Source organism: Sinocyclocheilus grahami, unplaced genomic scaffold, assembly GCF_001515645.1.
Source record: "Sinocyclocheilus grahami isolate Dianchi unplaced genomic scaffold, SAMN03320097.WGS_v1.1 scaffold475.1, whole genome shotgun sequence".
NCBI classification, from domain to species: Eukaryota; Metazoa; Chordata; class Actinopteri; order Cypriniformes; family Cyprinidae; genus Sinocyclocheilus; species Sinocyclocheilus grahami.
In genome coordinates, this window is record NW_015505654.1 from 685,086 (window position 1) to 757,174 (window position 72,089).

Consider the following 72,089-nt stretch of genomic DNA (forward strand, 5'->3'; position numbering starts at 1 on the left):
TTCTTTAAAATATGTTATCTGGCCTTGCTCATCCACACAGACAACGCACCTCCTGTGAGCAATTTACATATAATATCCAACTAAATATCCAAAAAAAATCCTACTTGGGCCTAAATTGTTGTGATGTACATTAATGGAAAACGTAATTAACAAGCACAAGCATAGCACATGTGGGAGTTCAGACTGTGACAACTAAAGCATGAGATCTTCATCTTCTGGTGTAATGAGCACAGCACTAAATAATGGCTATGTAAACAGACTGGAACCCAGTGGAGGATGTTTCCTGAAGTCTCCTCACAAGAATGTGATAATATTGGAAAACGTAGCAAGCATTTTTTGACCTTTTCATGTCATTGTGTCATGAGAAAGCAAACACATAATGCTTACAGCACTGAAATCCAAACCCTTGAAGTAAACATGTTTTCCTCCCCCAATTACAAATCTTTGCCTACATATTACTCAATGCTTATTGAGCTAAAGAAAGTCATAACTATGCTTATTGAGCTAAAGAAAGTCATAACTTAAACTGTGACAAAATTTTAGAAATTGGTATAAAAAGAGTATAGGGTTGAAATGACGCACAGGAAATTTTTGGGAAACCTGACAATGTACAGCTCCATATGATATGGCAAATATGCAGCCTTCAACATGTAGGCATTCCAAAAGGTAATGAATTCCCAGGAAGTCAGTGCTGATAATGCTAGCATTTACTTAAGATAATGCATTCAGAGATGAAAACACAGTATCAAAAGTCCAGGGAAGGTTGATGAAATGCTGGATGCTTGAAAGGAATGGAGAGAAGCAAGGCTAACAGAAAACATATGATGAGAAAGAGTAATGACTATGTGAGGGCAGAGGTCAAGCTATACGCCTGGACTGAAGGCATATATCTTTGGTGTGTTGAACTTTGACATCTCTTTTAGGTCTAAACACGTTGAAGCATGACTGCGTGTCTGTATTGCATGTGTTCAAGATGTAAAGGCAGACAAATATGACAATGCTGTAACAGACAGGAATGGTCTTGAATGTTATTTTTGCCTGTGATGCATTTCACTTTTAATGAAACTATGAGGCGTTATAATATAGTAGTGTAGAGCAAGGTTTTCAAACTTTTAGACTTTAGACAGTCTTTAGAAAGTAGAATGAAACGGTTATATTATCAGATTATATAAATGTGTGAAAATGCATTAAACATTTAATTAATACATTGAAGTAAACATGGAAACTTTGACATTCCTAGAGAAGCAATTTGTAAAAAAAAAAATGTTTTACTAGGGGCTAGGGCTGGTCCGAATATCATTTTTTGAGCTTCGAAGCTTCGGTAGTAATCAACACCGAATATTCAAAGCTTCGGAGGGAGGGGGCTGAACATATTCTTCTCTCTAATAAAGGCAGGAATATCTGTGTGTCTGTCTGTCTGCATTTTTATTATGTCGAGAACCGTTCATCCAATCAACTTCAATCGTGACGGGTGTGTTGCTGCGGACCCAAGGGAGCGCCGTGTCGCTTTTTGGTGCAATATGGACACGTGACACCTTCAGAATTAATAAACTTTTGAAGGGGTCATATGATCCTGCTAAAAAGAACATTATTTTGTGTATTTGGTGTAATGAAATGTGTTTATGCTATTTCAGGTTAAAAAAAAATTCCACATACTGTACATTATTGTTTCTCCTCTATGCCCTGCCTTTCTGAAACGCGTAGATTTTTACAAAGCTCATCGTTCTGAAAAGCGAAGTGTGCTCTGACTGGCCAGCTATCCAGTGCGTTGTGATTGGCCGAATACCTCAAGCGTGTGACGGAAATGTTATGCCCCTTAACATACTGTGATGCCGTCTCCCGGCACGACCAGACAAAACCAATAAAACCCATTACAAATGAGGCACTTGTTGCATCCAGTGGACATAATTATGGATTATAATGACTTATACTGTCTTTTTACGCGCTGCTTTGCATCGTGCCGCGTAAACATAAAACCATGTCTGCATTTGTGATCGGAGAAATGACAAACAACAAGTGCTACTGTACACTGCTCAAAACTCACGTTTGAATCATTCAGTGGCAAATCCTTTAAATGAAAACGTACTTACAAACTGTGAGTCAGAACAGCCGGCTTAATCTTATTTATCTTAATATTTGGGTTGAACTGTTCTGGAACAGTGTTGTAAATACAACTTAACCACTGATTTCTAGTCGTGTCCTTCCAAAAGAGCCGGCGGCTTGAGTGAGCGGAGGTTTGCGGCAACCACATGTGACGACCTCGGGCTGGACTCTGCTTCGTCCACGGTGAAAGCCGATCCGGCGATCCACAGCGCGAAGATGATGTATTTCCTCAGCGACCAGCACGGATCAGCTCTTGGCATGATGAAGCGGATATCGTCCTCTTTTGGAAGACCAAACAAAGTAGTTTCACTTTCACAATGAAACACATGGTGACAACAATACTACAGCGAGAATCAAAGTTATGCCTTCTATCTTTGCATGAACATTTGGGCGGTGTTATGCAAATTTTCCCACATAGTGAGGTAGATATGTGGGGGCGTGTTAGAACTAGCCGTTTTAGGTAGGTGTGGTTGACTCTTAACTTTTATAAAGAATATCTCTTTGGATTTGAGACTTTAGTCTTTGCAACTTTATAGATCTTCTTTATGCACCAAGGGCTTGTAACACTTCAAAGAGAAAGGAAAAATTCATCATATGACCTCTTTAATAAACTACAGAACAGCGCGAGCCGGAAGCGGCTGAGCATGGACACTGCACTAGTGATACAAAACACACAGGTCTGTTAAGAGCAATACTTTTAATAAGGTAGCCTAACATTTTTCTAACAAACAAATCACTCACAAATCAGAAAATAGCAGCACAGTAATTACTCAGACGTCAGACCGCAAAGACGTCAGACCGAACTGTAATAAATAAAGTACACGGTAGCATACTTTCAATAACAGCATCACACATTTTAATTAACGAACAGTTTAAATAAAATTAAATGAAATCCCTTATATAGAATAAAACAAACTGTAATAGGCCAAACCCGTGTAACCCTTTGCAGTTCTTTGTTCAATTCGCACCATCAAAATGAACCAAATGAAAAGTTGGCTTCAAATTTTCATTTTCAATTTCTTTGGAGCAATTTACAAACGGATAATTGTCTCTCATTTTAATTTTCAATTTGATGAGTTTGGGTTGTTGCGCCCGAATCAGATTTTTGAATAACATAAAAAATTACAAATTATTCTGATTTTCCACTTCTCTGTTTTGCACTCCCGGTTGGACCGTACCAGTGGGGGGAGCGGGGGTGGGGATGTGGATGTATTTACCCAGAGCGCTGTCTGGCTGTATCAGGCAGAGAGTGGACCAACTCTGGGGTAAGGCTAAAAGCAGCCAAATGTATTAAACATAATAAACCCATCAACAAGACATGGGTGTCATGTAGGCTAAAAAAATGTTTAAAGGGGTCATATGATGCGATTTCAAGTTTTCCTTTCTCTTTGGAGTGTTACAAGCTGATTGTGCATAGATAAGATCCCTGAAGTTGCAAAGACTAAAGTCTCAAAACCACAGAGATATTCTTTATCAAAATTAAGACTCTGCCACATCCCCCTAAAACGGCTCGTTCTAACACACCCCCACATATCTAGGTCACTATGTGGGAATATTTGCATAATGCGCCCAAATGTGCACACAAAGAAAGAAGGCGTGGTTTCAGTAACCGCAGTTAGTGTTGAAGCAGCCATGTCAGGGAGACGCTGTGTGTTTCTAGGCGAAAGCATGGACTGAATTTGTATTTAACGTGATTGCAATTTAATAAAAATGTTAGAAATTGATAAGTAGCCTATATAATGTTTCCTTTCCACGGTTCTTCAAACAGCGAATAAATTATATATAGAAAGTGACATTTTCACTAACATTGATCTATCGCGAGTTTAAGCACTCTCAAAAAAACTATTGTTATAATCACTGAAGCTGTATAGCCTACAATGTGCACTGTCACCGGCAGCAAGTTTAGTTTGACTTTTATTTTTATTTTCATTTTGAAAAACGTATCTTTGCTGTTTACCTCACGTTATGCTATGGAGCCTTTTTATTATTATTTTTTTTTTATTATTATTTTTTATTTGATTCCTCAGTGTTTGCTAAATGTTCTGTAATTTATTGGTCATTATGTAATACAGCATGTGGTGTATGCCATGCCTCATCTTATTCGTTTTTGTTAAAGGGGTCATATCATGCGATTTCAAGTTTTCCTTTCTCTTTGGAGTGTTACAAGCTGATTGTGCATAGAAAAGATCCCTGAAATTGCAAAGACTAAAGTCTCAAAACCAAAGAGATATTCTTTATCAAAGTTAAGACTCTGCCACACCCCCCTAAAACGGCTCGTTCTAACACGCCCCCACATATCTACCTCACTATGTGGAAATATTAGCATAATGCCGCCCAAATGTGCACGCAAAGAAAGAAGGCGTGGTTTCAGTAACCGCAGTTAGTGTTGAAGCAGCCATGTCAGGGAGACGCTGTGTGTTTCTAGGCGAAAGCAAAAGCATTTTATTTGGCCTTCCAGAAGTAGATGCATTTAGGAATCTTTAAGATTACTTACAACAGAACAGCAATGCATTTTATGGACGACCATTTCATGAACCTATGTCAACATATTCTGTTACACAAAATACACCAAATAATGATCTTTAAAAAAAGCATCATATACCCCTTTAATTAACCTTTTGTAAGCTTGTTTGTCATTGTATCTTACTGTTTTATTGTTGTTGTGCTTTTTAATTCAAAATAACAATAAATCCATCTTTTGTTTTAATCTTAAAAAGTGAAAGGTGTATGTATGCAAAACAGACAATTATCTTTTATTGTAAAACGTGACAAGATCGCAAAATCGAAAGTGAAAGCATCAGTAAACCCTGGTAGGACAATCTGACAGGTAGGATAAAATGTCAGGACACCTGTTTATAACATAGCAAAAGAGGAAAAAGAACGGTCAATGTTCTAGCACCCCCTCAGCACCTGCGTTCAAAATTCTCAGGCGCCGCCCCTGCCCAACCTGTATCCCGAAGCTCTCAACATCCCAGTCATCATCTTTCTACCATACACAGGGGCGAAAAAAGTAACTGCTGATCGAACGACTGCATCCACACCAACTCTCCCTAGCCAAGCGTAATCAAAACAATGAATGTTCCTCGATGCGCAGAATTTAGAAATGGAGGAAATACTGGAGCCTCTCCCGAGTTCATATTGCTGCTGTAGGACCTCTTGAACTTGTTTGCATGTGTATCCCAGCTCCTCTACTAACCTGCGGATTACACTTTCGTAACCATCAAGCACAATCCACTCACACATCTTCCAGAAAATCTGTGGTTGTTAACGTGCAGTCACACAGTTAATGGAGGCCTGATGATAAATTATTGCATGGTCAGACGTGCCAATGCATAGGCATAGGGCCTATACATACAGCTCTCTGGGTAAATACATCCACATCCCCACCGGTACGGTCCAACCTGGAGCACAAAACAGAGAAGTGGAAAATCTGAATAATGAGTAATTTTTTATGTTATTCAAAAATCAGATTCGGGCGCAACAACCCAAACTCGTAAAATTGAAATTAAAATGAGAGACAATTATCCGTTTGTAAATTACTCCAAAGAAATTGAAAATGAAAGTTTGAAGCCAACTTTTCATTTGGTTCATTTTGATGGTGCGAATTGAACAAAGAACTGCAAAGGGTTACACGGACCCTAAATAGAACAAGGTAACTGGGGATGTACCTATAGACAAATTATTGTTAGGCTGGGCTACTGTACGTTTTTTTATGTATTCTCCAGTATTTTCAGTATTAAGTATTTTCCAAGCAAATTAAGTGCACGTTTTTATGTGTAAAATGATAACGAGAAATGAAAAAATGGAAAGCTGGTATTTTTACACCAACAATATAGGTTACTATAGGCGTACTAACAGAACTTTCTTTTTCAAACTTGATGTGCTGTTGTGGTAGGCCAGTTTCAAATCGCATATTTGGCACAATGCCTTTGTCTCGTCCTCACTCTATTTAAAGTGCTCCCACACAGCTGAGGTCTTCTGCATTTTTGTCTTCTCTTCCAGATGAACTGAATCATGACTTTCATGACGTTCACTCATGGGCGATTCATATTCAAGCGCGAATGAGAACCGTTTCGCGGGGGATGCCAGGTGTTCCAGAGAGAGAGAGAAAAAAAGAATATTCGAATCTCAAAATTGAAAATCGAATGCAAACCTACCGAATAATCGAATATTCTGGTCCAGCCCTACTAGGGGCCCCTGGACCTCAGTTTGAAAAATCCTAGAAAGGCCAAGGTATAGAAAACAAATTTTTTTTTACTTGTTTATGACAATGGGCTTTATCAGGCTCAGTCAGAACATCATTAATCTATGTGAGGGCTTCGTCCTCCATTTTGTGTTTACTCTGTTTTAAATAATATTATTTCAGTGCTAAATGTATTCCTCTCAAATAAACAGCACTTTATCATTATCTTAACAGCACAGTATCTTAAACAATCTCTCATGTCACTCAATGGAAATACCAGACGTGGTGTCATGTCAAACACAACAGCATAACGTTCAAAACTGTCAACGGGGAAGGCAACATGAGGGAGGAAGCTGCTGAGATCATGAAGGAATTTGGACATTTTGGCACCCGTTTCTTTCAGACAATGTGCCATAAATCCTCACACATGCCTCCAAAGAGGATTTTTTAGGGGGCTCCAGCAGTTTAAGTTGGGATCTGTTCTGTAGTGCACATCTACCCTTAAACACAGAGTTTTAGACAGGCAGTGATGGCCCTATGCTAGCAGAACTCTACAACATGAACTAATTAAACCATAAAGATAGATGATGTAATGTTTAAAGAGCCAGACAGAGGAAGATGTAGGTTCAGTTTGCATTCATGACTCTGTGTGTGTGTGGGTGTGTGCAATAGAATAAGTGGATAATTCCTAACTCCTGATGATGAACTGATGTCTGTGAAGTATGAAGACTAAACTTCTCTTCTCATATGGGTCAATGGGGCATTTTTTATCATTTTGTTTAATCCTACACACAACATGATTCTCATGAATGTATTTAGCAAGAACAAGAAACAATAACAAATAACATTAGACGAAAGCAGCACTAGATCAGACAACACGAAAATCATAAAACATCCTAAGAAGTAAGAGATCAAAAAATGCAAAAACTTTAAAGAGAAAAGGGTTTTTCTGCAAATAGTAGGGTTATTACAGTTAACTAAAACTAAAACCATAACATTTCATCACTTGAAATACAATGAGCGTTATAACTGAATTAAAATAAAATATAACAAACTAAACAAATTGTATTTAATCTAGTTGCCAATGCAATATTTCTTGAGGTAATAATTAAAACTAAAATAAAATGAATATAAACTATGAATGACAAAAACACACAACAAAATTTCTACAACTGTAACTAAAAATGGAAAATATAAACAAAGACATTCAAAATATTTATAAAAATTATAATAGTATCTCAGTGATACTAAAATAAAAATGTATGTGGAAAGGGAAAGAGGGAGAATATACACTGTAAAAAAATGATTCCTGCCCTCAGCAAATATGGCTCATTAAAATAAACAGATTTTACTTTTAAAAATTCAGTTTTGCACATTACTTAATTTAAAGTTACAAATGTTACATAACATATTGAATTTATTTTTACTTTAATTAATAAAGAAACACAACAAGTAATTTTGAGTGAAGTCAACAATAAAAAATGTAGTCAAATTAACACATTTTTTAGGACCCAAGCAGATGCCTGCCCTCAGCAAATATGGCTCATTAAAATAAACAGATTTTACTTTAAAAATTCAGTTTTGCACATTACTTAATTTAAAGCTACAAATGTTACAGTTAGAGTTTATGGTTTACTTTAATTAATAAAGAAAAACAACAAGTAATTGAGTAAAGTCAACAATAATAATAATTAAAAAAAAGTCAAATTAACACAATTTTTTAGGACCCAAGCAGATACCACGCGACGAACTGGATTAACTTTGAAATGCGCAATTTGTTGTTGTTGTCATTTTAGAAAACCCGATCTCAGAAGAGGACTTCTCATCCACGGTGAGGGTAAGTAACTGTTAAGTAGAACTTTTCTTTATCATATATCCTGAATATACAAGTTTCTGATTTTTTTTATTTGGCACTTTACTAGATATCGAATGAGCACTGTTAAACATGTGCGTGCACTCCAGAGCCTTTTGTGAGACCAAAATACACATTGTAATTGTGTAAACAAGAAACAATAACCTAAAGTCTCAAATCCAAAGATATATTCTTTATAAAAGTTAAGAGTCAGCCACGCCTACCTAAAACGGCTCGTTCGAACACGCCCCCACATATCTACCTCACTATGTGGGAAGATTTGCATAACGCCGCCCAAATGTTCACACAAAGAAAGGCGTAACTTTTATTCTCGCTGTAGTTTCCGCTGCCATGTCGTAAAGAAGCTGTGTGCTTCGTTGTGAAAGCGAAACTACTTTGTTTGGTTTTCCAAAAGAGGACGATATCTGCTTCGTCATGCCTAGAGCTGATCCGTGCTGGTTGCTGAGGAAATACTACAACTTTGCGCTGTCGATCGCCGGATCGGCTTTCACCGTGGAAGAAGCGGAGTCCAGCCCGGAGTCGTCACATGTCCTTCCGGACGCTCCTTCGTCCTCCTCGACCGCGCCGTTCTCAAATCCGCGCCTCTGCTCACTCTAACCCTCCCACCATTCCTCACTTTATTCCCCAGCCTCGGCTTACTGTAGGCCGCGGTGTGTGATGCTGTTTCGTTGTGAAAGCGAAACTACTTTGTTTGGCCTTCCAAAAATTAGACACGACTAGAAATCAGTGGTTAAGTTGTATTTACAAAACTGTTCCAGAACACTTTAACCCAAGAGGAGAAACAATAATGCACAGTATGTGGAAAATAATGTGTTTTTTAACCTTAAACCGCATAAACACATTTCATTACACCAAATACACAAAATACTGTTCTTTTTAGCAGCATCATATGACCCCTTTAACTTTATCTTTGATAAGAATTTGTGTATACTGAATTCATACAGTAAAGTCTACTGATGTTTACTGAAAATTCTAACTTATTTTAGTATTTAAATCTTAGATGTTCACTGTCATTACTGTCATGCATTTTATTTTATTTTTAATATTAACATGAATTTCTATTTCTGTTTGTGCTCAGGATCACAGCTTGATTGTCTTCCTATCAGGAAACACTGACAATCTGATTGCACATTACCAGGTGAGTGAAAAGTTGTATTTACAAAACTGTTCCAGAACACTTTAACCCAAGAGGAGAAACAATAATGCACAGTATGTGGAAAATAATGTGTTTTTTAACCTTAAACCGCATAAACACATTTCATTACACCAAATACACAAAATACTGTTCTTTTTAGCAGCATCATATGACCCCTTTAACTTTATCTTTGATAAGAATTTGTGTATACTGAATTCATACAGTAAAGTCTACTGATGTTTACTGAAAATTCTAACTTATTTTAGTATTTAAATCTTAGATGTTCACTGTCATTACTGTCATGCATTTTATTTTATTTTTAATATTAACATGAATTTCTATTTCTGTTTGTGCTCAGGATCACAGCTTGATTGTCTTCCTATCAGGAAACACTGACAATCTGATTGCACATTACCAGGTGAGTGAATATGGTACATTTTGTGTTGTTCGCTTTTTAATTACTTTTATCTTAAGTGGGAAGTGCAAATTTGAAAATATAATGACTAATCTTAAATAAAATAAGCTTTTTTTTTGTTTGTTTGAATGATTTAGATTAATGACTGCTTGGATGTCTCCATCAGTGAGCTTTATACATGTTTTAAAGTTGAGCCTGACATATTTTGTTGTCTTTTTGCGTTTTTACCCCCTTAATGAACAAACAACCAAAAAAGCACAACATGCATTTTATTATAATTTTTTTGTGTGTTATAGGACACTGATCGGGAAATAGCCCAAGAAGACCCTACAAAGGGGCTCTCCAGATGGCATTTCTTTCTTGAAAGTTGTTGAGGTTCTGTCAGGATTGTCCAGTGTTGCAATGTATGTGTTGTGTTGCCCTTCTTGGCCTGATGTTTTCTGTAAAACCGAGTTGCCCCAAGCCACTGAGGTATACATTTGATCTTTTTTTCCAAGCATACAACACCACACATTACATAATCAGCACTTCACTGCACTCAAACACACAAGCATACAACACCACAAACATTATGTAAACAACATACTCAACACACAGAAACATAAAACACCACAAATATCAAAAAAAGAATGTTGATGCTTACTGTTATTTGTTACAGATTGTTTACTGTTGTTCTGTAATCTGTATTTTTAGTCATTTTCAAATCAAAATCCTGTGAAATGGTAGAACACAGCATGCACCTTAACACACACACACACACACACACTAGTTTCCATGTTTTATGGGGACTTCCTATAGGCATAATGGTTTTTATACTGTACAAATTGTATATTCTGTCCCCTAAACCTACTTGTCACAGAAAACTTTCATTCAGTTGTAGCGAATCAGCTCATGGGGAAATATGAATAATTAACCATAACTAGTTATAATTAACTATTCATATTTTAGATCCGCTGTAGATATTTAGCTGGTTATATAAAAAGAGAATATATAGTGTGTTGGATTGGTCCAGACGCTACAAGTATAAACTTCATTTCAGTATGATTTATAATCTGTTTTCCTCATGGGGACCAAAAAAAAAATTCCCCACAAGGTCAAAAATGACTAGTATTACTATCCTTGTTGGGACATTTGGTCCTCATGATGTAGGGAATACCAGGTACACACACACTGTGCACTATTTCAAACATTCTAACATTCAACTACATTTTAGAACAAGTCAGACATGTATACATCTGTACATTGTTGAACAGCAGAAAATGTTTTAAGAGATGTTTAAGTTGCATTTGTAAAAAAACAAAAAAAGAAGAAAATAAAGAAGTAATTTTATATTTACCAGTTGTCTGTTGTGTCTTCCACTCATTGTAATGTATAACTATTTTTAAGTAATTGAGCAGTATCTAGGTATTTTAAAATGCAAAAACTTAAAATTATCAATCTAAATGAGCTTAAAATGTATAATAGGGTGAACAAGACTTTTATTGTAGAAATAACTTAAATTTATTAGTATAAACTACTTAAAATATTGTGTTACACTAGCTAATAAATTTGAACAAAACCGTTCACTGGGATACTCAAAGCATTTAAGCATAGCCAACTAAAGATTTTTAGGTAACACTGCTTAAAATTCCATGTGAAATTTACTTAAGAAGAGGGATGCAAAAATAAATTTATGCTAGTAAATCTATATTTTTTTCAGTGTAGTATACGTAGCATTATACTAACCATTGCATTTTCAACAACAACAAAGCCAGTTTAAAGGAGACTACATTAAGTTAAGTTCCCATGAAATCGGCCCTGCTAGGGTAAGGGTCCCTCCAGAGATCAATGCACTGTAAACGGCTTCTCAGCTGGCTGCCAAGCACTCCAAAGACTGCTCACTGGAAGCCTGTACAAAGAGAGACTGGCAGCTCAGCTCATAGTGTGTCAGGACCAGTGGACTTTCAACCAAATTCACACTCATTCACTGCCATGCTTCGAACATTAGGCATAAAATAGAGGAAAGATCTAAATATTTTGACTGAATTTGCACAGATGCAGATGTTCTTTTTGTGCCCATGATTTCTGTCTCTTTTGGAATCCTGGAGAAAGAAAATAAGAACAAAAACACAAATGAAATACTAAAGCATTAAACTAACAGGAGTTTTTACAAATTCACATGTACATATAATTGAAAGGGGTAAAGAATAAGCAAATTTGGCTTGCTGTCCTCGAGGAAGGCTCCAAACTCGAGATTTGACCCAAACCCAAAGTAGCCTACTCTCCTGGACTTCCCTGGCTGGGATAGGAACCAGCCGAGAGAGAAGTGTTGGGTTGGTAGGGTTGCCAACCGTCCCGTAGCCGGGACGTCCCGTATTTTGGGCCTAATTGATTTGTCCCGTATACGTGACCACCCTTTTCCCGTTTTTTGACTGCTACGCTGATCTAACCACGGACTGATACAACAGCAGCAGTGCTGATCACTTGAGAATGATCAGCGAATCCGACACTTGTCATCATCCAATCACAGCCCCCCTCACGCAGTATACGTTAAGTAAATCAGAAATCGTGAACATAACTGTTCGAAGAAGGCTGCGGAATCCTCTGCCGGCTGGTCGCTCCTGCCTCACAGCAAGCGCCGCTCGTACTAACGCCAATTCCGTCCGTGTTTTGACTTCAGTAAATCAGTTTTGCTGAATACAAACAACGTGATTATTTTTCATGAGTCCAACATCCCGCCGCGCAAGAGACGTGATCAGAAAGGGAAGTCGTCTTTCACTACTGTAATGTTGTTAAATAGAGAAAAACATTTTATATTTAAGTAACTAATAGCATAAATCACAATGAAACACAAAATGGCCAATAAAAAGGTGTCAAGCACCAAAAGCAGCCCATATTAAATCTATAAGCTGTCTTTAATTGAAAACAGTCAACAGTTTTTGAACAGTAAGATTTTTAATGTTTTATAAAGAAATCTCTTTTGCTCACCAAGCCTGAATTTATTTCATTCAAAGTACAGCAAAAGCAGTAATGTTGTGAAATATTTGTACTATTTAAAATAACTGCTTTCTATTTAAATATATTTTAAAATGATTGCTGAGATCAAAGCTGAATTTTCATCATCATTACTCCAGTCTTCAGTGTCACATGATCTTCAGAAATCATTCTAATATGCTGATTTGCTGCTCAAGAAACCTTTTTAAATTATTAATATTATTATATCAACATTTAAAACAGTTGAATAATTGTTTTCTGCATTCTTTGATGAATAGAAGGACCCAAAGATCAGTATTTATGTGAAATAAAAAGCTTTTGTAACATTATACACTATACAATTCAAAAGCTTAGAGTCAGTATAATTTTTATTTTTTTGGAAAAGAAATTATAGAAATGAACACTTTTATTTAGCAAGGACGCTTTAAATTGATCAAAAGTGATAATAAAGACATTTATAATGTTACAAAATATTTCTATTTCAGATAGCCTAAATGCGGATTTTCTGGACTTTCTATTCATCAAAGAAACCTGAAAAAATTCTACTCAGCTGTTTTCAACATCATAATAATAATAATAAATGTTTTTTGAGCAGCAAATCAGAATATCAGAATGATTTCTGAAGGATCGTGTGACTGGAGTAATGATGCTAAAAATTTAGCTTTGAAATCACAATAAATTGCTTTTTAAAATATATTCAAATAGAAAATAGTTATTTTAAATAGCCTAGTAAAAATATTTCAAAATGTTACTGTTTTGCTGTACTTTGGATCAAATAAATGCAGGCTTTGTGAACAGAAGAGACTTCTTTAAGAAACACGAAGAATCTTACTGTTCAAAAACTTTTGACTGGTGTATAGGCAACTTTAATTGTTCTCTAATTTCTAGCTTTTAATTGATTTCGATAACTGCTGGACAATAACCAATAATAATGATTTGTTTATATACTACACACACTTTTTTATCACATAAGGCAGAATAGTTTCTATACTGTAATAAATGCTACGTCAATTACCACTGCATTGTTCCTATCCTTTATTTATTACCTGGAGATGACTTGACAAACACAAATAAACCATATATTGTCGCAATCGTATGTTTAATGTCTTCATGTTTCCAAACATTTCTGTTTTCTGTGAAAACAACTGTTTTCATACAGCATGGCTGGACGCTTTTGTCCATATTAGGAATTTCCTTGTACGACTTCTGCGGGAGAGCCCCTCCGGCTTCGAGTATGAATGAAACATACAGTGTTTAGTGCTCCTCAATGTTCATCTCGCCTTATTCTGGGTCAGAATAAAACATCAGATCATGCACAGACTATCCGGTCTCTTTGAATTTAAATCTATATTTATTCACACCGGCTCTTGAAAACCTCTATGCGAACACACTTGCCCGAAAAAGTGCAGGGGACGAATTTACTTGATATTAAAAGTGGGGAGGACACGTCCCCCACGTCCCCCGCGTAATCTACGCCCCTGCTATAGGCACTTAATGGAGGTGAGAGTATATAGGGCTTTCTTTTATGCTGATTGGTTAGATTACCCGAACATGTTCCTCCCAAAGTTTTTTAAAATAAACTTCATTTTTTAACTTGTTTCTGTCAACCTGGCACTAAAGGATCCACAAAAAAAAAAGGATTTTAGGGCTGTCAGTGTTACTGTTAACATTTTAAATTAAATACGTTTATTGTGATTAGATTGTGATGTGATTTAAATTTTTTTTGGACATTATTACTGTTGTATTCTGCTTCTTTTTTATGTTTATTGACATCCATAGTAACAGTGAGAATTAAAACAAATAGTTTTGTGGGGAAAAAAGGTATGTGTACACTGACAGTACACTGTCAACTCATCAGTAATTTTCAGATGATAACATTTATTAAACTGCTTTGCTTTATATTCAATGTAGGATATAAGGCCAATTATTTAATTTGGCAAATGTTATTTATAAACAGTATAAATGGGTCTTCATACAAAAAAGGTAAAGGAGGGCCTTAAAAAGTTCGAAAACCTCTAAAAATAGTAGGCCAAATAAAAATGGCAATGGCATCTGGACATATCATAACCTAACAAGAATGCCCATAAACCCATTTCAAATGCGTCCTCGTGTTCAAACAATCTAGAATATAAAAACTGGATTAAATTACATTGCCTCCAAATTGTTTTCTGTGACCGGTCTGTAATTCATGTAGCAGCAACCGAGATAAACTGAAATTGTGCAACAGCAGCGGTGTTTTTTTCTTCTCAGAGCAGGAGGTGGAGCTTTTGGAGAGATTCCTGTTCATGAAGTTTTCCAGCAGTACTGATGCAGCGCATAAGCAGTGTTCGCCTCCACCTCCAACTCCAGCTGCTCTTCACATATATAAGTTACACATCACCTGCAAAACTTACGTCCCTGAATGCACCCTTGGATAACGGACCTGCTTGTTTACTAGGAACACAAAGCGTGTGTTGAAGTGCGCTGGTCTTGTGGAGCACAGAGAAACACTCCAGCATCAGGATGAGAGCGATTAACTTGGACGCGTACAGCCTCTCTCTGCTGACCGCTAAAGAAGACATCCTCAACCCGCGAGCATCCACAAACTGGTACAGTAAACTTTGCTTTCTCGTTGTGTCTCAAATCTTAGCGAGCTGCCCGTCTAGACTGCATTTTGGGCGTTACGGGCGCAAGCAACATTTTAAATTACCATATAGGCAACAAATCTGAATGTTGTCTAGGTAGGGAGCTGATTTGGTTTTGAGACACAACCGAAGACCTTCACTGATGCTTGGTAAATGGTATTGCGCAGTTGCTTTTTAATGTTGTCTGAATTTCTTTATTTTTAGCCTACGTTTTGAATAATAAACATTTGAATGCACTTAAGTTGTGCACTGTGATAAGAAAGTTGTTCATCACTGCAAAAAGGCAGATTATTACGCCTATTACGCTGGAAGTAGTTTGTGTACAGAGTACTTTTTGTGGGGAAGCAAAATACTAGGCCACTTCCCTCAAGCCTATCCCCCATTACTGAAGATTAGGTCACTGAAGGTATTTTTTTTACACAAATTTGAACGGAATATTATGAGAACACGCTGGTTTCGTTCCTGTGGAAGTGCTTGATTTAACACTTCTCGCTGTTTCTCCCTTTGTGTTTACCTGTATGCAAATCAGCTCAATTGCGATAGGCTATTGTAGCTACAAACACGAATTATTAGGGTGGAAACACAATTACCCTGTAATCCATAAACTTAAAAAATTAACTGTTTAATTTGACCAGTATATGCTCAGACCAATGCATGCACAATAATTACATCAGTATGTAATGAAGCTGCATGTATTTGCATGTTTTTTTTCTTTCTGTTATAGCGCCACCTTTTGTTCAAACGGGCCGGAACTTTGCATGCTTCTTCAGACTTAAGTACTGAAGTAGACTCGATGTTAAAGGGGTCAAGTGATGCGATTTAAATTTTTCCTTTCTCTTTGGAGTGTTACAAGTTCTTGGTACATAAAGAAGATCTGTAAAGTTGCAAAGACTAAAGTCTCAAATCCAAATAGATATTCTTTATAAAAGTTAAGAGTCAGCCACACCTACCTAAAACAGCTTGTTCTAACACGCCCCCACATATCTATGTCACTATCTGGGAAGATTTGCATAATGCCGCCCAAATGTTCACGCAAAGAAAGAAGGCGTAACTTGTATTCTCGCTGTAGTATTGTTGCCGCCGCCGCCATGTCGTGAAGGCATTTTTTCTTATGTAGAATTCTAAGTTTAACATATTTTAATGACTCTTAACAATGAAACTGCGGACTGCACGTGCAAAATATGGTACGGAAAAATTACAGTACAGACAGTCAAAAAAACCTAGGACTAGATTGCAAAAGTAGGTTTTTTGAAAAAAAATCCAGTATGGTGGAAAGATTTCCTTGGGAGAAATAAATGGGGGTACAAGGCATTTTTTTTGCCCTATAGCTCCACCTGTAGTCCTCTAAATTTCATGTTTCTACCATTTATGGGTTATTCTGTATTTTGTTTTAAGGTAGAAAAAGAAAAAGGCTAATGAAAACAATAGTGTTCCCAGCAGTTCGTTTTTGGATGCCTAATAAAAAAATCTGCTGGCACAGTGTTCTAGAAAATGGACGCATTTATTGGCCTATAAAATGATTCAAAGTTTTTTTCCTGGTTCCTCATTATGTGTTACATATGTGTGTGTATGCATTTTGGGTTGAATGATGTAAGAAGACCAACCAGCCCCTTTCATTTGTTACTTTCTACCATGATGTCATGAAGTTATATTCTGCCTCAGCTTCAGGCCTATGTGGAGAGTAGTAGTTTACAGGGTGGTTTGCACTCAAGTGGACACCCACATGATTAGAGACACCTTTTTCTGAAACTGAATACATATGCGCTTATTCATTTAGAGTTAATAGCCTGTTCCCACTCGCCGCTTACTCAACTATATGATGTCATCTTTTGTTGGCTTCTAATGTACTCATTGAACACATTGCAAAGGTGACAGTAATTACAGGTGTTTCATTATAGTCTGCACGTATCAGCTCAGATATACATTTGTTCAAACGTTAACAACCCTGATCTGACAGCTCAAAAGTCCTGCAGTGTCTTTCCTCTCTGCCAGATCTTGGCAGTTCACGTTTGTTATATCAGCAGTGTCATTGTCTCTCCTGTATTTCTGCAGGCTCAGGCTAATTCATGCAAACACCCGTCAGTGGCTTCCTAAATGATCCAGGCAGCACCCATTCTGTTTTTCCACATGCTTAATCACCGTGGAAACGTGCACAGAAACAGTCACTGATGCTTTAGGCTTTACAAGCCTATCAGGCCCATTCATGTATTGCCTGGTTCTGTCTATTGACAGCTGGAACAGTGATGGTGAGGGGTTTCCACTTTATATTTTCACACTGACATTTGACATGTCAAGTCACTTTAAATGGCCTGTAAGCAGATGCTGAATGTAAGAAGTGACAAAAGACCTGTGAATCTTCAGCAAAAGAGGAAACTCGCACTTCCCCACAGCACTTATCTCTTATCTCTGTACTTTTGTGCTCTGAACAACTGGCTTCATTGACTGATTGAGCTGTTCAGATGCACTTTGAGCACACTAGAATGACAAACAGCTTCTGCTGTCGGCAGTTTTTAAAGAATATGGGGTTTTGAAAACTTAGCTTTTTGAAATTAAAAATAAGATTTTTTCCCAATTTTTTTTTGTTAATATCTGTGTACTGTACTAGTGTACTTCTGCTTGACTACATTCTGTTAAGGTGCTTCTTTTGAACTTTCTATTCTACTAAAAAAATGTCACTGTTACAGCAGCAACTGTTTTCCACATTGATAATAATAATAAATGTTTCTTGAGCACCGTATCAGCATATTAGAATGATTTCTGAAGGATTGTGCAACACTGAAGACTGGATTTATGGCTGCTGAAAATTCAGGAATAAATGACATTTTTAAAAATATATTTTAATATAAATTTCACAATATTATTGTTTTTACTGTATTTGTAATCAAATAAGCAAAATTGGTTAAAAATCTCACCAACCCCAAACATTTGAACGGTAATGCATCTCTTGACAAACGAAAGAAAGTGTGGTTCAGTGTTGTTTTGAACACCACTGAATTTCATTGTATGGGCAAAAACAGTTCTTCTGAATTTCTTTTGTGCTCCACAGAAGTAGGAATGTCATACACTTGGAAAATTACAATTCTCTAGTATGGAGGTAGTAACCCTGTCAAACCATGACTGATTCTTCATGCTTGATTCATCAGTCTTATAGGTCAGAGTTAAGCATGGCAGGCTTTTCACATGCCCCTCAATAGTTTTTCAGAAGTAAATGTTAGCAATTGGTCCTTTATTTCTTCATAGCGTTTAGAGGCTGCAGTGTTTGCTGTGGATGGGTGTGCAGAGCTCCTAAAATCACACATGAGTCATATTCGGTCATTGTATTCAAAACTAACGCAGTAATAATTGCTGCTTGATTCTGTGAAACATGATTTTAATGTTGTTGTCATAATTTGTAGAAGTTCCCTACAGTACAAGAAATGCTATGAGATAAAAGACAGTGTGATTATCTAGTTTTGTAAGAAGTATACATTTCATAACTTATTGTTTTGGTTGTAAGCCATAACATATTGTTCTTATATTGGCAGGGATTTGTTGCGCGTGGTTTGAATTTGTCATCCTAAGCCTTAGGCAGGCAAAGACAACTCCTGAGGGATGCGACTGGACTGGAAAACTGTGAAGGCGTGGCAGAATTCTTTCCAGTGAGCATCGTAGGAGGTTATGATGAGAAGCCACCTTTGTGACATTTGAATCTTGAAGGTGGCTTCTTTTGACAAAGAGGAGTTCAGCCACTGTCCTTTTCACAGAGTAAAGATGCAACAGCTTATATGTTGCATGGTTTAAACCAGGGGTGCACAAACTCGGTCCTGGAGGGCCGGTGTCCTGCAGAATTTAGCTCCAACCCTAATAAAACACACCTGATCCAGCTAATCAAGCTCTTACTAGTCATACTAGAAACTTCCAGGCAGGTGTGTTGAGGCAAGTTGGAGCTAAACTCTGCAGGATACCGGCCCTCCAGGACCGAATTTGGGCACCCCGGTTAAAACGATGCACACACATGTGCCTTTCTATGGTGATAAAGTGATGTTTTTTAAGGAACTCACCTGCATGTAATGAAGGAACAGAGCTCAGGTTCAGTGTGGCTCAGGTCTTTACAGCTCCTTGCTGTTGTAGCACAAGTTTATGCATGATTTAAGAGCCTCAAGGTGCAATGTTCTCATGTTACCACTAATAAAACATCTGCTGAGCATGGTGAGTTATCACCACAACAAGACTATTCAGTACTAATAATGTAGAATGGTAACCTAAATTGACCTCTGCTGATAGTTTTGTTGAAGTAATATAAAAATAATTCACATGCACAAAAATGAGGAAAGTATGAAATACATGCAACCATTTTACCTTATGACATTAATACAATTTTCATAATTGTCCCATCAAAGACATTTTAAATGTCACATCAAATGAGTTTTCATCACACACTGTAAAAACTTTTTTTGAAGTTGTAAATAAAACAGATTATTGTGTATGTTTTACAATAAAATATTAATTCAGTCTTTTTACTTAAAAGTTGCAATTTCTTTGTAATTATTTGAGAAATTTACTAGTCTCAACTGTTTCAAATTAAGTTGCTTCAAAGGAAATCCTACACCATTTATTTTCAGTGCAGTACTACCAGAATGAAACAAATTATGAAAATGGCATCCTGAAGCTTACATTGGTTGATACATTTTAGTAAACAATAGGAGTGTAGCGGTGCATGAATTTGTACCTAAAATTCTCGGTATGGGACTTTTGGTTCGCCACGCATATGTGTAACGAAAGAATAAACAGAAACAAAATATCCCGGATTTAAGAATATCTACCAAGATCTGAATGATAAAGTGTAGTGATCCAACTGCATAGCAATATTCTGAACTCATTAATAGTTTTGAGTGTTTACATTTACAATTTTTCTGGAGAACTTCTTAACTCCTTGCATGGCCAGTGTTATTCCTTTCCAGACCTTTCCTGTTCTCTGTGCACTTGAAATAGTTTATAGTGCTGTGAAAGAAAGAGATTGAATTTTGAGACTGAACATTGCTGTTACAGTGGTTGAAAGTGGTTTGGCAGCTTAGTTATCAAAAGTGTAGTTTCTCTGTGTAGTTTTATCTTTATCTAATTCCATCTGCATACTTTGATGTGACTTCGATCTGCATCACCATTTGGTTTATTGTCACACCATATTATGTTTCATTTAACTAGGCCAATCTGACAACTGAAATCAGATATTATGTTTGTATGGTTTTATCCACAGGCAACAAAGATTTAATGTACCAGCATTTGTCTGTTCCTGTTTCAGAAAAGTCCATTTCATCACAAGGTTGTCCAAATAGTTTGCCATTAAAAATGACAATATAAGCCATACAGACAGATAAAGATATTCCAGTCAGTTTAAAAAATATGTAATCTCAACCCCCCTTAAACACAAAATGAAAATCAATGTGGATGGTTTATCTGAGTACTTTTATAGCATCACCTTAGTGGGGCTATTTAGCTTTATGGTGGTTGGCTTACCACAGGAGGGTTTTATAGTGGCAGACTGGTAATTAAGCTATTGAGCAGTAAATGAAGAGGTATTTTAGTGTTGACTTTGTCCCAGGTAAGTGCTTCATTGATTTGCTTATAAACATTGCTTCAAAAGACCTATGGGGGTTTCCCGTGCTGATGATACAGACTAAGTAAGATGAAGGCTGGTGGACGTGTATGTTCCTCATATCAATTATCAGTGTTTATGCCGATATGTTTTGGAAATGTTTCCTAATCCTTAAACTACCATCTTGAATGTACCAATTATTGTTTACATTACACTCCTGTAATGCAGAAATGCTGAATGAGCGTCTTTGGAAATAGTCTGAATGGATGTTTGTTCACAAGTATGTATTGGGGCTGAAGCATATGGCATATCATTTTGTGTTTCTCAATAAAGTCAAACTATTTCATTAAAAAAATATATGAAACTTTCACGTATATTAATAATTATACAAGATATGCTTTATCTTTATCAATATAATGATCATTAAAGTATATCAATATGTTAGAATAACTCAGCTGTAAAACAATCCTCAATTTCTTGTTAATTATATGTTCCATATCAGTCCAGAATATTTAAGCAATAAGAAAATATAAAATAAAATAGTTTCCTTTTCACCATTACAGAAATTGGAAGAGTAATCAATATCTAGTTCAAACCGTTCAAGCACATGTTTTAGTGGGTATATTCTATGCATTATTTTAAAACAGACGTCTTTTTCTTGGTTATTCATGTACAATGTATGCACTGTTTGCCAAGCTTTATGCCAATTCAATTCACCAAACACAGAAGACCAGAAAAAATGAGCTGGAGGATAAACAATGATATTAAGTATATTTCTAATATAGTTGTTTAAGACATTGTATATGTTATTCTTGATATCTGCAAGATTTAAATCTTTCACCTGTGATGTATTGGTGAGAAGAATTAATGCTTTTTTGGGAACTGCATCCATTACAATTGCAAATTCCTTAGGTTTAACTGGTATGTCATTTTCAAACCACTGTTCAAAAAAATTTTTTTTATACAAAATATCTTTGTTGATCCAAATATAGTATCTCGTAGGGGAGAAATTTGTGCTTATAAGCAAGTATCCATGCCATGAGAGCTTGTTTATGAAATTTTGCATTCTTAACTGGTATTTTTTTTCAATTAAATAATTAAACTTTAGTAAAAATAAGCCAGTTTTTAAAGACATTGTTTAAAAGTATCATAACTCAGTACCTCTAAATTATTATTTTCTCAAATAATATGGCTTGTTTTTCCAAATGAAAACAAATTTTTTTGTGACTTTTATTAGAGGGGTAATATCCAAGGATAGAGACACATAGACTGATCTCTAAAGTCAAACACACCTATACAGTTGATTAGTGATGGACATAATGCAGGACTATTTACTGCGTCATGTAGCCTATAGAATGCAGTTGTATGCCCCTAAAATTCAAGAGATTGGGGCAAAAACGCCCCTGTATGAGTTTTTGTCTCATATTTATATCATATGATGATATAGTTAAGCAACATCACACGAGGGCTGTTTTTGTCCCAAATAGCACAAGTGCAAATATTGTGATATTGATTTTATACAACTGTTCAATATATAATAACTTAATATTGTGTTATATTTTAGACACAATATTGTCTGTTTTTGCTCAACGCAAATCTTACCTTTGTGCCACAGCAGAACTGATGTGCATAATTTTCAGCCAAATGTGGGATTAATTCATATGCGATTAATTAGATTAACTAATTGCAACATTGTATAATTAATTAGATTAGAAATTTTAATCAATTGATAGCCCTAATATTTAGATAAATAGATATACACATATGAAGAGAAGCTGTGTTGTTTCTAGGGAAATGCCTGGCCCTTGTGTAGGTGGCTTCTCTCTGGCTTCTCTACTGTTGAACTCAATGGGAAAATGTTAATGGAGTTCCTCTATGCTGCAAGGCTGGGTCAAAAGCCTCAAACAATGCTGTTTGTTGTACAGTATGTTGGGTTGTAGTCACACACAGATGGCTTGTGGTCGTTGGCGGAGCTGTGAGGGATTAACTTGTCCAGTAAAATTAACATTTGTTGCAGTTGAATATCTGTGTACTCTCACAAGTCTTCAGATATCTGTTTCCTTTCAACGACGCTGAAATGACTTCCAGTTGAGATTCTTTCTTGAACCTTGAAGATCAATAATAGAATCATGTGCCTCCTCAACTTTCGAGTTCTGTCTTCTGTGCTTGGCAAAAGTTTTGGCAAATGAACATGGTACAAAAAATGCCTCTTTTCATTGTGCTTTCATGTAGTTTTGGCCAATCTTGTCTAGTTGAAAGATTTTTCCATTTATTTTCCTACATCAAGTTAAATGCATTTGCTTTGGCTGTAGAGACGAGGTTCTGGGCTTGTCTGAGGTCACTATATCATTTCAGACATTTATGATGTTCTCGCTTTTCATCCCCATCTTAGTCCAATAGAGAAAGTAAAAAAAAACTCTTTTGAAAACAGACAGTATACCTGTCAAATATATAACTGTTCAAAAGTTTAAAAAATGTTTTCGAAAGAAATCTCTTTGCTCGCCAAGGCTGCAGTTATTTGATAAAAATTACAGTAAAACATTAATATTTCGAAATGTATTGCTATTTAAGATGATTGTTTTCTATTTTAATATATTTAATTATAACTTGCAAAGTTGAATTTTCAGCAGTCATTTCTCCAGACTTCAGTGTCACATGATCCTTCAGAAATCATTCTATGATGATTTGGTGCTCAAGAAACATTTTTTTTTATTATCAATGTTGAAAACAGTTGTGCTGCTCATTGTTTTTGTAGAAATAGTGTTTTTTGCAGCATTCTTTGATGAATTGAATGGTGCTTCTGGCCAAAGATTTGAGCACTGATGTTCTATTATGGAAACACGGAAACATTTACATTCTTCAATGCCTCTTTCAGTTTGTGTCCCAAATTATACACACTCTCCTCCAAGGTGGCGAATGATGTGGTGCAGATTGAGGTGTATGTTTACAAGGAGGTCTTTATCACGCCCCTCCAATGACTCACAGTAGCCTCATACCTAAGGATAATACCTAATACCTAATGTTGTTTGCAGCTCAAACTACCATGTGTGCATTTAACAACTGAGCCTGTGATAATGCTCAACCTATTGTAAGTGGACCTCATACTGTTGCAGGTTTCCTCTTAACCACTTTGAAGTTCTGGCTTTGACTAGCTCAAAAAAGGAGTCCATTTGCAACAAGTAGCCTACCCAATACCAGTTGGGACACATTTGCGCCTTTCAATGTGGCTTTATTCGAGTCTAATAAATTATATTTATTTGTCTTTTTGTGTTAAAAAATTTAGACATTGATAGAGGATAAACATTCCTCTTTTGCTGGTGGCATAATACGAGGTGAAAATAGGAAATTGGGTGATGTTTTGGGTTTACACAACACAAGATTGGCTCTGCTTAGGCCTTTAATCACCTCAGATTGGAAACTTGCACAGGGCAGAATAAATCAACAAACAGCCTGCATACCTAAGACTCCCACAAAGTAATGAGAACGGCCATAGATCCAGCGCAAGATGATGTTATCTCATCTGTCACCTTGCATAACCTGAAAGAGCATGAGGTTTTGCCAGTCTTAGTGTATTATTTGAGATTATGCTAAAGTCGAAATATAAAAACAGCGCTTAATCTTCAAACAGTACAACATTGTCAGTGGTTGTTTTTGAGCTGAGACACAGGCGACTGGGTATCCTAGAACTGGCACCTCTCCATTGCAGGAATTAGACTTTACAGTAGTTACAATTCCAATAAAGCTGGTATTTTGATTCAGGCCTTTGTGGTTGGCAGTTGTCTGTTAGCTCAAATCATGATGAGACTATCAAATGCTATTCTAACGTCAAACACAGAATTTTTATTTCATTTTTAAATGGTTTCTACAGCTGCTGCACACAGTAAGTAAATCAACCCAGGTCTTGTTTATTGTGTGGGTGCCAACTGAACTGTGAACTGCCTGCAATGAAATTTTTCCCATATCTATTGGGGAAGAAGGGCATTCTGGTCCTGATTATATAGTATTGTGACATCATGAGAGCTGCCCTGAAAATCTCATGCAAGTCAAATTTCATCCCTCACAGTTTTTACTGATATTAATATCAATATTTGATGCAGCTTTTGTGTCTTTCTTTCTTTTCCTTTTTTAAATTTGGGCGTAGTTCTTTTGTGACATGAGTAACTAATGAATCAGGGAAACTGGAAAACTAATGGTGGGAAAGGTATGAGACAACTCAAGAGAAGAGTACAGTAGTAGGTTGAGAAAACAGAAAACAGAGCTTGATCATTGTGACTGATAAACTTCTACAGAAAGAGATATTGTTCTACTAGAAGACAGGAAGATCCTCGAAAAGTGGTTGATCAACTTTCTTTACAAGTCATTATTAACTTATTTACAAGTCATTATTACAAGTAATAAATTCATCAAAAGTGACAGTGAATACTTTTATGATGTTACAAATAATTTGTATTTCGAATAAATGCTGTTCTATTTATTATTATCTACTATCTATTCATTAAAGAATCCTGAAAAAAAATATTGTGGTTTCCACAAAAACATTAAGAAGCACAACTGCAACATTAATAATAATAAGAAATGTTTACTGAGCACCAAATCAGCATATTTGAATGATTTCTGAAGGGAATCATGGTGGAGGAGCAAACCCACTATAATTTTACATATACGACTGTTTTTGTCACATAATGTAATTTTAAGGCTTTTTTTAATGAGAATGTAGTTGTTTAAACTTCACATGTGTTATTCATTCATAAAGATAGTAGTAGAAGAATTGTTTATTCGTTGTTGGTTGTATGAGAGATACCAGACTGTGTGTAAATGAGCGAGGGTCTGTGTTCCAGTAGCTGTGTGGGACAGACGGCACAGGAAATGCCAGAGTTGTCCCAGAGGAGTGTGTTGTTATAGAGGCCAGTGGCTAAACTCACCCTGTCCGGTTAGTGACTTCACAACCAAAGGTCACACATTTATCAGAAAAGTGTTGAAGAAAGCTACATAGTTGTGATACATTGAAATTCAAAACATTGCAGACACTTTGCAGAAAATATATTCACAAGTCCACCTTCTTCAGATACTGTAGGGAAGACTTGGAGATTCAAATATTGTTCAAATTTCATTACATTTGAAAGTGAACAAACCCAAAGTCATGTGCAAGGTCATGCACGGAATGCATGGACAGATAAACTGTATACCGGGAATGCAATTTAATCAAAGCATCTGCCAAATGCACGAATGTAAATGTCTGTAATGCTTGATGTCCAAGATGTTTCACTAGAGCTGGTGGCCTTGAGCCCAAAGTCCTCATCTGAGAACGCGAGAGAGACAGAATGGGAGGATAGAAATGGTTCCAGTGTAATTGTCTAAGAAAACCATTTGAAAATAATTACAAATTATGTATAATGATAGTTGTTGTTTTTTTCCAGCTCAGCCTCAGTTGTCATCAGAGGCGGACAGTAGTGAAGTATTTTTACTTTACTCAAGTAAATTAAAAAAGTATCTGTAGTAAACAAAGTGCAGTAAAAAGTACAATATTATGCTTTGGAATGTTGTGAAATAAAGTTTTCTAAAGAAAAATACTCTGATAAAGTACAGACATCTGAACAGTACTTTTAAAGCAGAGTAAAAATACTTCACTACTGTCCGCCTCTGGTTGTCATTGTCATTACATAAATGATTATGGCCATCCAATTATGACTATTAAATTGGGATCACAGCTGCCCCACAATAAAGAACAAAAGCTTGGAAAGGTTACAGAGTTTCAGATTTGGAGGTCAGCAGTAGATTTCCTTTAAAGGGTAATAGCAGCATTGTTGATGGAAAATAAGGAGTCAGTTCCTGTGATTCTGATAAGAGTCGTAGTAACCTTTTTGGCCATGATGCCTTGTTGAAAAGATCTGTCATCTCAAATGGACTTCCTGCACAGATAATGTTGTAGAAATAATAGAACCTATTTAAGAGAAGAATAGCATGCAAACATTCTTGTCTCACTTAAACAGGCTGGATGTATGAGTCAGGATAAGCTAGCTTGTCTTCAGGTGGATAGCTATTTTTATTACAACCTATAAGGTTACTTATGAAAGGCTACTACAGTTACCGTTTGAAGACTGGGGTTACATACAGTAGTTGGGTTCATGTTACACACTATAGTTACTTGAGTAAATGAAGCTTTAATCAGTGCTGAAACATTAGATGTATTGTTCCTGTTTCTGTGTTTGTTCAAGCTTTATCATGCTAGTTGGAAGCACAAACCTGGACACACCTGTTGACTTACAAGTGTGAATATGTCAAGTTTTTGCTGACCAGTTTTGTTTGTTAGTCACAGTTTTATCTTAATTGCAAAACAATTAGATTTTCCATGGCTAAAAGCCTGACTGCAACAACTAGTGTGTAAAATCTTTCCACCTCACAGGTTGTCGAAAACGAACATTACACAGTGGCCAAGGTTCCTATGTACTTAATATTAGTGTAACGCATTTACATGCACAATCTTACACTGAGTATGCTTAGCCAGACAGCATGTGAGGTCATGTAAACGCCTTAAACAGTCTTCTATTTCTGGTGAAGGTCATTAATTGTCTAAGTAATCCTGATAAACACAGATTTTTTGCCAGTGCCTCTGGTTTTTCTCTTCTCAGTAAATGACAGTATATTAAATTATATTAATTCATTCAAAATAAATAAATAATTTATTATATTTAATATTATAAGCCTAATAAATATTTTAGCACTTTCTCTCCCTCTTAAAGTCTGTCATATTTGTTGAGCTGTTTGGCAGAACAGAAACTGCCACTTCTGATCCCAGAGTTTCTTTCATGCCCATTGTGACATATAACTGGCATCTGATTCTGTACTATCCTTGACTTCACATCCTTGATATACAAGTCTTTCTCCCTCTCTCTGTCTCTTTCTCACTTAGTCACTCTCATACTTGCATGCCATTTCATTTTGCAACCATATATAACATTTGCATGCCAACCTCCTCAGTCTGTTTTCTTTTCCCATCCCCCCATCCTCTTAAATTCAGTCCCCCATACTCCTTTTCATTTTCCCATCCTCCCTCCCCTCTCCTTCGCTATTTATTGTATGCTCTTCCACTCCATCCTTTTGTGTTCCACCAGAGTCTCTCTCTCTCAGGAAATCTGGATGCGTTCATTCCTCTTCTACTCTTCAAATAGTTGCCATTAGCACAAAATTGGCACCCAGGGGTCTGATCCCCCATACAAGGAGAGGCAGCATTAGTTATACTCTCACATAGGTGCCTTATAAAGTTTAGACTACTCCATACAAGCAGTAAAGTTAATTTAATAGGTACCATTATTATTATACATCTTCATTAGACTCATGTCTCTGAGTTTAAGTCTACATTTCAGACCTCTTGGCTGTTGAACTCATTTTAGTGTGTTGAGCTATTCGCCTGTGCCTGCTCCAGGCCAGCATACACCCAGATGAATAGCACTTGGCACACTGCATTCAGTATGACAAGGTTACTGTGCCAGATGGCAATGTGCTTAAGTTGTTTTGTACTTTCTGCAAAGGTTGTTAGAGAGCCCACCACCCTGGAATAGGTCTGCCAGGCCTCTGTCTGATCCTTCAATGGCAGTAATGATCCTTAACTATTTTCTTAGAAGCAGGGCTTTTCTTTTGCACTGTTCCCATTTATTCCTACTTGGTATTGTCGTTTTGCATGCCATGTTTGGTACAAAATATCAATTTTCATCAACTTCGGATATATTTAAACTGTAATCTGTGGTTCAGCACACAAGCAAATGCACATATTGTTGTTGCAGACTGAATGCCTCAGGCCAACTTACTGCAAGCTTGGGCAAACCTTTTACTCCATATTGCTGTTATGAGTGAGGCTGTTCTGTTTGCTTAGATTTCACTATTTAGGACACCTTGACTATGGAAGAACTTGGTCCTGTCAGTTCATAATGAGCCAAGAACATTTTTTACATATGTAAATAATGCCAGCTGCCATTTCTACCAGTGATTTTAGTGTAGTGACGTTTGGACCAATTGGTTTTAGGTGTCTGCTTTGAATTTATGATTGTTTTTAAACAGGCCAAGGAATATTATTGAGCCAAATAGTACAGCCAAAAAGCCAGATCTGTAGACGCTAAAGCTGCACTGGCAAGGAACTATTAGTCATTTAGTAAGTTCAGACTAAGGGGTCTAAAGGGTTTTTTGGAACAGTAAAATATGCCACAGACGACACTTGAGACTTTTCATACCGTTTTTTGGAGAAAACCGTTTCCTCCTCCGTGCCAGACAGTTGGTTTCACAACCAGGTAGGTAAATCTCCCCTGGCCTCTCTTCTCTCTTGAGCCATTGATTTTGCTGAATGTTCTTCTCCACAGCTGTTTTCCAGCTTTACGCACTACAGATGGAATGTGGCCATCTTAGGCAAGGTGGACATCCAAGTGGATTTGGCTTGGGAGTTTATTTGAAGTTTATCGACATGACTTTCAGAGAACAGATGTAGTCAGGATGTTAGAGACAGCATTTTGCTTAACACTTGGATATTAGCCAAAAAGGATGCAAAAATCCAATTTATGGCCCAATTTGAAGTGGTAATGAGTAGTATTCAGGTCATATTTCTGTGCTCTTGGAAAGTCTTAGATGATGTCAAAAGCTGGATTCATGCTAACATGGATGATTTAATTTCATGTGGTTGTTCATGTACAAGTGAAGTGTCACAAATCACTCAAATGATTCCTGTCTTTGCAGGTACTCTATGAATACCAGTGGTCATGTCTGTGCAAGTAGTCCAGTGAGAGAATGAGTGATCAATAAAGAGGAATAATATCTTTAACTCCTATCACAGAAAAATACTCACCAATGCTTTGTTTATTTGATCAAACATTCAGTAAAAACAGAAATATTGATAAATAGTACTACCATTTTATATACATATGTTCAGTTTTGTAATCAATTTTAAAATGTAATTTGTTCCTGTAATGCAAAGCTGAATTTTCAGCAGTCATTACTCCAGTCTTCAGTGTCTTATGCTTCTTCAGAAATCATTTTAATAGGCTGATTTGCTGTGTAAGAAACATTTCTTGTTATTATCAATGTTGCTGCTGCTTAATAATTTTGTAGAAACTGTGATGCATCTTTTTTCCGGATTTGTTGATGAATAAAAGAGCAGCATTTATTTGAAATGGAAATCTTTTGTAACGAGTATTAATGTCTTTACTTTCACTTTTACCAATTTAATGCATCCTTGCTGAATAAAAGTTTTAGTTTCTTTCTTTTAAAAAATCTCCCTTACTCCAACATTTTGAATTGTAGTGTACATTTACATTTATTTTTAAGTATTTTTTTATTGTTTAAATTGCGACACAAACACCCACATAAATCACTCCATCTTAAAACATCCTTCCAATGTTTCCTCTCTTTCCTTTCTCCTTTGTGCTGCCTGTCCAAACCTCGTCCACCCTCATTTGTTTACGGCCTGTATTTCTGTCTTTCTCCCTCTATTCCTCATTCTCTGTTCTTGAGCTAATAGCTGACTGGACTGCAGAACAGGACTGCTTGTGTTTTTCTCATCAGACTCTTGACACAGGAAGTGTGTGTGTGTGTGTGTGTGAGGTGAGGACAATCCAGACGACTACCAGACAACACCTCTCTCCACTCTCCAGGAAATGTCTAGTGCAGCGTTAGGTTTGATTTCAAGAAATATATTAAGGTACATTGTGAAGTGTTTTTTAAGCTGAATTTGCTTTTTAGTATACAGTCAGGCCACACTATTTAATTACACATTGTTCTTGCAGTCAGTTCTTGCTCTCAGTTGCATGTTGGTCCCCCTGGATTTCTCAGCTTTGTTTTTAGTGTTTTACTGACAAGCTCTTTTAAATAAAGTCCAGCTCAGTTCAGTCTAGTCCTACGGAATTTTGGGGGTTTTGGAGTTTGGTTGGGCGTTCATATGATATAAAACCACACTGCGTAACATCCTCATTTGATGTGCATTCAAATGTGCATCTGTTATCTGGTGTGAAATGAATCAAGAAAATATGTAATTTGTCAACCACATTTAATGCATTTGGCAGACACTTTATTCAACATGACTTGCATTTCCTGGGAATCTAATCCATGACCTGTTTAAAGTCACCAAAAAATCAAAATGGACATTTCTTTTTCATTTAAAATTTTTTTTTTTATATAATATTTTTTTTGTGTAAATATAGTTTATTATAAATTATTTATGTGTACATTGTTTTTTTTAGTTCATTTGCCCTTGCAACCTTTCACTCAAATGGCATCTCAATTAACAAAATCAAGTCTCATCCTATATTTTTTTCTCATTCAAGAAGCAGACTTAGTTTCACTTAGATTTACATCAGAAGAGGGAAGAAAAGATGATTGCAACTTCCATTTCATGCTGATAAGACAGACTTTTGCACTGAAAAACTATGTACAAAAGTGGAGAAAAAGTTTACAAAAGTACAAAAGTTTAGTGAATTCTCCCCATTGTCAACGAATGACTACAATTTCATGCAAGTACGTGGGATTTTTGAGACCAATTCATATGAAAAGTGAAAGACGGAGAGTAAATGCAGAGAACAAAAGTCCTCCTTTCAGTTTATGCAAAACAACTGTAGCTGCATGTCATAGATGCCATGGAGTGAGTAAAGTGCTGACTTTTTTGCTCATTTACTATGTCAATGGGAATGTGTGTGGTCCTTACCGCGTAGATAAATACACTTATATACCATGCCATTTCATTGGAACTGCATGTTTAAAACACATTGATTGCAGCATGATGTGATTTGACCCTTAGATGAACCAATTAGCCACAAGACAACATGCTTTTAAAGTGACCAGATAAACAAAGGGCTTGTGCGTGCACTGGAAGTGTGCTGCTAAATGAAATGCATATTTGTTTGTTGTAATGCACTGAAGCATAATTTTGTAGTGTTGTTTGACCTAAGTACTAGCTGTCATTATGAGTTTACTAATTTTTCTTGCTTAATTGGAATTGATTCTAGCTGGATTCATTGCAGAACAGGCTTTATTAGCCTACAAACCTCCTCTCTTGTAAACACTCCTCATTTTAACTGTTTGGCAAGGCCACACCCACTGAGGACAGAAATGTCTGTCAACTCCAGCATATAGCAGAAGATTTAGGAAAGAAACCTTTTACTACCATCTGTGTTAACAAGCTCCCCCTTCAAGATATGCTTGTGTCTTGTTACCTTACAGACAGCTGGTATAAGCACATCTCTGATCCCCCGTTACTCTCATTCTGTCGTCCTTTTTATTCCCATACTGGTGGAAGGATCCGGAACAATGGTGTCACAACTTGCTAATTGCAGACTGATTGGTAGGTTGGTTTGGCTGAATACATACTCTGATGAGGCGAAACAGGCTGTTATTGTTGCTTGAGTCAAAAGCCCAGAGGTCACAATCTGGGAGGCTTCCAGAGATCAGAAGCTTTGGAGACAATAGAGACATGATGATGACAGGCTGGTGTAGATTATCCTCATTCAGTGTAAATTCCAGGGGACAGAGTGAGGGAATTCTCTGTATAAGGTGTTGAACTATACATGAACTACACATAGCTAGATCAAATTCATTTAGCCTGAATTTCGGCAAAGGATTGTTGTTTTGCACAATTGTAGTCTGCTCGTTGGATGTGTACTGAGTTTAATGTGGATGTGCACTACATTTGTATTTTTAAAAAAGCACATTTTTGCATATTTGCTTAACTTCTGTTGAAGATTCTCATCAATTCTTATCTATTGAGAATTAAATGGAAGTCCCTTTTTTGATATACAAACATCTTGTAATACGTAATTATATCTCATTGTAATTTAGAATCAGTTTGAATTAATATATTAGTAATTATTGTTAGATAACTGAAAAAATGAATAATGGTGTACTTGTAAACATTTAATTTTTTTCAAACTTTACTTTGAAGTTTAAAATTAAATATCTACTTAAAACAATGACAATAGCCATCAAGTATTTCTCAATTAAATGTAAATGGTTAATATTTATACTAATATTTAACTTTTTAAAATGTTCGAAAACATATTTATTATTGCACATTGAATCTGTCCTGAAATTAGTATCAAAACATTAAAACTTTGAATATATAAGCAATTAATGTTTAAATTATATATTTATAGTATTTACTGTTTATATTATAAAAACATATTATTTATACCCCTCCACAAGTGAATAAAAAATCCCCCATATGCGGCATCTAAGGGAGTTTTTTAAATGAACTTTAGGCCCTCACGTAATAAATGGATTATGGAAGTGAGGGATGCATGAGAAATGATTAAAAGTGCCCAGCTCTTACTGGACAAGTTTGATCCATGAGTCAGGCTGTTATTTTATAGTATTATAGGATTTACTTGACATTTTACATTGACTAACTGTTGGAATAGACCAAGCGTTTTCCCAGAGATTAACCTGTTAATAATGGCAGCTGTGGTGTACCTGCCACAGCAAGTTCAACAGTAAGCCAACTGAGAGATTTACACACTCAAGCCCATTATTTGCAGAATGTCATGGAAAAGTTCATTTATTTAAATAAATTAAATGCACACAGACTGAAGTAATTTAAGTCTTTGGTTCTTTTAATTGTGATGATTTTGGCTCACATTTAACAAAAACGCGTGGAGGTGATCAGTTTGTGGCACTGCTGAGGTGGTAGTATGGAAGCCCAGGTTTCTTTGACAGTGACCTTCAGCTCATCTGCATTTTTTGGTCTCTTGTTTCTCATTGTCCTCTTGACAATACCCCATAGATTCTCTATGGGGTTCAGGTCTGGTGAGTTTGCTGGCCAGTCAAGCACACCAACACCATGGTCATTTAACCAACTTTTGGTGCTTTTGGCAGTGTGGGCAGGTGCCAAATCCTGCTGGAAAATGAAATCAGCATCTTCAAAAAGCTGGTCAGCAGAAGGAAGCATGAAGTGCTCAAAAATTTCTTGATAAACGGGTGCAGTGACGTTGGTTTTCAAAAAACACAATGGACCAACACCAGCAGATGACATTGCACCCCAAATCATCACAGACTGTGGAAACTTAACACTGGACTTCAAGCAACTTGGGCTATGAGCTTCTCCACCCTTCCTCCAGACTCTAGGACCTTGGTTTCCAAATGAAATACAAAACTTGCTCTCATCTGAAAAGAGGACTTTGGACCACTGGGCAACAGTCCAGTTCTTCTTCTCCTTAGCCCAGGTAAGATGCCTCTGATGTTGTCTGTGGTTCAGGAGTGGCTTAACAAGAGGAATACGACAACTGTAGCCAAATTCCTTGACACGTCTGTGTGTGGTGGCTCTTGATGCCTTGACCCCAGCCTCAGTCCATTCCTTGTGAAGTTCAATCAAACTCTTGAATCGATTTTGCTTGACAATCCTCAAAATTAGAGCTTCACTAACAATGTAAAAAAAAAGTCATAGGCAATGACAGCGGGCATCGCCTCTGATTGAAGCAGATTTGAGGGACTTTTGCTGAAAAATCAGGAAACTAAACAGCAAGGGCAATAATAAAGGAAGAGAGATAGAGATGACTCAGGTCAGCTCTTCTGTGAGAACATTTGGTATAAGCATTACTCCAGAGAAGGCCTGCTAGGTTTACTGAGGTCAGTGCTTGGTATGCATAATACATGTCCAATATGTGGAGCATTCTGGGATGGTGTGAACGTGTAGAATAAACACATGGACAATGCACACATGGTCCTCACACCCAAGACCACTTACTACATTTTAAGATGACGTAAGCGAGGATGTGGTGTTGATTATGTTTGGATGTGGAAGAGCTGTGATTTGTTTCATACTGTGAAAGGTCAAGATCACTATTGATATATTGACTTTTTACTTGCCTCATTTTGAAATGGTATAAGCACTTGATATAGTCTGGTTCAGGATATTATGTTACAAGCAGCTTTCAACAAGTCTTGTAACTTAACTTTGTCACTAGTTTCTACAGTGCGCACTGCTGTGTTTTCCTCCAGTGTAACTAACTGATGTATTTCTCTCTGTCTTTTTCAGGGCTTTATTTACATATGAGGGTGTGACCAACAATCTCAAACTCACAGATTCAGGAGGTGAGACTGTTAACCATTCCTCCAGTTTCTTTTTTGTGTCTACATTTTTTACCAATGATCAATAAAGCAAAGGAGAAGGGTTTTGGAATTCCATTTATTTTCTCAGTAAGTCAGTGTGTGTGATTTCAACTAGTTTAGTTGCAGAATTTCCTGTGAAGAAATACACTACCCATTATTGTAAAATTTCACTAATTGAAGAAAGTCAGCCATGGATAGAGGAACAGGAATAACAGCAAAGAGCTCAACAGTGTCCATCCACTCTTATAAAGGATTGTGAATGACATAATAAAGTTGATTCAAATATACTTTTATGTTTGAATATTTTATAATCATTTAAATATAGCGTTTTATATAATCACTTGCTTATTGTTTTAGTATATCTATAGTTTAATCTAGTATACTATTATCTATAGTTTTATCATCAGTTTTCTCACAGCCATGGAAAAGCTGGACATTTTACCATTATTTTAGGTTTGGAAAAGTGAAGGAAATTAATCAAATATTAAAGCCAGTTTTACAAATTATAAAGGTTACATAAATTTCCATTGAATATAAATGCTCAACTCTAAAATATTTTGAGAATTTGCTCTTTGTGAATGCAATTGTCATAAAAAAAAATTCTAAAAGTTTCTTATCTTGTGATTATGAACAACAAAAGTCATGGAAATTCATCAGTCAAAAAGTATGGAGAGCCAGTATTTTGTCTAAGATCAGTAGTTCATGCATAAAAAGACATAAATCAAATTTGGGCATTTTTTCCTCCATAATATTTGGGATTATTTGCCTATATTTATAGGACAGAAGTGTAGACAGGGATGTAGAAATGAGAGAAGGGGAGTGGGACATGACACAGGCCGGACATGTACCCAGTCTTGTCCCCACGGGCCAGCAGCTCCTATATAATGTCCTGTGCATGTGCATGGCCCACTGCACCACGGCTCTGGGTTTTTGAAATGCCTGTGGAGAAAATGAATGGAAAAAAATACTTCCAGAACCAAGGTCACGGAAAATGTGGGCAGTCATTGTTGCGCTCTGTCTGAGGCAGTTGAAAAGCTCAGTCTGAGGGCAATCATGCAACATTGATGTGTGAAACGCTTCTAAATCAGAGAGGATTACCAATACAAGCTCAGACTGCCATCACTGTTCCTCTTAATATCAGACGAAGCAGAAAAATCTCACTTGAGTGTAGGAGAAAGACCAGCTCTGCTTATTACTTCAGACCTGTCCTGTACTCTGGAGATTATCATTATAATCTGGGAAAAGAATGCAAGTGTTTCATAGTGGCTGAGGCATTTACTTTCATGTGGCCATTATTTCATGAAGACAGTTTGGACCTCTTTAATTTTGTCCTTTTCTTCCCCCTTTATTTCTCTCTGTCATCTGCCAGCTGGGGGTTTGACAGAATTGGTTGGGAAATTTCACAGCAGCAGGCCAATGTATGGCCTCTGCAGGGTGGGACTGACAGAAACAGGACAACCACAGATTGTCATGGTCTGCTGGGTAAGTTCACAAGCAGAATGTGTATGTTAATATCAGTTTATATCAGCCATAGCAAATGTATGCAAACATACTACACTAAAATGTAGCGTCTGAGTTCTCTCGGGTCTTTACACAAACTGCAAATAAACAGGATCCTAAACTTCAGATCGAATGTCTGTCTTTCCCTTCTTTTAGGGTGCTTTAAACATTTGTAGCACCCCAAAAGAAAATATGTTCTGAATGAGGTCATTTTGCCTTGTTCTGATTGGATGTCAGACGTTTATACCTAGCTCCTATTGGTTGTTGCCATGGGGTGTGAGCCTGAAGTGGTTCCTCATTGGTTGGAGCTGCCACATCATTAAACAGTCCGTGTTTAAGCGATGGATGTGAGGCTCCTGTTGATGAGACGTGTCAATGGCTTCACTTCACAAAAGGGCTTTGACCTTCAGACTTGTAGCTGAAGGAGCTCAAATACAGATGCAAAGAAGCATTCTGGGAACCTTCCTAATATCCATCGTGGATCTGGCTGCCAAGGCGATAAGTGGGAATGTTGTGGTTGGGGTCAGAGGTGCCATCTGTAGCCAGTCAGGCATTGTATAGAGGAGGGGGGAGTGGTCTCTGTGACCTGTTAACTGCAAGAGACTTTCTTGTGAATTATACTGGGGCTCACACACACACACACACACAGGTTTAAAATAGATTTTAATTCTTTGTATTTCATTGTTGATCTATCTGAAAGAAAATGATGCTTTTATACAGCTAGGATGCATCAAATGGATTAAAAGTGACAATAAAGCATTTTTGTAACATTACAAAAAAATCTATTTCAAATAAATGTTATTCTTTTGAACTTTCTATTCATCAAAAAATCCTGAAAAATATTAAGCAGCAACATTGAAAACATAAGAGCATAAGAGATTTCTTTCAAAAACATAAAATAATCTTACTAATCCCAAACTTTTGAATGGAAGAGTCTTGAGGATATTTAAAGGTGTCACTACATTGTCATATAGCTTGTGGGTTTATATTTTGATGTTTATTGGAAAGCCTGGGTCTCTTAAATATAATGGAACTGTCACTTCTCTTCACTTCTCACACAATCTCTTCTGTCTACATCAAACAGGTTGGCAATAATGTGGATGAGCACTGCAAAACTGAATGTGTCAGCCATGTGCCTGCCATCAAGACCTTCTTCAAGGTAAAAAAAAACAAAAAAACGTCGCCAATGACTAGCTCTCCGTGTATCTTCTGCTTTTACATAATAGAGTTCCTGAGCAAAGTTTGTATAATGACAGCACTATAATCAGCAGGTTACTTTACTTGTTTGGATGATTCTTTTGACATCTTTCATAAATCAAACTCTTTAAACTTTCACAATTGCATTGTATTTCAGAATCCAATGTATTTTAATAGTGTGTTGGTTTAAACCTTCATTAATCATATAGTATATACTGCTGCAGCTACATTTGGAAGCATTCAGATGCGGAGTGAGTAAAATCGCTCCCTCATGCATACATTCATCCCATTCTTGTATACATGTACTTCCTGTGTTTGTATGGCTCCAGAATGTTCTGCATCCTTTCTGTAAGGCGTCTGCACTCCCTCTCTCTTCATGTCCCTGTGAAGGAACGTCACCTAAAGCTGAATAGAAGACATATAGAGAATTAATTTTGTAGGGGATGCCATCATAAACATACACAGGTTGTGCAGCAATTAGTTTTGTTATTGTTTGGATAGTTACAATTGAGAAACATGCTAGAAGAATTTCAGATTAAGATTGTTAGACGTGTCTAGTCAGAGCCTCTGATATCACAGTTCATGCTTTCTGGTTTATATGGTGCATATGATTTTATCTCTCTTACCTTACAATTGCTACTTTTCCTGAACATACAGACTTAACCATTTTATAGGCACACCCCCACCCCCAAACATGTGCGCATATACATCCAATTGTTTTTATTATTTAAGTTTAAGTTCACATTTCATTTTACTTTGGCCTCTTTTTATGTACATACAAAATCCAAATGATCTGTCTTTGAGTTTGAGTTGAGTGCAGTGTTTTTAAACAGGATTTTCTTAACTCAAAATGCTCTACCGAATGGTGAGGAGTCATTAAAAGGTTAAGGGAAAAATGTTTTGTGTCTATTTGAATGAATGGGTGGAGTATGTAAAAAAGGCTCTCACACACAATTCTGAAACCATAAGCCCTCCTAATATGTGTACAAATGCACTCCTCTGTTATATTCTGACATTTCCCTCTTGTAAATGGTTTCCTTCCTTTGCTAGTATCTGTGAAGTGATGCCTATTAGCTTGGTGCCAGCTCTTATTGTAGTAAAGCTTTCCTCTCCTTTCCTATTGTTCTCCTGAACAGCCGAGCAGTGCCACTGACGGGCACCACACAGACTGACTGAGAAGAGCAGAAATTAAAGAGAGAGAGAAATTCCCAAGGAAAGGACAAGGTTAAAAGTGTTCGTTATAGAAAATGTGCTTTTTTTTTGAGGAACGTTAGCATTTAGGAAGTTTTATTTTGTGATATATCTTGTGATATAAGTGCTTGCCTCTTGAAGCTGTCTGTGGATTTATTTACTCCACCATCCAGGTGATGTTGCTTTAACATTACCATATTTTTCAGATGGTTGTATGAGATGGTCAGACATACAGTAGTTAAAAATGCCGTATAAAGACATTGCCCAGTCGGCTTCACAGGCATGCCAAGAATGCTGTTTATTCAATTCTCAGTGTTTCTCTCTCTTTTGAGATCGACATCCTTTATGACCTTGTATTGTGTCGTTCACCCACAATGTGTGTTTGTGTGTGATAAATGTCAGCACGAGTGGGTTACAAAAGTGTCTTTTATTATATTTCCATTCAGATTGAAATCTTGTTGGGTTATTTTTGTGTTGATTGATGGTTGTTCAAGCAGATGAACTTTGTTAGGTTACGTAAGGTCAGGAATGAAGTTTTATAGCGTGGGAGAGGCTGAGCCCCCAAACCAACTGGAGCACATATTGTATGGGACCGGACCCCGTTATAGCCATAAAATCAGACAGCCGGAGACAAGCTGTCAGAGGCATTTACAGCATTCTGTCTCAACATTCCTCTAAATTAATGACGATAACGCCTTCTAAATTTGGATTGAGGGATCTGCGAAATCTCCAGCATATGACAAAGCCATAGTCAGTGACAAACGTGCAAATCCTCTGTCCTCTTGCATGTCCTCTTTTATCTTTTAATTAGGCTGGCAGATATTTTAATGATTGCTAAAAGGGATAGTTCACACAAAACAGTACTGTTCAAGCATGTATTTTCTCATTGTGTGGACAAAACACCGAAACGTCCTTTAAAATATATTTTTATGTTTCGCTAAAGAAAGTAAGTCATACAGGTTTAGAATGATATGAGGGTGTGTAAATGATGACAGAATATTCATTTTTGGGTGAATTATCCCTTGAAGTAATTATTAAAAGCAACAACACCCATTTTGTGTTTTCCTGCTCTCTAGTCCAGGCCTAGTCTCCAAAGACTTTCAGTCATGGGGAACTAAACCATATGTAAAATCCAAACTCATTTATCATAGTGTACGTCTTGGCTTCTGAGATGTGCCTTCAGAGTATCAGTAACACGATGAGCCACAATGCAGTCTAAATCCCTCCAGTTACTCCTCCCTGCTTTCTCCATTTATCACTCACAATTTTTATTGTCTCTTCATGACGAGTCTGTGCTAGTAAGGGCTGTGATGTGTGCATAATGACTAGTCAGTTCTTTAGTGCTTCCAAAAAAAATCTAATAAAATTTGGTAAATGAGCCATCAGGGTAGATGTTTAATATGCATTAGTCATCGACGATGACCATTAATCCCAAAAGTTTCACAGTGGTTTATGAATGACACAAATCAAGACTATAAGATAAATATTTCTAAGGCTTGTGATTCCCATCCAGGGGTACGTGGTAAACTTCAAAAGATTTTGAGTTTGATTTGATAAAATAATTTCTGAATATCTTATCTATAATCCATTCAAAAGTTTGTGGTTGTTTTTTTTGTTGTTGTTTTTTTTAAGTCTTTTATGTTCACCGAGGCTACATTTATTTGATGATAAAAACAGTAACATTGTAAAATATTATTACAATTTAAAATAACTTTATATATAAAAAGTTTATTCCTGTGATGAAAAGCTGAATATTCAGCATCATTACTCTAGTCTTCTTCAGTGTCACATAATCTTTCAGAAATCATTCTAATATGCTGATTTGCTGCTCAAGAAACATTTCTTATTATCAATGTTAAAAACAGGTGTGCTTCTTAATATTTTTGTGCAAACAGTGATACATTTTTGCAGGATTTTTTGATAAATATAAAGTTCTAAAGAAACCCTCCACCTTCCCCAGCTCCACCTGTATAGATCTGCTACGAGGTGTTTCATGTATGCTATATAGGGTTATTTCATGTATGTTTTATTTGCAACAGCAATATATCTTACATGCTCACAGCAGCATGTTGTGGATGTATTGGCAGTAGCAAGTCTCGGGTATTTGCTCTGCCGCAGCAGCAGCAGCAGCAGCAGCAGCAGATCTATTCCGCCAAGACCAAATACATTAACATTGTCATGTACATTACCATGCTAATCCCTCCGAGAGTTGCCATGACAGAACAGCATTTATTTGAAATAGAAATCTTTTGTTATATTATAAATGTCTTGACTGTCACTTTTGATCATTTGAATGCATCCTTAATGAAATAAAAACATGAATTTCTTACAAAAAAAATTTAATCTTACTGACCCTAAATTTATGAAAGGTAACAGCATTTTTTTCCCAGTGTGATCTGAGATGAGATATCAGTATAGTGAGACAGTGAGCTGCAGGCGTGAGGTGTGTATGGGAGAGCATCTGTCTTCAGTGCTGTTAATACTGTCATCACCGCTGAAGCCCTGGGGCTAACTACATGTCAAGGGGCTCATCTAAAGCAAGTAATAACAGAGAATTAAGTCATTTAACTCCTCCCAAGCAGAAAAAGGGATAGAAGAGATAAAAGAAGGGAGGAGAAAATTAGCTCAATTTGATCCTAATGTTCTGTAGATAAAGTCTTTCCAGTCACAGAAAAAGCAATGAGTAAACAAATTGGTCCTGACTTGTTCAAGCTCTTGTGCATGTCAGAGAAATGTGGAAAGAGGGCTGAATGTAGTGGTATGGTAATCCATAGAAAAGCTGTGGGGTTTTTTGGGTTGGAGCCCAATCCGGCGCTCACGAGGCCCTCTGGTACAATGTCTCAGTTGCATTGCTCTCCCACAAGCCAGATCACTCTATCTTACACTAGATTCACTGTGATCTGAGGTGTTTTGTTGAGCAGTCATTAACTGTGGTATCCTGTAATATAAATCCTCAGTGGATCTCCAGCTGATTGACCCCAGAGCTGTAGATGGAAGCCGATGACATGAAAATGCCTTATAAGGGAAAATGTAGTATGAAGACATGCGTATACATTCTTACATCCTGCATCTGATGTACAACAGAAAATAATTCAGACCCTTAGTCTGTTCTCTCTATTACAAATTGAGTTCTCACAATTTTTTTTAATTGTTTGAATTTTTCATTATTTGTATAAATAATGTTTATATTTACAGTTGTTTTTAACTGAATAAGGTAAATGTTAATGAAAATTAGTAGCAATTAATGTGGGGTTTTTTGTTTGTTTTGTCTTGCTTGCTACATTAAATATTACATTTATTCAGTAAATACAACACAGTTCAGATAGTATAGCAACAAGACTAAAATATGAGACTACTGTGAATCGCTTTCTAACTTTTTCCAGTACAAAAGCTGATGAGCTCTGTATCTTGTACACATGTTGGTCATGAAAAAAAATGGGCTTAGCTCTTTATTTATTGTCTTCACAGACACCACAAATAAAGTCAAATTGTTGTGCACAATATTATCATAATAATATTCAGTCCTTAATATAAATGCAATAAAACAGCTGATGCGATGAGAAACAAACTTATCTAAAATTGCTGTGTTGAAAAATGTGTTCATATGGAGCAGCTTCAACGATGTGGTCAGTATGTTTTACTCTCTTGATGTTTGATGTTGCTGTCACTACAGGAAGCTCAAGTTTTTATTACAGCCTCAGAGCAAGATGAGGTGACAGAGGAGCTGATTACGGCTGCTTTTGCAAAGATTCGACCACCAATGGAGAGGCTGAGGAGAACCTCAAGGACGATGGACAAGGAGGAGACTGTGGTAAGTTACCACCAAAAAAACACAGACTTGGCTGTGCACAAGAGCTTCCTTAATTAAAATAGAAGTCTGTTTCTCACTATAATTTATTGATACACATGGTTAAGTGGTCTAATTGTCTCTCACTGATGTTTTGGGTATTTTGTTGCATTTCTGTGCCACACCCACAGGGTACAAACTACAAGAAGACAAATGCGGCCATGGAGATGAGACGGATCAACAGAGACTCCTTCTGGGCACGAGCAGAGGTACAGCTGAACTGTGTTTGCAGCTGGATTTTCATTTAACAGCCTGTGTGTTCCCCAAAATGCTGCAGAAAAATGTCAAATAATGATATAAAAATATGCCAGCCATGTAAGAGATAATGTACAATCAACCAGCCGTTATACAAAAATATTAGATTCATATTTAATATTTACAGTTGACCAGAATCAAAGTATCTGTGTACTAATTTGTAGTAATAATTTATAATCAGTTATAACCTACAAAGTTACAAACCTCTTGTTCAGACTCCAGTTATTAATAGTGCTATTCAGATGTAGTTCATCATAAATCTGATGTGTGTGTTAGCGGGAGGAGGAGGAGAGAAAGGAGGAAGTACGTCGGAGGGCTGTAGAAGACCGACGGCGCTGGGAGAGAGAAAGAATTCTACTGGAAAAAAAAGAGGCTGAAGAGAGAGACAGAAAGATGACCGAAAAGCTAGAGATGTTTGAAGAACAAAGGTTTGTAACATCCACCTGAAAAAACCCACTTTTGTCTGAAGGTGATTTAATTACAGTATTTCAGCTTAAACTTCCTGTTGTTTTTTCACAGAAGGATCCAGGCTCAGCTTGAGAAAGAGGCTAAAAAAGAGGAAAAAGCGAGATGGGTGAATTTATTAATGAGTGTATTCAGGTTCTTTAACTGAGAAGTTGTAAGCTTTTCAACATGTTGTGGTTAATTGATCATATGGAGTCATAACCGGTAATGATATTGGCTTCTTTGTGTAATTGACAGGAGCAGCAGCAGAGGGAGCATGAGGAGGACACGAGGGCCCGGCTCAGACGCAGCGAGTCCATTGAGAAAGCAGCAGTGAGTTTTTCCCCCTATTTTAGGAATAATCCAGATCCAGCCAGTACAACCCAAAGTAAATCTAGTCTAGACCCTGCACATGACTACATTTACTACACTAGACTTAATACACTGAATTTGTTACGGTCAGTAAGATCAAGAGTTTCAAACACTGTTTTGTTGGCTTGGCTTGTTTTTTTATTCCTGCTATAATATACTTTAATGCAGTGGTTTTCAGAGGAAAAATTAAAAATAACTTTCAACTAACCATATAATCAGGCATTGTTGTAATAAAAAAAACTGTCTTATCAAACTTGATGGTATTTTGTGCAAGATAAAAGAAATGTAAAAGAAAGTATTACACATTAACTGGCAACAAGAATAAATATGATTTAATGCTGAACACAAAGTGATTTGTGCTTTGAATTACTGGCTTGAACTAGTGTAAAACGAAACCAATTCAACTAGTTACATTGTTTCTTCATGATATTGATAGTTTTGCATAGGTGAATGTTGCCTCTTTAGTGCATGGTACTATTAATACATTGCAGTGTTTGAATATAAGGACATTTTGCTTACATTTGCATTCAAAATAATTTTGGTTGAGTCACTAATTTATGTCTATTGTGAAATCAGTGTCCTGAAGCAAAACCAGTTGAGACCCACTGTTTTACATCCCCTTCATGGCTATTCCTTTATCAACACTACCACACTTTTGCTAGATTGGATGATGCCTCTTCTTTTGGCCTGTAGGAGGCAGCAGCACTTGTTTCCCAGCGCACCATCAATCCCAGAGACTTTTTCAGGCAGTTATCGGCATCCTCGCAAAATTCTTCAAGCCCTGGTTCACCACGTTCAGGTAAACATGACCTTCAGAAGCCCTTTAAAACTGTATCAGTTTCCAGTGTTTATTGTATTCACTTGAGGTCTGTTCGACTTAAGTTTATGTTCTGGTGCTTAGGCAAATCTCCATTCCGTCGCTACCAACGCAGTTTGACAGACACAGCCTTCATCTTTGAAAGGGCCAATTCCACTTCTGGTCCTACATCCCCTCTCAGTCCGTCTGCCAGGTCTCCATTCTCACGCAGCCCATCCATATCTTCCAAATGTCCAGCGTCCTCACTTAGTCCACCGTACCGGACGATCCCCTCACCACAGCGCCCTCAAACATCTCCTCCCACATCACCTCCCCCACCTGTATCACCTCTACCCAGTCTGCCTGTCTCCAGAGCCCCTCCACTCCACCGGCCACCACCTCAAGCCCCAGTCCACGATTCAGCTTCCCCTGCATTTCCAAAGCTGCTGGATAGTCCGGATAAATCTGAGTCTTGCAACTATGACAGCAGTGAAGAACTTGCTGTCGCAACAGAACGTCCTCCAGCTTCACTCACAGAAAACCCACTGCACACTATGGGTAAGTTAACTTGGGTTTCTGTAACAACAGTAAAGGTCTAAGTGGTCTTATAGATTGACTCATCTTGACAATTTCTTCTCTCCAGAGCTTGTAACCAGCTCTCGAATCCTGTGTGAACCAAAGCCAGAAGTGGACTTCACTGCCAAGGCTGTGCTTGTCGAAGAAGAGGTAGAGGAACTAGAGGAACCTTCAGCCATGTCAGCTCCACCTTCAGATACAAATATCACCACAAACTATGAAGAAGCAGTAGAAGAACAATTGGAGCCTGAGGATGTGCAGACTGGCATCAGCCCCCTGGTGGAGGTTGAGGAGCAAGAGGAACCAGAGTCAGAGTCTGAGGATGAACCTGAGGAGCAGCCTGCTGCAGAATCTGAGGAATTACGGGCAAATGTGGACCATTTAGCACCTGAAGAGCCCAGAAATGTGGTACCAATCTCAGATGATGAAGTTGAGGAGGACCTACCAGAGAGCCAAGGTGATGAGAACAGAGATGTAATGGGAAGAAATGCAGAATGTGTCTATGGTTAGGATTTCACTGACATGTTTCTCGTGCTGTGTGTCCAGAGTCATGTGTGAATGCATCAGTGTATGAAGAAGATGGATCTGAATGTGGCAGACCACTGAATGGGACAGGTAATGAGCTAATTAGAGCTACCAGACTTTCAAGTCCTTCCAAACAGACTCACGCAAAAAAAAAAGAAAAGCTGAACAACAAATGAAAACTAAGTGTGTTCTAAAATCAGCTCAAAATATCAAGCATGTTTGCAATCCTCTGTCAACTCTTGACGGCCCAGAATCTGCAGATCTGGGCAAACGTTGTGTAGTGTATTCCAGCCTTGCGTTATCTAGTTTTGTTGTCTCTCGTGTGATGAATGTATAGATATGTGAATATTGAACACCTTGTTTTGTTTTTAAGTAGAGGATGTTGATGTATCTGAGCACAGCACACCTGAGCGGTACTGTTATATGGTTAATCGTGAGGAGGAAGATGACGATGAAATCCAGATGGAGGTGGTGACTGAGAACGGCGAAGTACATAGCACACTAGACGTCATGACTCGTCATTAATATTAATGTGATAAACGAAGAAAGGAAGTACTAAAACATGTTCTTCCTTCTTATTGCAGTCATCAGCAGAAAGACTTCTGCGTGTGAGAGCATTATATGACTACCAAGCAGGTTAGTGTTGCTTGCTTCAACAGCAGTGCTGTGTAATTGAATAAGATATGCTTTAAAACGTCTCTGTTCTCCACAGAGGATGATACTGAGCTCTCATTTGAACCTGGTGACATCATCAGTGATGTGGAAACAATCGACAAAGCGTGGTGGAGGGGCTCCAGTAAAGATGGACGCCAGGGTCTCTTTCCCGCCAACTATGTAGAGACCATCTAAAGACTTCTCCTTTTCCTCTTCCCTTTTTACCAATTCTCAGGGACCAAGAACCACAAAACCCGGTCTATGAGGATGTACCATGTACTCTGAGACTAAAGTCACAGGAAAAGGGTTGCAAGTGAAGCGTTCACTGGCACAACTTGGCCAACGATTCCTTTCGCTCCAAAACAAGCAGCCAAAGTCGACAATTGAGACTTTAGTGATCATCAACTGTCAGACTGAGGATTCTCACTTGATTGTACACAAATGATCATTTTATTATTTACACATTACATTTATTATTTTACATACTGTTGTTACTGTTATCATTACTAAATGATACCAAAGGTGGTGGAGGTGTATGTTGAGAACCGATTTCAGTTTATGTTGAGGCCTTTACACATAAATCCAGCTTATACAGTCACATGTCAGTTGGTCCTGAGTATAGAAACGTGTTTCTTTTTTTTTTTTGAGAACTAGTACTATGTCATAGTACCAGTAAAACGTGTTGATAATGTAGGTTTAATACTTGTAACATGTCATGTTTTTTTTAAAGCAGAGATGTGTTTACAGCATTCTGAATAGCATACCTGTCATATCTGCATACACACATGGTTAAAAAAATGAGTGTTATATTACAAACAGATACCCTTAAGACTGAGCTTGGCAGCCATTACGTTTTTAAATGCTCTGAACCTTGTCAAAATTAAATTGTTCCATCTTTCTACCGTTTGAAAATTTGGGGTCGGTAAGATTTGTGATGTTATTGAAAGAAGTCTCTAAAGCTCACCAAGGCTGAATAAAAGTATTAATTTCCTTCAAAAAATACAAATCTTACTGACCCTAAACTTTTGAACAGTAGTGTACAACAAGACAAAGTTCACTGTTGTGTAAATGCTATCAAATACACATTGTTTTTCTATTTTATTTATATTTATCTCTGACCGTGAACATAGATATTGTTCCTTCTAGAGAGGGTCTGTCTAATCCATTTAACTTTTGTAACCAGATTTTAGTAATAGGTCGTTTTCCAACTAACAAAGTTCTTCTGTATTAATGGGGAAGACCAAACAATAGAATAATCACCAACACATTTAACTTACTCTATGCTCTCGGTTAGTAATTTCTTAGTGTAATAAACAATGAGGTTTTTGTTTTTCCCACATTCTGCAATAACGCTTTTATGTTTTTGATTTGTTGCACAGGCAGTACACTGACTTCATACTATTTTGAGTATCATGATCTTCAAGAAACCATATTCACTACTTGTGTATTAATGCATGAGTTCAAATTAAAGGGATTCACTTTACTGGGTCACAATGAGTTTACTATCTTGCACATTTAGTCAAGTAAAATCTTTTGACACATGCACTGCAAGAATCAAGAGAATTACACACATACACACAAAAATGCTGTTTACTTTTAATTTAGGTAATTCTTTACAATAAATTGCTCTTGTACATGAATCTATTAGTTTGTCCAAAGACATGCAGACCGCCTGCTGAAATGACACTTACCTCCAGTTTAACATTCAATGTTATCTACCAGGATAATTAGAGCTTTACGTGTCTGATAAAATGTCAATATAATTTTATTTATAACAAAAATGAATATGGTAAAATACAACTTTAATAAAAGCACAAAATTACAAAACTTTACAAGAACAAATAGTGTTTAAATGAACTTACAGTTTTTAAATACAAGTCAGTGGCCCTTCAAGTGAGAACTATTAATTATGTAGCATCACAGTACTAGGACAAAACTTTCTCTACTAATTCTGAATTTAAGAGGATAGGTTAGTCTAGTATTTCTACACTTCCAACGTTCTAATATTTGTAATACACTATACATGTAGTTACAGGGATTAAAGTTCCGTCAGTTCATAAAGAGAGTGACTTGCTTCATTCCTGAATGATTCAGCCGTTCGAACGAATCAATTGAATGAATGATTCAGTGATAAAATCAATGACTTGCCACAACCTGCTGGCAGATTTAGTTTCATTTTTAGCATATAATTTCAGTTATTTAAATCATATTTCTGTATTCAAAATTTTATATTTAAAACATTTATCTCCACATGAATTTAGGAATTGAATTGCACTCAGGCCACCTCTGAGCCTCATTAAACGTCTGAAAATGTACCTACAAGCCACTTTTTTGTTCTTCTGTGCCACCTCTGTAGTACAAATTAAATTATTAATACTAATTTCATATGATTGGTAACTTATTTGTCTTATTCTACATATTGATTTAAATAGAAATTTTAAAAAGATTATAAACGTAAATTTTTGAACTTGACAGATGAAAATGATGCCATTACAAAGGTAAAAAGAAAATACTCCTGTAAGTCACTTTAAGGAGTCAAATGTCAGCTCCTATTAGGAAGGCTAATTTTTGATTATTGATCAGAAGGTGCTCCTACATTTTCAAAAAATGAAAACATTTTCAAATCAAAAGATTTTTATTTTTTTTGCTTTAACCCCTGCAATATAAGAAGTAGAATAAGACAATTAAGTTACCAACCATATGAAATTTGTATTAATAAATTAATTTGTCCTACAGAGGTGGCACAGAAGTGGCACAAAAGTGGCTTGTAGGTAAATTTTCAGACGTTTAATGAGGCTCAGAGGTGGCCTGAGTGCAATTAAATTCATGTGGAGATTAATGTTTTAAATATAACATTTTGAATACAGAAATATGATTTAAATAACTGAAATTAGCTAAAAATTAAACTAAATCCGCCAGCAGATGGCAGCAAGTCACTGATTTTATCACTGAATCATTCATTCAGTTGATTCGTCCGAATGGCTGAAACATTCAGGAATGAGGCAAGTGACTCTTTATGAACTGACGTAAATCCGTCGTAGCGACGGAACTTTAATCCCTGTAATTATATAAAGAAAACCATGTCTCCATCTGACCATTTTTTTAAATTTCATATGAAAAAAAATATATATACATGTTTGGATACCTAATATACTGTGCAGATGTGTTTTTTAAATTCATATTTTCATGGCAAGATTGAATGTAATTACACTCCTGAGGTTTTACTGAAATCACAATAATAGTTATCTAGACTTTCATTATGGTAAATATTGCGTATATATTTGATACGAGCAAATGTTCACTTTATCTGAGCTGGAAGATGCTATATGACACTGCAAATTCACAAAGTTAGAAGCACACAAAGTGCTTGACAAAACTGACCTGCAAGCAAACAAGGAAAAGGAAAATCTTCAAATAATGCGTGTACCGCTGACGTAAATGAAATCTAGAATACACAACTAACTTTGAGCTCTTGTAGCTTTGCATAGTAGTGCCTTCGCAACCCTTGTCAATCAGACAGGCCTTTACTGCAATGGCTCAAAACAAAGGACCATTAAAATAAAGCACCCAAAACATTCAACCTCCAGCCAAATTTCATTGCTTGTGCTGAATCCTAGTTAATGTGCATTCTGATTTTTTACTTTTTCTGACTGATAGGGGTTCACATTTGCTGAGTGAGATAAGGTATGTACAGTAATCCTGAGGTCATTACAGTCACAGGTAGTAAACGGAGTCATATTATATCCCGTCATGATAAACTTGAATAGAGTCTTGAGACATCTGGACCTTTGCATATATACTGAAGCCATGCAAAGAGAACGTCATGAACTGTAACAGACATTATAGCAGATATTATACAATTCTAGAGTTGCACTTTTCCTCAGGTGTCACAAAAAGAAACGTATAGTACTTTTAAAAAATATGTATCAAATCATGAACTGTTAGATGAGACGAAGACTCTATTCACATCAATAGCATAATAAAAGCTGTTTAATTTTACATAAAGCGTGTCTCCTTACGGGGGCAGCCATGCTAAGATCCTGCTGGCTTTAACTCAGTAACCCTTCTATTGTTAGACACTTTTGATCAAAGATTAAATTAACCATGGTTGACTGCAGAGAGAGCGGTTCTGCAACCACACATTTCTGCAAACGAAAAATGTTGCTTTTGTGTGAGACGGGATCCAAACCACAAGTTGTCAGTATATATCCAAAACAACCATCCAGCACAACATCAACAAAAGTGACTGTGTGAGCCTTGACAGAAAGTCAGTTATTGGTAAAGTCCTTAATTACATGATTAACAATTGAAAAAAGATGCAGAATTTAAACTGGTATTATCACTTTCTTCATAGGGTGCAGTGACACTTATTAATAAAGTGAAATTCATCAGTGCTAAGCTAACTTTCACACGTTAAGTTTATTAATACTATGTTTCCAAGATCATTGATCCTGAATACACTAGCGTTCAAATGTTTGGGATCAGTGAGATTTTTTTTTTTTTAAAGATATTAATACTTTAATTCAGCAAGGGTGCATTAAATAGATTTTAAAAAATGACAGTAAAGACATTTATAATGTTACAAAATATGCTGCTCTTTATCAAAGAATCCTGAAAAAAAAATCAAGTTTCCACAAAATAATAAGCAGCATCGTTTTCAACACTGAAAATAATAAGAAATGTTTTTGAGCACCAAATCAGCATATTATGATGATTACGTAAAGATGCTGAAAATTCAGCTTTGCCATCGCAGAAATAAATTACATTATAAAATATTTGAATATTGGAAACAGTTATTTTAAATGATAATAATATTTCACAATATTACTGTATTTTGGATCAAATAAATGCAGCCTTGTTGAGTATACGAGACTTTAAAAAATTCTCAGAAACATTTAAAAATCTCACTGACCCCAAACGGTAGTGTATTTGCCAGGCTTAATGTGAGTAATGATGAATACTCAGCAGACTTGACCCTGACAGCACTTTCTAAACCATATTTCTAAAAAGACACAATGACTGGCCAAAAAGCTACTGCTTCAATCCAGTCTAAAAACACTGTACCAGGAATCTGTCTCACATAAAACAACTACGCTCTCAAAAGATCCAAAATAATGAGCTTTTCATGAAGAGACGATGTGTACTGCTATATATATTAGTAGTGTATTATATAACTAATAGTATTTGATTCCCACTGTGGAGGCTCCTTTAAAAGGCAGAAGAAAATTGTTATTTTTTATGTTGCTCTCCATTATTATGTAAAGAAAATGCAATGACGGACATTGAGCACACATGACCTCAGGTATTCCAGTTTTTTCCAGGGAGACACAGGAAGTTGTGATGGCTCTGACAGTAACCAGAAGAAGTGTAACAGCTACACCTGACTCTGCAGCCAGTTCCTGGGGTCTAGCTTAGCTCTCAGACTCCTCAAGCTGTGGCGTGCGCCGGACGGTCTAGAAAAGCCCAGGTCTGACTCTTGACTGTTGCTTCCCTCACTGGAGCTGCTGCTGGAAGTGGAACTAGAGCAGGACAGAGCAGTCTGAGTGGGGTGAGGAGACCCAGAACCAGCGGTGGGTGGCTGGCAGTTGCACCGAAAGCCACCATAGCCCCGAGCGCGCAGAGTGGAGAGCTTGGCGTCCAGGGAGAGGGTACGGGGGCGGAAGCGACCCGAGGAGGAAGAGGTGTCCGGGGGCCATGCCTGACGGAAGCGGGGGCTGACACCGGCGGGACTGTCGCTGTCTGAGGTCAGGCTGGCATTGGAGGAGAGAAGGCCGGGTGTGCGGTGGCAGCGTGGGCTGCGGGGCTGGCGACTGTGCAGGCGAGGACTGGGTGAGTGGGGCGGAAGGTGCTGATGGTTGTGAGGGGATCTCGGGGGATCTTCATCAAACAAGGACATCCAGTGAGGTGGTGATCCGAGCTGGGCCCTCAGCTCAAACTCTTCAATACGACGAGCCAGGATGTCAGTGACTGTTCCAATGTCATCAGACGTATCAATAACTGTGACGGAAGAGAAACAGTAGAGATAATGAAAACCTTTTTTTTTTTTTTCGAAAAAGCAGAAAAATTGTTTATTTGCCTGACAGCTGATTTTGAGTTGCAAGCTTCATTTTTATAGTCTTTCGATAAAACATTTTCGATAATACACAATTAAAAAAAGTATTTAAAATAAGTACAATTGAAACAATATGCAAAAAAGTCAGTGCGCACAAAAAGTGAAAATAAAATAAATTACAGTAATGTTAAAATAAATGAGTAAATATAAAACAATATAAAAAGTTTTATTTTCAGTCATTTATTTTAAATTTTTTTAATAAAAAATAAAATAAACACAATAAAATAATGGTGTTAAAATAAAACAAATAAACTAAAAAATTATAATAAATCAACGTACTCTGTTGTTACATAGATTTATTTTTATCATTTTATACTTTTATTTTTTCAAAGAAAATTAAATTAAAACAATGAAAATATAGCAATCTACTATGGTGTCATCTAATAATATAATAATAATAGTAATAATAGCTTAGTGCATTATTCGTTTAATTTATATAAGCTTAGAACCGTATTTGAAATCTACATCAAGTAAAAGTTGTTGGTCACAGGGGTGACAAAAAAGGTTGGGATCTCGTGGGACAGTAGCATCTTCTGAGGGTAGAGCGTGAGGTCAGGTAACTTCTCATCACAGTTACTTCACCTGTCATTGTAATAAGAGGAGAGCAGAGCTCGGATCTCAGCAGAGACAGCGTTATCCTGCAGCAAAAGCCCCTCACCGGATACAGGGGCCACTGAGGAGGGGGAGGTATCAATAACTGTGACGGAAGAGAAACAGTAGAGATAATGAAAACCTTTTTTTTTTTCCTTCGAAAAAGCAGAAAAATTGTTTATTTGCCTGACAGCTGATTTTGAGTTGCAAGCTTCATTTTTATAGTCTTTCGATAAAACATTTTCGATAATACACAATTAAAAAAAGTATTTAAAGTAAGTACAATTGAAACAATATGCAAAAAAGTCAGTGCGCACAAAAAGTGAAAATAAAATAAATTACAGTAATGTTAAAATAAATGAGTAAATATAAAACAATATAAAAAGTTTTATTTTCAGTCATTTATTTTAAATTTTTTTAATAAAAAATAAAATAAACACAATAAAATAATGGTGTTAAAATAAAACAAATAAACAAAAAAATTATAATAAATCAACGTACTCTGTTGTTACATAGATTTATTTTTATAATTTTATAATTTTATTTTTTCAAAGAAAATTAAATTAAAACAATGAAAATATAGCAATCTACTATGGTGTCATCTAATAATATAATAATAATAGTAATAATAGCTTAGTGCATTATTCGTTTAATTTATATAAGCTTAGAACCGTATTTGAAATCTACATCAAGTAAAAGTTGTTGGTCACAGGGGTGACAAAAAAGGTTGGGATCTCGTGGGACAGTAGCATCTTCTGAGGGTAGAGCGTGAGGTCAGGTAACTTCTCATCACAGTTACTTCACCTGTCATTGTAATAAGAGGAGAGCAGAGCTCGGATCTCAGCAGAGACAGCGTTATCCTGCAGCAAAAGCCCCTCACCGGATACAGGGGCCACTGAGGAGGGGGAGGCCAGCAAAACGCACGAGGGGCCAACAAATGCAGGGAATGAGTGTTTATATAGCAACCAAATAATGATACAGTGGTTGGGGAATGTATGGGATGGATGTTTGGATTACAAATTTAAGGCATGAAACCAGGAAAATACAAGAGTGCATGAAAAATCAATAGGAATAAAGTGAAAGAGGAGGGGGAAAACAGACATGAAAAAAACAGTGAAGAGACAGACATAAAAACCACAGAGAAAATAAGACAGAGAGGAAAAGAGAGAAAAGACTGTCAGTTTGTCAGAAACAGCAGACTTTTCATTTTAGCAGTTAAAGGAGATAAATTGATAAAGAGAAAGACTCAGATCTGACAGAGGACGAGGACATGCAGTTCAATCCACACATCATCGTTAGGGTCACAGGCATATCACAGGTTATTCATGACAGCAAATCCTGCGTGTGCATTATTTCTGTCATCATCTGTCTAGATGTATGGCTCTACAGTGCCACTGGCCTATATTTTGTGCCAATCTAGAGCTTAAAACTCTCCTCCAGCCTCTGTAAATGTGTAAAAAAGGTGTCTGAATGCACTCACCCATCTCATGGTACAGGGAGCCCTGCTTCGGGGTGACTATGGCAGGTTTGCGTGGCGAAGGCAGCTCAATCTTCATCAGGTCGTCACAGCACTGTCTCCACTGGCCTGTAGAGGGCACATGCAGCTTAGTCAAACTTTTCTGGTAATGCATTGAACTAACAATCAGGCTCATGAAATATATTACTTGGCATAATTTGTTTATTAAAATAATTGAATGTATATATATTTAATTATTCTTTTTTTAAATTACATAATTGAGCACTGTGTCTTTCATTAGCATTATTGCTGCTGTCACGGGTTCATAAAAGCAAAAAGCCACTCTAGGGCTGACATAAAAATGATTTTACCACAGCTCATGGTTTTTTGCACAGTAATGCACAGTCTTGTGTGGCTTATGGCTTTATGGTCACTTAGTGCATTTTAGTAATTTTAGAGTTTATGTACTCACTCATATCATAGAACTGCTGCCAGAAGGCCTCCATCCAGCGCTGTGTGTCCTCTCTGCTGTCCGCTGCTAGTGTGTGCATCACCTCCTCTCCTCCATACTGGTTAGTGATACAGATATTCTGTGCCTTGCTGTGAGGATCCTTCTCTGCGGCCCGTATTCTCGTCTCCTGAGATGGAGACACATGAAAAAATAAATGTTTTAAAGAATTGTGAAATTATAAACTATAACTGATATCATATACACAACAGTTTGGGGTCAGTATGATTTTTTATACAGTTTTTTTTAAAGAAGTATCTTGTTTATTTGATCAAAAATACAGCAAAAACAAATACAAAAATACTGTAAAATATTACTACTATTTACAAACTGTTACTACTGTTTAATACTACTAATACTACTACTACTTAACGTGTTTTTTAATTTCAATATATTTACAAATTAAAACATTTAAAACAATGTCGAAAACAGGTGTGCTGCTTAATATTTTTGTGGAAAATGTGATCCTTTTTTAGGATTCTTTGATTAATAAAAAGTTGTTTGAAGATCAGCATGTTTGAAATAGAAATCTTTTGTAACAAAATCTATACTGCCAACTTTGATCAATTTAATGTGTCCTTGCTGAACAAAAGTATTAATTTCTTTCAAATAAAAAAAGAAAATCTTACTGACCAGAACTTTTGAAGTGTAGAGTATATTAAAGTATATAACTGAAAGGCACAATCTGATGGTTTTATTATTCATTTGAAATTCAGTGCAAAATAAAAGTATGCTAATTTAAAACCAAAAACATAGGTAACAGTTGACTGCTCACACATTATTTATGCATACTTAAAAATAACACCAACAACAATATCAACTATACACAATACTACAGTAGTACTATTGTCTATTTGTTCTAACAATATAAAATAATTTAAACTCAAATTTAATGTAATTTATTTATTTATGTGATATAGAGCAATGTTATAAGCAGAATAATGTACAGTCTGACAGAGTTTCAGTTTGAAGACTTGTTTACTACACATTTAGCAATTTACATTATTATTATCATCATATCTAAAGGATATAGTGTCAAATATTAGTTTTTCACTTTCAGACTTCTTTTAAAACATTCTGAACTACGCAGTTTTACATAAAGTACTTGTCTGAAGTCATAGTATATAAATAGCAATGAGTTTTGCACATATTTTGCTGTATGAAAGATTAATTTCAGTTATATCCATTAGGTGGTAGCAGAGCACAAGTAAAGCGTGTGTAGTGCACAGCAGTCACCTGAGAGCTGAGGAATGTGCAGACTCACAGTGCAGCTCTCAGATGTTAAAACAAGCTCTTTGTGCTCTCTAGGGGCACTGAAAGATCCAGACCCAGTGCATGGCAAACAAAGACGTCTTTTCATAACTACTGACACAATGAAAAATGTTCCGACAAATGGATTCTCTCTTTCTAAAAAAGAGAGAATCCATTTGAAAGAGTGCTTTCAAGATACTCACAAAGAAAAATATCTCGTGATATTTCCAAAAGCAGAACAATGACCCTGATATCATGCGCATAAATGAGCACGCTTAAAATCTCCAGAGTATGACTGAACTTACTTTGTTAATCCCAATCGTTAAGACAGGCTCCACATTGGCCTCCATGTCCTCTTTTTGATGATAACAGAAGAGATTAGTTCCTTTTAAAACACCATATACATTTGTCCATCCTTGTGGCTCACCTCCAAGCTTGAGAGAAAGGAAGAACATTAGCCAAAGTAAACTGAAACGGGGAAATATGATATTGAAGTGAGTGAGTGTGTTTCCTTCACACCTTTACCCTAAGACAGCCACTCATCATCTGCTGTGTCATACAGTGAGGCTGAGCGGCCAGACGACAACACACACCGCCATACAGAGGCAGCCAGTACGAACACTCCTCTACAGAGAGACAAAGAGACAAAATGATACAGTAATGGCACTCCTACTGAGAGAAAGATAGGAATGTGTGATCTTACAATGTTAGAAACTGTATTTTAAAACCAAGTAAACAAGCTATTCAAATGATGTCATGTTTTGCACCCTATAGTTTTAGTACATCTTTTACAACAAAGTAATCTATCATCTGCGAGAGCGGGCAGCCCACACTCAGGCTGTAAGACTGTCTTACAAACAGCCCACACTCAGGCTGTAAGACTGTCTGCAGTAACTCCTCAGACATGAAGACGGCTATAACGCCTCTTACTGGCCCTTCAAATTGACTGGCCATCCCGAGAAGTTTATAAGCATGACCCTAACACAAATCTGACCGACATTGACAATGCACACACAAACGTGCTCTGCGGGCCTGTCTGTAATTGATTACCTGCAATGTGAAGAAAACTAGCATGCCATAAATATAATGAGCTTTTAATAAAATCCCAGAAGGCACTTGTTGACATATCAAAGTATCGCACTTTATCACTTTTATCTTTAAAAAAAATAAAAAAGTAAAATGCCAAATTATAATTTCAAATGACATATTATTAGAATTTCAAAAGTAAAAAAAAAAAAATTGTGGCTGACATATACAGTATTTTGACATGTTTTCTAAATAAAGATATTCCTGGTTAAAAAAGTTGAGTTTTAAAAATGGGTTCGGCAGCTCACCATTTCCAGTGATTGTGAGGTCATGTGTGCGGAAGCTGTCCTGGACGTGAGAGAGATTGAGGGTTGTGTGAGCCAAAAGATGATATTTGGGCCCCCTATAAACACATAAAACACAATCAGAGAAGGGAATATGCAAACATATTTAAACTATGACTGTCAATCAAATACGAATAAATAAACTGATGAATTTACTGACGAATTAATGATAAACTGATGAAGTAATCAAATTAATTGTGAATACTTTTAAAATATATATTTGCTGGATATTTGCATATACAGTATATTTGCTAATACATACGTGACCCTGGACCACAAAACCAGTCATAAGGGTGAATTTTTTGAAATTGAGATTTATACATCATCTGAAAGCTGAATAAATAATGGTTTGTTAGGATAGGACAATATTTGACCGAGATACAACTATGTCCAAATGAAGTTCTTAGCAATGTAAATAACTAATCAAAAATTAAGTTGATATATTTATGGTAGGAAATTTACTAAATATCTTCATGGAACATGATCTTTGGCATAAAAGAAAAATCGATAATTTTGACCCATACAATGTTTTTTTTGGCTATTGCTAAAAATATACCCAAGCGACCTAAGCCTGTTTTGTGGTCCAGGGTCACATATATAAAATATGTATTTGCTGACAAAAGTCCTGAAATAAAAAATAAATAATTATAAGGTATTATTGTGACAAGCCAGTAAATAATTGAAAAGCCATTAAAAAGTGTTCAGTTTGGGGTCAGTAATATTTTTTTTATTATTACTATACTAAACATTTCTTGAGCACCAAATCAGCACATTAGAATGATTTCTGAAGGATCATGTGACACTAAAGACTGGAATAATGATTGATAAAAATTCAGCTTTGCCATCACTAAAATAAAATCTGTTTTTACTGTAGTTTTGATCCAATAAATGCAGTCCTGGTGAGCATAAGAGACTTTCAAAGGCATTTAAAAAATCATACAGATCCCAGACTTTTAAACAGTCTTGTATGTTGCTTGTTGTTTTTCCATATCTTTGAACATATGTTTATCACTGGACTGCAGTCCACAGCAATCCTTTTAGCATTTTTGATTCACGTAGCAGCAGTGTTTATGTGTGTGTTTCTACACACTTACGGTACAGAGGGCACAGGCAGCAGGATTGCCGCTCCTCCTCTATTGCTAGTGGGGCTGCTGGCTCCGGGCTCCAAGGCCGCCCTCATTTTCTTTCCTGCTGACCTTCCCAGAGATGAGCTCAGCTTGCTGGCCAGCTTCCGCGGTGTGCTGCCTGCTGAGTAGTCCTCCTCTGAACAACAGCTATACAGCTCCACCTGCAGCTCGAACCCTGGACTGGCTTTATTACTGCACACAGTAAACAAAGCATGATTGAAGCACATTGCTTCGTATTACTCCACACATTTAATGTCAAAATAGTGCAAATGTAGATTTAAATTCAGTATACACTACTATTCAAAAGTCAGTAAGACTTATATATCAAATGTTTTTTTAAAGTTTATATAGTTTATATACTTTGACACAAACTATAGCTGGTTTGGAAGTTACACAAAGATTAAAAACATATGTATGTGTAGAATAAATGTCCAGAAACAGTTAAAATGACACAATAAACATGCACACTCACAAGACAATTGTGTTGTCAAAGCAGATGTCTGTCAGCGTCCTGTCCACCATCACCATGTCGGTGTCAAAGATCTCACCACCCAACTGCAGCAGACAGAACACAGCGCACCGGTGCAGCTCTGAAGAAATAAAGAAAGACATTTACATGTACTACTTACAAGTCACACCTGCTCTAATGTCTTCACCAGTGTAGCTGCATGCTTGGCCCAGTGCCTATGAACTCCCCCCCGAGCAGCTCTGTTCATTCAGGAAACATTTACTCCTGCACCTGTGTGTGAGCTGTCCTGCCTTTTCCTGCTCAGGGCAACATTAGTATCTGTGCATTTTCTTCCTTGTACAAATTCTAGAAGATGAATAATTGTGACACAACCAGTTTTAAACGTTCTTGTCCTAATCATTTCGATGGCTGTTAAAATACATGTTCCCATTAACAGGATAAAGTACATATAAAAGCTTTCCCATGAGAGAATAACACATGCATGTGGGTTCTTGTGTCACATTCATCAACATAATAGCACCTCTATCAGCTGCTCTAAGCACCTTAGGTGAAACGACATTAGTCACTGTGGTCTGGAAAAAGGTTTCCAATGCCTGTAATAATATTCTGTTTACCCAGAGGGCTTTGCTGTGCCTGAACGCTTCATAAATAAATGTGTTTTTCGTTATCACGGTAATGCATATTCGTGTGTGTGCTATACAAGGGTTATAAAGATCAAATATATTCTAAACAATTTGCTCTGTTATTTAACCTGCATATCAGAGTGAAGAGGAAAAACAGATGTTACCTCCTTTATTCTTAAAATACTCTGTGTCTTTCCACATTAGAGGTATCCGTAGATCTGCAAAATAGAGGAATTGGAGGTCAGAGCGAAACACAAGGTTATAACACACACACACACACACACACTAAGTGTCACTCACAGCTGCGAGCAACCAATGTCGGCTGTCACTCCATGTCAATCAAAAGAAAAATATGTTCACAACACACATCTGGTATTTTATGCCATGCTACCAGCCAGTATAAATCACCATTATCATACTGGCCCACCCACCACATCAAGACCACATCATCACTTCAGCCCACCTGGATGAGCTTCTCTGTCAAGGTCTGTGTAATCAGGCTTGTTAACAAAACTTCAATTAAATTAATAGGAAGAGGTTGTTAGGGAACAATAATTGGGTACTGAATGTAGATGATGGACAGCAGAAAACACAAAACCGAGGCTGCATGTGGGAACATTAGATTGTATGTGCGTGGGATGACCTACATGATAAAAAGCCTGGATGCATTTGTTTAGTGGAATGAAGCTGCATGAGCAGAAATCCCACACAGAATCTGCAGCCGAAGAAAGCATAGCATATTTCTGCAGAACAGGGATGCTGGTCATTGACACAATTCCAGGGCTCGCAAAATCACTAGCCCAATGTCCCGGGGCTATTGTGTCTTCCAGTCAGGCTACCAAAATGTATCACCACCCTGCCTGACGGGCTATCTTATATACAGGGTTCCCACGGGTCCTTAAAAAGTCTTAAATTTAGATGTATCAAATTTAAAGTGCCCATATTATGCCATTTTTAAGGTTGCTATTATTTTTTATGAGTCTCCTAAAACAGGTTTACATGCATGCAAGGTCAAAAAACACGTTAGTGTTCTCAAAAAATATATTTAATTTTACCTCATTTCTAAATGATTCATAAATGACTCGTGCGAAGCAGTTCAAAGAATCAGTCTCTATAAACCCCTCCTTTCCATGAGCCCTCACTGCTGTGATTGGTCAGATGGCGCAGTCCTTTGTGATTGGTCCAGAGCCATAGAGCGATTGGCTCTGGATAGGTCTACCGCGTACAGCGCATGTCGGAAACGAAACACCCGTTGCCATGACAGAATGACAGCCCTGGAGACTTGTCAATACATAGAAAAGATGGTATCGATTGTACCTTACCAATTCGAGCCGGAGTCTGATGATGAAACGGTTGAACTGGCTGATCGACAAGAGTTGGATTCGCAAGCACGACTGGAGCAGGACGTTTCTCAGTGGTAAGTGTCAAGTGTTAACAAGTTTGTGGTAAATATAAGATGTGATAAAACAAATTTACTCTCACAGCGTAGGATACAGCGTCTTCTCGACATGATGTTAACCACACGGAAATTTTACTGTGTTTGTGGGCGGGTAAGTTGGCGACGTAGAACGTGGGCGGACATTATGCAAATGTGTTACTTTGTGACGTACAGCAAAATAAGATTCAAATTCCTGATGACTCGTTTAGGCGATTGCGAGCAGACTCTTTTTTTTGATAGACAATAACTTTATTTATTGTGCACTGTCGGCTTCACAACTTTGCAGATAGTTTATGTTCACATACATCTACATGACACACTGCATGAAAGGTAATATTTGAAAAGGCATAATAGGGGCACTTTAAGGCCATAAAAATAAATAAATTAAACTTATATGTTATAAGAAAAGTCCTAATTATAATTTCAAGAGGTCTTACATTTGGGGACGGAAACACAAGAATCGCAATATAGCTGGATTAAACTTTAAAATCTAAAATAGCCTGAATGAATAGCTTATGAGTGCTGCCCATTAAAAAAACTAAACGTGGCGCGGGTGTTTTTATATGACTGTATCTCTGAAGGGAACCGACTTTCTTCAGAAAAGTTTCCATGGCATTTCATCTTTCCTATAATGCCTAATAAAGCAGTGTTTATGAGCGCAGCACTGCTTTGTGTACAGCCGTTACCAGGGAAACCGCTATATTTCTGCTGTTTCAAAAGCCCCACCTAGTGGCAGAGAATTAATTTGCATTATCAATAAGCCTTTCTGCTGCTTATGTTCAGATCAATGCGAATATTGACCCACGATTTTTACACAGCAAACACGTAGAGTTGTGAAAGAAGCTAATGTGCCTTCTAAAAATCTAATAAATTAAGACAGTAATATTTATATGTTTAATATTAATATAATAATTTATACATTTGACTCATCCCTTTTCTTAAATGGTTTAAAGGCTGAAATGTGATGTTTATCATTTTATAAGACTTTTTGTTTTTGTGAAAACCTGTAACTGAACTGTAAATCATATAATTTTAATTTAATATGTTACACTAGACATTGCCCAACCCCACTCATATGATGTTCATTTTTCTAGTGAAGGTCTTAAAAAGGGTCATAAAAAGCCTTAAATTGATTTTTCAAAAATCCTGCTGATACCCTTTAACTACTGAAATAAAATTCCTTCCTTCATATATATATATTCACCAATAAAATCACTGCACAGAATTTTACAAAAAAAAAGCAGAAAATTCTGTTGATTCCGTCTGTGACTACATATGAGTGTGGTTTACATTAGCCTCCTGAGACCTTCTGTCCTCAGTAGAGGACATCATATTTTAACACAGTTTTAAGTCTGGATGTCCTGTATAGAGCACATTCAGGGCTTTTCAGAGATACCAATGTTTGGAAGTTTCACCATGACCACTCCCTCTCCTCTGCCTTTAAAAATGGCTGACATTAATTTAGTGATCAAATTTAACATCCTTATGGAAATTTTTTTTTTTTTTTTTGTTATTATCCTTTAAATCTGACACATTTCTAAATGGTTTGTCATAAATCATCATCTCAGAAAAATGCTATGGGGTTTTAAATCAAAATAAGACTTTTTGTTACGAAACAGGACATTGATTTCTTACATGTCCACTGTAGAGGACACAGGACTAAAAGCATGTTTATTACGCATTTTGGGAGACACAACAAGCGAATTGGAAAAAAGAAATGATATCTCAATATTCCTATGAAATATTAGGTATTAATATTAAAAATCTTGCCAATTATTACTCCCATTATTATACTTCTTTTTTCATTACATAATGTCCCAAGAACACATTAATATGCAAATTAGATACAGTGTATAGATAGCACTCTAATGGCTATTTTAAACACATACTGCATAAAGCAAAATGGTATATCAAATTATCCTGTTATATCTTTCATAACATAGTTGAGAATCATCTTTATACAAAGTTTCGAATAAAAAAAATCTATATTGATGATTTATTGTTTTTGCCTATTCATGTTCATTCATGTTTATTTTTTTTATTTATTTTTTTATTGAGTCCTGGTGTCCTCTACAGAGGACATAGCATAACATGTGAATAAAATATAATTGTATGCACTAAACAATGTAATGACATGAAAAAAATACTAAATTCACAAAAAAAAAAAAATTATTCTGGGTCTCAGAATGTTTGCATATGAGTGTGAAGTAAGGGTATAAGGTCCTCTATAACCTCTTCATAATGACGTCATAATTACAGCATTTTCTGAGTATCAACCCTCCAGGCCTCAAACACAGATTGCCATGGGTGCAGTCAAGGAGTTTGAACTGCGAGTTAATAGCACTGGGTGTTAAGAGGGGGGGCTGGTCCCTCTAAAAGATCCAGACAGTGAGGAGGGGAGGACGACTCGTAAAAGAAGCCCCAAGCAGACTGAGACACAGGCGCTGATATATAAAACAGCAGGGGTGTGATTTAGTGCTCAGACACCCGTATAAACAAACTGGTTTACATGATTTACACACAATACACACAATCAAAACCAGAGAAAGTTATATACACCAGAATCCATATATAACATTCTCTGTTCATACATGCCATTCAAAAGTTTGGGGTCAGCAAGATTTTTCAATGTTTTTGAAGGACGTCTCATACTTACCAAGGCTGCATTTATTTAAAAAAAATTTTAATACAGTAAATATTGAATAACAGTAATATTGTTACAATTTAAAATAACTATTTTTCTATTTTAATATATAAAATGTAATTTATTCCTGTGATGCAAAGCTGAATGTTCAGCATTATAACTCCATTCTTCAGTGTCACACGATCCTTCAGAAATCATTCTAATATGCTGATTTGGTGCTGAGGAAACATTTCTTATTATGATGAATGTTGAAAACATTTAATATTTTTGTGTAAACCGTGGATTCTTTGATGAATAGAACGTTCAAAAGAACAGCATTCATATGAAATTAACAGAAATCTTTTGTAACATTCTAAATTAAATGTTACAAAAGATGTTAAATGTTAAATGTCTAAGTTAAAATTAAAATTACAAATGACTTGCTTCTTGCGTCAGACCAAGGCTGTGTCTCATTGCTAGTTTTACTTGATCTTAGTGCTGCATTCGATACTATAGATCATGACATACTCATAGATCGATTACAAAACTATACAGGTATCCAAGGGCAGGCTTTAAGATGGTTTAGATCCTACCTGTCCGATCGCTACCACATTGTTCATTTAAATGGGGAGTCATCTCAATTATCACCAGTAAAACATGGAGTGCCACAAGGATCTGTCCTAGGTCCTCTGCTATTTTCGATATACATGTTGCCACTTGGTAATATACAACTGTCGCTTTTGATTTACTGTGGCACTTCTGATGTGATAGTTCTTTAAAAAAAACTTACAGACCCCAGAATTTTCAACGGTAGTGTATATTTTTTCATTATGTGAATTAATCATAACTACCTAAATTCTTTTCTGTGAACATACCTGAAATGGCTACTTTGCCCTTACATGGGGATCGGTCATCCATTGGACCTGCATCAGAAGACCTGAACACAAACAATAAGACACAAACCACAATGCGTAAAATGCTTCAGTCATAATTAAAGCTGAAGTGTGTGTCACCAAACGGAATTGTAAAAATATCCTGAGCACTTCCTCTGTCTGCCATTTGCCAGGCCCAACCCAAACTTATAATATTGGTTGAGCCAATGTCATTGTGTCAGGTTGGTTGATATGACAAATAAATAAAGCAATGTGCTGACATCCTTACATAAGTTCAAGATAACAGCACAACGAGTTCTTTAACCTATAAATGCCATAATTACAACTGCCTCTACATATTAAATTGGGATACAAACCTTTTTTTTTTTTTAAACATTACACAAGTTTTTTTGAACATAGCTTTACTTTTACGTTTATTTGTTTTGTGTCTTAAGGTCAACCATGTGACTAAAAGGACAAGCTTGTTGTATTTGCCTTAAATTAACATTTAATGCTTTGACATTAGCTTTAGAGTGATACAGTGTTAGCTGCACCACATTGAACTCTTTCTGACCTCAACACTGTTTTCTGCTGTCATGTGCTTTGTGGCTGCCCAATTTGCTCTACTTTAGCAAATACATTCTGCTATTTTTAGACAAAAAGCATATAAGTGTTGGATTTTGTCTGTGTTGAAGTACTGGTCAACAGATGTCAAACTGCATTTATTAGAAGTGAATATTTTGATGAAACTTTTATATTTGTTACCAGTGCTGACAGTATAATAGAAATGCCCGACCCCAAGAAACTGGCCTATAATCTGATTAACCTTTTATAAAGCACCACAAACATCAAAGACACCCAAAAATCTAATTTAGTTCAACCAAACTTGTTGACACCAACTGAACTAAATTAATCAAAAGTGACTGCTGACCTGCGTGCGACCCGCTGCATGACTTGTGCCTCCTTCATGCGCTGCAGCTCTGACATGTAGGCCATGATGCGGGCGTTGCAGGTGAGGAGACTCTTGGAGGCCTCCAGCGCTTGGTCCCTCTGAGAACACGCAGCCAGCAGCTTACACGCACCCTCACGCATTCGGATTTCATAGTCGATCTTCTTCTGGATGTCACTGTCCTGGAAAAATAAAAAGAGGCTAATGTCAGGATTATTCCCAGTATTATACATTTGACTCAACTAGACAAGGGAGGATTCATCTCATACAATAAACTAAGACATGTTGGCCATACACACTGAAATATGAACATTTGTCAAGCAATTTCTATGTGATCTGACCATTAGAAATGACTTTCATGAGTGTATAACCTGATGTACTCAGGATTTTTCAGTAGTATTGAACAATACTGACTTTTTTTAGATGTTACCACAAACATTTTGGGTTAACTGCCATGTTTCCAGGGCCTTAAGATGATTTATGAGGAGTCAAACAAGACAGCCTTCAATAGGAAAGACACATGAGCGCAACTTACATAAGCACAAACATTTTTAGTCTGCTTTACTTATTAGAATAAGTAACGAAAAACTCTTAGGGCATAAATGATCTGCATTATGCCCAAATATCCAAAGCATGCCTGTAAAACACTGCAGAACAAGTGACCCATATGTCTCCCAGCACTGCACAGAGGGCACACCCCGGTCACATGACCATCTGCTCTGTAATGGACTGCTACGGCTTACTGTGTGTCTCAATGCAGTGATGTATGAAATTGAATATCAGGGTTAACAAGCTGGAAGAGATGCTTTGGCCTCTTGATGTCAGTTTACCTCCAAACAACCAGACACCAGGACACTGAATCATTTACACATGAACAAAGAGGAGTAATGTCAGGTTGTGGAGCTATATCTAACATTTGAGGGGAGGCAGAGCATCTTTTAAGGGTCCCATTTTCTCTGGGCGAGATGTGAGACTGTGGCTGGATTATGAAGGGCAGGAATAACATGTAGAATAGGGATAAAGGAGTAAACAAAAGGAGGAGCTTGAGGAGAAACGAAAAAAAGAGAGGTAGGTGTGACTGAGCATTTCCAATGGGCGAATAACCTACTGTCATTTAAATTTACTCTAGAAATGGATTTAGCTTAAATCTACATGGAAATGAATCAGAATGAGAAAAGGGTGGAAAAGAGCAAGTGAGAACAAATTTTAAAAGAGCGAAAAAAACAGAAGTCAGTTTTAAGCCATAGCTCTTGATGTCAAGTTTAATTTGACAAGCACAAATGAGGCTGAGGGACAGATGTTTGTTCAGTGTTTGGTGGAATAAATGAGTCATCAGTTACAACATATTGCATTGACTGTACTTCCATCCATCAATGTTTATTTTGTTTCTCAAATTTAAAATGCCTTCTAATCTGGCGAAACAAGGTAATAATCTTGTACCACTGAAAAATGGTCTGTTGGTCATTTTTTCATCTTTGCAGTTTTCTCAAGTGACATTATTCAGACCCTTCTTATAATCTGCCATTCTGTCGTCCACTGGGGCTCCTGTTGCCATGGCAACATCCCAAATTACCCCTTTTGTGTGCAAATTTCAGAAACACAATAAGGTCTAACCAGACATCAATTAAGACAGCACCTCTTTTCGGTTCTCCTTTCAAAGGAAAACAGGGTTTGCTGTACACCTCACTGCAACAGATTGTATGACTACTGTCAAAAGATAGACTTGACGAGCTTCAAAAGCAAGAAATCCTGTGGAAAACAAACCAATCATGACCATTTATGATTCTTAAGATAGAGATTCAGGGATCAGGGAATTACGGCCACCGTCCTACTTGTATACATAGACAGGCACATATAGAGAAGTTCAGATCAGTATAAGATTGTGTTTGAGAAAGAGAGAGATGATCTATTGGTATGATGAACAAGTTTGAGAAATTTTAAGAAAAAAAAATCAATTTAAAACTAGGCCTGTCACGATAACAGCTTTTTGTTGTGCGATATATTGCCCCAGAAATAATTGCGATAAGCGATATTATTGTCATTTTAAAGACCATTTTATGCCACTGAATATATAATCATAATGTAACGGCATAATAATGCAAGAAGGCCTACACACTTCCAAATGACAACAAACTTTTACTTTTTAAGAATATTTAGATCATGGAAATTAAGTATCAAAATATTAGATACCTTAAAAAACTTAAATAAATAGTAAATAAACATTTTCTAACAAAAAGGGCAAAGTAACAAGTAGGAAAAAAAAGAAAATTGTACAAAGAACTTTCCATCTACAGATTTTTCCCTGACCTTCTTTTCTCTGTAAATTAAGGGTGCACACTATTGCTGAAAAGCACAATCACTACTCAGCAGTCAGATGTCTGTATGCACAAAGGCACAGATCCCTAAACAAGGCCATATCTGCAGATGAAACTTTGCTTGTAGAAGCATTTTTTAAATGTGAACTAGCACCTCATGTCTACACCACGTTATGTACGAGAAGCTGCAAAAGACACAGGCGCAAGTGGAATGTACAAAACATGGTGACATTAATTTTTAAGTAAATATAATGGGCGATATATTGCGTCACCAAAAATGATTGAGGTCATGTACATATATTGCACGATAAGTCAATATATTGATTATAGCGACGGGCCTATTTAAAACTGCAAGTAATAGAGTGGTGTCACGCCACTTTTACATTTAGTGTGGAAATTGCTTATTGCTAGTAGTAGTAGTAGTAGCAGCAAAAACTGTTGTAATTATGATATTTTGTCACAAAAAAGGTTAAATGTCATTTTTTACATCAAATCAAACATCGTCAGCACAGCAAATAGTGACACACTGCATATTGTGGCTCTTTACATTTTTTAAGCAACACAATTCACTCTTGCAAATGAGACAAACCGAAGATCCAGCTCACTTCACAAATCTATGGTCCAGACTAGAAAGAACAATACTCATATGTTTTTTGTTTAACCATTTCACTTTTGTTTAACAAAACTGAAAACAGACAGTGGCTATGTAGATTTTCAACTGATTTATGAACCAGATTGGAAAATTATTTCTCCACTTCAGATTGTCAAAATGAAATTAATTTTGAGCTTAGCACAATTTATTGGTGCATACATGACATTTGGGCATCTATGTAATATTTGTAAAAAAATCTGTTTTTAATTGTACTGACATAACAGTTATAGTGATCTAATGATAATAGTTGATGGATGTATGAAAAAAGGTTTCAAAAAATTGTGATGTTGTTTGTTTAATTTTTTCCTTGCTAAGCCAATTACTGAAAGAGATATATACGGCTCGCAAGCCATATGTTTCCAACACCTGTTTTAAGGCATGAGACTACAGTTATGAAAGATGTTTGATGTCGGTTTCATGTCAGAAATGGGATGCTTACAAAGGGAAGGGAGGGCATATGTGAAACTGATGACTGAAGTAATGGCTGCTGAAAATTCAGCTTTGCCATCACAGGAATAAGTTACAATTTCAAATATATTCAAACCGTTATTTTAAATGATAATTTTTCACAATAATCTGTTTTTAATTGTACTGACATAACAGTTATAGTGATCTAATGATAATAGTTGATGGATGTATGAAAAAAGGTTTCAAAAAATTGTGATGTTGTTTGTTTCATTTTTTCCTTGCTAAGCCAATTACTGAAAGAGATATATACGGCTCGCAAGCCATATGTTTCCAACACCTGTTTTAAGGCATGAGACTACAGTTATGAAAGATGTTTGATGTCGGTTTCATGTCAGAAATGGGATGCTTACAAAGGGAAGGGAGGGCATATGTGAAACTGATGACTGAAGTAATGGCTGCTGAAAATTCAGCTTTGCCATCACAGGAATAAGTTACAATTTCAAATATATTCAAACCGTTATTTTAAATGATAATTTTTCACAATATTACTGTATTTTTGATCAAATAAATGTCTTGGCGAGCATAAGAGACTTCTCTCAAAAAAACATAGTAGTATAAGTAAACAGTAAAACCGTATTCTGAACAGTAGAGTAAGTACTTTAAATAAACACTTAAGTTAATGCTGCAGGAATGAGTGTGTAGTAAATATACAACCACATGAAACAAAGACCCTTCAAAAACACTTGCAACATTGCCAAATGCCACCCTCTCTTGTGACAGGTGCCAGGGCAGAGCAGCACGCCAGCCGGTGTGTGTTTATGTGCCAGTCGTCAGTGTCAGTGTGAGCGAGGGTGGCGGGCTGGCAGCAGAGAGGTGTGAAAGAGCAAGGGAGCGAGGGAGGAGGAGGGAGGAGGAGGGAGGAGAGTACAGCGAGCGCTCTGTTCCCCAGTAATGAAGCGTGAGTGTTGAAAATGAAGCCAGATGGGAATAATTGAGGGAGATGGAATCTTCCCCAAGTCGTCAGAAAGATAGAGAACGCAAGAAAGAGTATGAAAAATAATGAGTCTGTAATTACAGTGACAAATGCCTTGCATTTTTTTATTTAATTTCTTAATTTCTGCCACACTTCAGAGACCCCGGAACCCTACAGCTACAGAATCGGTTTATTGCTGTGAGACATGCAAACTACTTGGACATAATAATTGCTAATAATTGCACAATGAAGCCAGTCTTGTTCTCAAAGTACTCGAAACGTCCAGCAGACGCGAGACATGTACAACCTGGCAATACGACCATAGGAGGAATATCGGAAGCACATTTTTTCATTGGCAAGGGGACGTGAGTCATGGGAAATGACTATGGTCTTTAGAGAATAGGCCACATATTTGAAGTCTTTCCCCCTGAAAATACCTTAAATAATGAATGTGAACTAATGGCTTTGTAATGTCAAATGAAAGAATGTAAACAGAGGAACCAGCCACATAGTGAGCCAGATAATGAGATGCTGATTTGATCTAAATCACATTAATACACCAGCTGATGTTTGCAGCTTGAGTCATTTCAGCCCAAATATTTACAAAGACCATTCACACTTGAAATTGAACTAATTTAAAGTTAATTTTAACCCTGTGTTAACATCATGCTATATTATTTGAGCCATGTTAGCGTTTTATACACTTAAAGGGACTTTAAATAAATGTTTTGTTGTCATTTACTCAGCTTCGTGTCGTTCCAAATCTGTATTACTTACTTTCTTCAATGTATTACAAAAAAGATATTTTCAAGAATAGCCTACGTCAAGCATTTTTGTCCATAAAATTAAAAGTTTGTTGGGTCCAAAACACCACTGGATAGCACTGACTTGCACTGTATGGACAAAAACCACATTTCCAAGGCATTTTGCATCAAAATATATTCTTTTGTAATCCACAGAAGAAAGTAAGAACAGTTTTGGAACTTTTCTTCATTTTCATTTTTGGGTCCCTTAGGTTAGCATTTACACAGTAGCTACATTCACATACACCCAAATAATCTATTAATTGGATTGATGGCTCTAAAATGGCTTCATGTAAAAACCTCAATCCAATCGACTGAGCTTGATCCGAATGAAATTTCAACCGATTGCTACATTTAGGGTTCATATAAACAGAACTTTCAGAATCTGAAATCGGATTGGATTAATTCTGATTGATGACAATTAGTGCATGTGCACATACCTAGTGTTCAAGAAACTCTCCGATTTGCTTAGCAGTGCTTTATACCTCAGGCTTAAAAACAGCGCTAACCCTCTTTCAACATTACAAGTGTGAAACGTTGCTTAACTCCAGGTTAAAAGCGGCCATAATCTGCATGTTAGAACAGCATTAAGTGTAGTGTGAAAAGCCTATTCGTGTTATGAAGAGCTGACACATGTGGCAAATACCAAATTGCCACTTTTAAAAGCAATTTTGCTAATATTTTGTCAATAGACGTTGTGAGCTAATCCAGTCTACTAAATAACAATGTGAAGATAATAGGCCCTCTGGGGGTTTCACTGCATGAAGTGATGTCCTGCGGGACATTTCTCTCTGGGATAATGCTCTTATCTGCTTGTTTGTTTTGTCTTGTTTTGCCTGTCCTGTTTCTCACACTGAAGCTAAGTCTTAAACTTTGACCTCTCTCCCATATCGTACACAATGACGTCAGAAAACAGGGCCTCAACTCTAAGATAATCAGAGCTCATACTGTTGCAACATGACAGAAAAGTCACCTTGTTGATGTATTTTAGCCATTAGCTGCACTGATGTGTCATTTGTCATTAGGAACTCTTCACCAACAGTAAACATCTCACTACAAGTTTCCTGTGGTAAACTACCTTTTTAGATCAGTTTAGGCTAACATAAACTTTCTGATGAAGCCAGTTGAGCAAAGAAGATATTCTGAAAATATCTGAAGATATTTTGCTCTTCTCAGAGGATTCAAATGCTCTAAGGTCATTTCCTGTCATGAAAAACGTGACTGCAGTGATCTGTGTG

At 36.7% G+C, this 72,089-nt stretch overlaps 2 protein-coding genes across 6 annotated transcripts in view; one reads left to right on the plus strand and one right to left on the minus strand.

Annotated features, from left to right (window-relative positions):
• The first annotated feature begins 14,968 nt into the window (after window positions 1-14,968).
• On the plus strand, window positions 14,969-47,282 carry LOC107553602 (drebrin-like protein A). Of its 3 annotated transcripts, none has more exons than XM_016235886.1 (16): window positions 14,969-15,270; window positions 34,881-34,936; window positions 36,324-36,436; window positions 37,539-37,613; window positions 42,516-42,653; window positions 42,821-42,898; window positions 43,221-43,372; window positions 43,464-43,518; window positions 43,647-43,721; window positions 44,454-44,559; window positions 44,662-45,114; window positions 45,200-45,589; window positions 45,679-45,747; window positions 46,031-46,146; window positions 46,242-46,293; window positions 46,370-47,282. In XM_016235886.1, exons 1-16 carry the CDS (start codon window positions 15,185-15,187, stop codon window positions 46,504-46,506), a joined length of 2,151 nt encoding a protein of 716 aa, XP_016091372.1. In that variant the 5' UTR covers window positions 14,969-15,184; the 3' UTR covers window positions 46,507-47,282. The 3 variants fall into 3 exon arrangements, with proteins under 3 accessions (XP_016091372.1, XP_016091374.1, XP_016091373.1); XM_016235888.1 differs by having other exon boundaries at window positions 46,031-46,125; XM_016235887.1 differs by having other exon boundaries at window positions 46,034-46,146.
• A 3,875-nt stretch (window positions 47,283-51,157) lies between these two features.
• LOC107553604 (rhotekin a) overlaps window positions 51,158-72,089 on the minus strand; it is a 109,276-nt gene continuing 88,344 nt past the window's right edge. For all 3 annotated transcript variants that reach the window (XM_016235889.1, XM_016235890.1, XM_016235891.1), the window contains exons 2-12: window positions 65,683-65,882; window positions 64,755-64,816; window positions 59,983-60,036; window positions 59,199-59,316; window positions 58,694-58,918; window positions 57,564-57,658; window positions 56,749-56,855; window positions 56,535-56,663; window positions 54,943-55,108; window positions 54,495-54,599; window positions 51,158-52,308 (exon numbers count right to left, since the gene is read on the minus strand). In XM_016235889.1, the coding sequence (XP_016091375.1) occupies window positions 51,686-52,308; window positions 54,495-54,599; window positions 54,943-55,108; window positions 56,535-56,663; window positions 56,749-56,855; window positions 57,564-57,658; window positions 58,694-58,918; window positions 59,199-59,316; window positions 59,983-60,036; window positions 64,755-64,816; window positions 65,683-65,882 (1,884 nt within the window). In that variant the 3' untranslated portion in view covers window positions 51,158-51,685. The remainder of the gene's footprint in view (window positions 52,309-54,494; window positions 54,600-54,942; window positions 55,109-56,534; window positions 56,664-56,748; window positions 56,856-57,563; window positions 57,659-58,693; window positions 58,919-59,198; window positions 59,317-59,982; window positions 60,037-64,754; window positions 64,817-65,682; window positions 65,883-72,089) is intronic.

Bases quoted from the DNA above. Each gene is read 5' to 3' on its own strand.
- LOC107553602 (XM_016235886.1), top strand. From the start codon at position 15,185: ATGAGAGCGATTAACTTGGACGCGTACAGCCTCTCTCTGCTGACCGCT. The intron at 42,654-42,820 runs GTAAGTTACCAC...CCACACCCACAG, and splicing joins TGGACAAGGAGGAGACTGTG to GGTACAAACTACAAGAAGAC. The intron at 46,294-46,369 runs GTTAGTGTTGCT...TGTTCTCCACAG, and splicing joins ATTATATGACTACCAAGCAG to AGGATGATACTGAGCTCTCA.